A 71,364-nucleotide genomic window follows, 5' to 3' on the forward strand; every position below is an offset into this window, starting at 1 on the left:
TGGTACTTCACCGATGTGGCAGCCTTGACGAGCTCTATCCGGTGCATCCGCCGTCCACCTCCACCACTGCACCGGTTGCTCTCTCCGCCGGCGTCGATCTCTCGCACGCTTGTTTGGGTCATCCCAACCCCGTCACACTTCTTCATATTCTTAGGAGTTTCAGTTTCAGTTGTAATAAGATAGAGGATCACACCTGTCATGCCTGCCGTGTCGGCAAACATGTTCGCCTCCCGTTTAATAACTCCACCACCATAGCTTCTTTTCCTTTTCAGTTGATTCATAGCGATGTGTGGACCCCTCCGGTTCCTAGTAATTCGGTCTATTTATATTATCTGGTTATCCTTGATGATTATGCTCACTATGTGTGGACGTTTCCTTTACGATGAAAGTCGGATGCACTCTCCACTTTGACGGCTTTTTACTCCTATGTCAGCATGCAGTTTGGGCGTCCCATCCTTGCTCTTCAGACTGACAATGGAAAAGAGTTTGACAACCTTGCTTTCCGCACTTTTCTGTCGCACCATGGCACAGTTTTTCGTCTCACGTGCCCGTATACTTCACATCAGAACGGTTGAGCCGAGCGCGTCCTTCGCACTCTGAACGACTGCGTTCGAACGCTCTTGTTCCATGCTAATGTGCCACCTCGTTTCTCGCCGGACGCACTCGCTACTGCTTCACTTCTCCTTAACCTTCGCCCTTGCCGCCCATGATGGAACTATGTACCTCACCATCTTCTCTTCGGTACGCCCCCATCTTATGATGGCTTGCGTATTTTCGGGTGCCTTTGCTATCCTAGCACTGCCGACTCCGCTCCTCACAAACTCGCACCTCGTTCTGTCGCTTGCATCTTCATCGGCTACCCCTCTAACTCCAAGGGATATCGGTGCTACGATCCCGTCTCCCACCGTGTGTTCACTTCCCGGCACGTTTACTTTGATGAGCATGTGTTTCCGTTTCAGTAGGTACCCCCGGCTGTTCCTCCCGCCACCGGTGACGCGGGCTCCTCGACGCCTTTCCCAGGGCACTCGCGCGCCTCTCTTGGCCCGCCCCTGGCTTTGAGGCGCCCCCCCGCATGCGGCGGCTCCTACGGCCGCGGTACTGGCGCCCCCGACGTTGGCACCCGCGGCCCCCGCGGCCCTCTCGGCGCCCCCGGCACACCCGGCGCCCCTGGTGCCCGCGGCCCCCCCGGTGTCTATGGCCGGTCCGGTCACCCGCGCCCGAACGGGCGTTTTCCCCCCGAGCTCGCGCTACGCCTCAGATGACTACGTCCATGCAGCGTCCACCTCTGAGCCGTCGCCGTTGCTGTCCTCCGTTCGAGCCGCTCTTCATGACCTGCTCTGGATGGCTGCGATGCAAGAGGAGTTTGATGCCCTGTTGCGCAACCGGACGTGACAGCTTGTTCCCCGTCCCCGGCATGCCAACATGATTACCGGGAAGTGGGTCTTTAAACACAAGCTCCGTCCTGATGGTACCCTTGATCGCTATAAAGCGCGATGGGTCATTCGTGGCTTCCGACAGTGTGCTGGCATCGACTTCACCGACACCTTCGCTCTGGTCGTCAAGCCCGGCACGATATGCACGGTTCTCCACCTTGCGGTCTCCCGTGCTTGGCCGGTGCACCAGATGGACATCTCCAACGCCTTCCTCCATCGTCACCTCGAGGAGCAGGTCTTCTACCAGCAGCGCACCGTGTTGACCCGGCGCTTCCTGACCACGTGTGCCTGCTTTCGCGGTCCTTGTACGGACTCAAGCAGGCTTCGCGCGCTTGGTACCAGCGCATCATGGCGTTTCTTCACCAGCTTGGGTCGCTCGGACGCCTCGCTCTTCGTCTATCATCAGGGCTCTGACACGGCCTACTTGCTGCTCTATGTCGACGACATCATCCTGACGCCATGTACGGCTGGTCTCCTTAGTCAGCTCATAGCTCATCTTCGCGCTGAGTTCGCCATCAAGGACTTGGGTCCTTTGCACTACTTCCTCGGTGTCGAGGTGGTGCGCTGTCCAGATGGCTTCTTCCTTCATCAGCGGAAGTACGCTCATGAGCTCCAAGAGCGCGCCGGCATGCTTAACTGCAAGCCCGCCGCTACTCCTGTTGATACGAAGGCCAAGCTTTCTGCCACGGATGGTTCTCCTGCTTCGGATGCTGCTTTCTATCGGTCTATCGTTGGTGCTCTCCAGTACCTCACTCTGACTCGACCGGAGATCCCAGTATGTCGTGCAACAGGTGTGTCTTCATATGCATGCTCCTCAAGACGTTCACTGGGCTAGCGTCAAGCGGATTCTCCGCTATATCTGTGGCACTATGGATCTTGGCGTCACGCTTCACGCCTCCACCGACACCGCCCTCACCACCTACTCCGATGCAGACTGGGCGGGCTGTCCTGACATTCGTCGCTCCACTTCGGGATATTGTGTCTACCTTGGACCCTCACTTATCTCGTGGTTGTCCAAGCGACAGCCTACGGTCTCCCGTTCCAGTGCTGAGGCTGAGTATCGTGCGGTGGCCAACGCCGTCGCTGAGTGTTCGTGGCTTCGCCAGCTGCTTCAGGAGCTCTCTTGCCCTGTTGACCGTGCCACGGTGGTCTACTGCGACAACGTCTCGGCGGTCTACCTCTCCGCTAACCCGGTGCATCATCGACGGACCAAGCATATTGAGTTGGATATTCATTTTGTTTGGGAACAGGTGGCCCTTGCCCATATTCGTGTTTTACACGTCCCTACTTCCCAACAATTTGCCGATATCATGACCACGGGCTTGCCTACGGCATCATTTGAGGAGTTCCGATCCAGTCTTTGCGTCAGCCGCGGTGCCGCTTCGACTGCGGGGGGGGGGGGGGTGTTGAGTATATGTGTTATGTGCATATTGTCTGTTGGGCCCGTCTCCTAGTTCCTTGTATAGTTGAGGTCCGTGGCCCACCTTTGTACATCATATATACGTGCCTATGCACGAAGAGCAATACATCGTGCAATCATACAGTTGGTGCACATAGGTGAGCCTAGTTGATTTAGGTTTTGTGCTTGACAAATTAAACGCTAGTTTTATTCCGCATTTGTTCAAGCCTAAACCATAATTATTTTAAAGCGCCTATTCACCCCCCTCTAGGCGACATCCATGATCTATCAGCTACCATGGACGACTTGTTGCAGAAAAGCATATATTTGCATAATCATAGCCAGATCATCACGTGGTCCGAAGAGATGGAGAGGGACATGGACATAGGGGAACTATTAACAGAGCATGGCCGCCTCCAAAAGGTGTGGCTAGAATCATCAACAAAAGAGGTTGTAAATGAGGATGGGAAGTTTCACTTCCAGCTAGAGCGAGATGAAGAACGAGTTCACCGAGTCGAAGACATATTGCGGTAATCGATTGCGAGCGATACAATGCTTCAAAACATCTTGATTCGTTGTTCATTTTATGAGTTGAGAATTTTACATGTTTATTTGTTTCCCTACACTTCTTATACTGTATGTTTGCTTCATTAATAGTCTTAATCATTGTAAGACCATTGTAATATGATTGTTTGAATGCAATGGGATGATTGAGTGCAAATACGACTTCAGCGCCATTAAAATGCTGCCACGGCAGCAATTTATCTATATGCCGACATCAGTACCAGTGGTTGGCAGCAAAGGTGCCTGCCACTGCTAATACACACAACATTGGTGGGCAGAGATTATAGTTGTGGCGGGCCATAACTTCTGCCCGCCACTACAGCATTGTCAGTGGCGGGCGGCGGCCCGCCACTGATGCCATAATAGTAGTGGCAGGAGGTCAGTGGCGGGCGGCCCTCAGAGTCTGGCCCGCCACTACTAGGCCTTTTGCACACGCCATTGCCGGGTATTCCCGCAGTAGTGTTTTGCTTGACAACTCAACCGTGTCACCATGAAGCACCTAGGACAATCACGACGAGCATAAGCCTCCAGATCTGGATATGGGCATCGTCATTGCCAATGAGAGAGAGAGCCCAAGCCACATGTCGCTACACCGCTCGCCACCCAAATGACCAAGAGGCATAGCCACCATCGCAGCCATGGATCTCGGCAGAGAGCAAACCATGCGGAACGCCATTCGGGGCCACCGCCCCAACATTCATGTTCCGAGACACCACTATTCATCCACATCACAACGCATCCACCATAGTAGAAAGAGCGTAAGGCATCTCCTTCCACTCCTAGTCCGGGATTAGCCACGGGGTCCAGTTCAACACCTCCAGGTAGGAAGTGTCCACGCCTGCATCCCCAACCAGTCCCGGTGGACCTTAGGGACACACCCAGTGACTGCCAACGACCGCCGCCAAGCAAGCCTAGGAGAGTTCGGACGCCGCCATGCCTGTGGCGGAGGTTGACAAAAATCACTGGGTGGGGGGGGCGAAATACAAATCATCAATGCTTGGGGGGACAAATGGTAAAAAAAATCTAATTTAAGACCTCCCTAATGTTGCCTCGGGAGGGTGTGGCCACGATGGAAGGTGGTGGGGCTGTCGAAGAGGCCACCATAGATCATTGGAGGCCGGTGGGGGGATGTACTTGACGATGACAATGAGGGTATGGAATGGAGATGACATATTGTAATAGGATGTGTACAAAACAATACTGGCTGGTGGGAAAGCCAAAGGGTTAGATTTAAATGGGTTATACAGATGGGTCAAAGATAGTGTGCGATTAGTGATTACCTTCGGTGCATTTTGATAATGGGGACACACTATCACTGTCGAGTCAATTTTAGAATATAACCATCAAGTCGAGCCCAAAAATCGATATCATTGACGCATCTGAAGAGTTCGGTCAATGTTAAGGCTCATTAGTGATGCGTAGTCAAGGGCCGGTTAGTGATGAGTGGCCAATGCTATTAAAATATGTAATACTGAAGCTAGGCTTCACCCCTAGAAGTAAGTACAAGTTTCACTTATGTAGGGAAACACAAGGTCCATCTTAATTAACGCCTTGTCTACTACATCGTGATAGTACCTTTATGTTTTTGTTGTCTTTAGAATCCCACTATAAGAAAGACAATAACATAATAAAAAAACATCCAATTTCTTGGAACACTTGTTTCCCTTGGATATTATAACCCCCCCCCCCCCACACACACACACATAGAGTCACACTCTCACTCTTTTACTTTTGGAAAACAAATTAATAACAAGACCTGACTTTGATTGACTTGCCTCTTCAAGGGAACAAACTCCTTTCGACATGATATCTAGTAAGGTAAACATTAAAAGATCATAAAAGGTTGTGTAAGCTACATACAAAAGTTGAGAGAATAGAAAGCCTACCTTAGCTCCTAGGGGGTTCCACAATCAATAATTCTGTATTCATATTGGAAAGTGCTACAATTCTCCCTTGCACTTGGGGATAATCAAGCTCTTTCATGACTTTGTTAATGGGAACATAGCTCTAGGTTTAATATTTTTGTTTGCAATTCTTTGTTATTAACTTATTGTTCACCCTATGATTATATTTGATAAAAATAGGAAAAAACAAATCATCATTGTTGACGAAATCCTTTTGAGCACCATCTTCTTTCTACAATCTTCCACAACTACTTCCAGATCGTAAGTTAGGTGGAGAATTATTCGTCGATACTTTGTGCCCACCATGGGGCCCAAATGTATCTCTTGTGACAACTCCAACTTCATTTCATGGAACCCATGTCCATAATCCTGAGCAGGCGGCCTCGCCTGGTAACGACCTCAACGAAGATGGGTTTTCCATTGACGTTGTCATCGTATAAGAAGAGACTGAATTTGACACCTAAGGCGACGACCTCCTAGCCGAGGGACTAGCCAACTCACCTCGGCTATCCAGGCCGGGCATCGAGGAGGAAGGAACTTGGCGACGGAATGCACTCCACTGGACGTGCCTGAAGTGATCAATCCACAAACACCTCAGAAAATTTGGATCCTCCTACACTCGGCACCTACGGCTGGTAGGGACGATGGGCCCAAGGAAGAGCCCTCGGGCGATCTCTAAAACCGCAACACGACTTCTCTTCGATCCAACACCATCTTCCTTTAGCTCATCCAAAGCCTACTATCGCATGTCTCCAACTCCAAAATTCTCAATGTTCTGTGTCGCGAAGGCATGGCCCTGACCACCCAGAAAAATCAAGGATAACACACTGAACATATTAGATATTTTGACTTTCTCCTTGTAAAATCATAATCATAATTGAGATGGGAAATAATCCGTTTTTGTAAAATAAATGCCCACTTCTCAACCTCAAACTCTTGCGAGAGTTCACCTAATTTGGGAGTTTAACCTACTAAAATTGTTCAAATTTAACCCATCTTTTTGCTTGGGTCCCTTTAACGGGGTTTGACCATGGTATCAGAATGATGCGACTTGCTACATGCCACGTAAGATACAAAAATGGCCAGGGCTCATGCTCTAGCATTGTACTTTTTATTTTTCTCTTACTTATGGTGTCACACCGGCGAGACTGTCTCTATTTCTCCCCACCTGTGAGGCTGTTGTGGTCTCCATTCTTGTTGCCTCTTTTGTCTCATGCTTATAGGTTGAGATTTACCTTTATGTGCGGGAAAACTGGCAAAGGACGATTGGCACACAAGGACTAAACAAAAAGCAAGATGTTGAAATACAAACTCAAGTAAGAGTTTAAGGTTGTGATGTCCTGCTTCCTATCTTTCTCAATGAAACAAATGGTATGACAAATGGTACTATGTTTGATATGAGGAAAAGAACACGCCAAGCGAGAGAGAACGAGATGGAAACAAAGACAATACTAGTGAGCATGTACTGTAACACCCCGCATGTAACTTGCCATATTTGTAACTCCGACTCTTGCCATTTCCGGCTATGTGATATGTTTTTCCCTCCGTTGTCGGGTTTTGTCTTTCGTTTTGTATTTTGTCATGTCATGCATTTTCATATCATGTCATCATGCGCATTACATTTGCATACGTGTTCGTCTCATGCATCCGAGCATTTTCCCCGTTGTCCGTTTTCCAATCCGGCGCTCCTATCTCCCCCGGTGCACCCCTCTAGTTTTTTTTCGTGTGCGTGTGTCAAACTTTCTCGGAATGGACCGAGGCTTGTCAAGTGGTCTTAATATACCACCCGGAGACTACCGGTCAAGTTTCGTTCCATTCGGAGGTCGTTTGGTACTCCAACGGTTAACCGGGCCTCCGCAAAGTCCATTTGATTGTCCAGCAAAACCCCCCTCTAAAACCAGCCCCAAACCCACCAAACTCTCTTCCATGCTCTAGGTCGTTCGATCACGATCGTGTGGGCGAAAACCGCACCTCATTTGGAGCTTCCTAGCTCCCTCTACCTATTTATATGTGGGCATCCCGAAAAACGGATTCGCAGACGAACCCTAGAGATTTTCCCACCGCGCCGCCGGACGCGTCCGTCCGCGCCGGACAACGTCCAACCGCCGCCGCCGCCGGCCCGCAGGCCCGTTCCCGGCCCCTGCGGCCCGAGCTGCGCCTCCGCCCGAGCCCGCGTCCGCACCGCGCCACCGCCGCCGGCCGGCCCGCCGCCGCCGCCTTCGCCACCGGCCGCCGCCGCCACGAGCCCCGCCGGCCGCCGCCGCCGTCACCGGCCCCGCGCCGCCCGCCGGATCCCGGCCCCGCCGCCGCGCCATCGCCGGCCCCCGCCGCCCCGCCAGCGACCGCCTCCTCCCTCCGCCAGAGGCCCCGCCGGCCTCTCCTCTCCTCTCGCCGGTGAGCCACCCACCGGAGCTCCCCGATCTGGATCTCGCTCGGGCGAGTTGACTTTTCCCCGAGCCCGTTTTTCTTCTAAGTCATAATAAATCTTCAGCATCTTGCTCTGTTCCTGATGCAATAACTTTGTGCATGTAGCTCCGATTCGCGCGTATAATATGTCAAATTGTTCGTCTCGTGATGCTCTTCATTTTGTTCAATTGCACCATGTTCATTAAAGGTCATCTTGATGCCCAAATCTTCGTTTGAAGAGGGCTAGTTGCTGTTAATCTCTGGTTCTTATCAGAACTTGGAGATTTGTCATTTTTGTATCATTTATTCTGTGCATCTTTTGAGCATGAGCTCTACATGTGTCTTGAAGTATGTCATGCCATCTTTCCAGTGGTATAGTCCATGTATTTTTGTGATCTCTGTGGTGACTAGCACAAGCATGCAAAGTAGGTCCCGTAATATTTCTGATTTCAGGGACTTGGTGATTTCTCAAGTCTTTGTCTGCTGTAATTTTGTTGCCATGTAAACTTGATGCTACAGAGAGATCCATGCATATTTTGGAGATATTCAGTAAGGATGTTTTGTAGCTATAGTTGTAATTGATCCATTCCTGCAATTGTTTGCAATTTTAGAGTGTCATAGCATGACTCAATCTTGCTCTACTTTTGCTATAAAATATTTCTGGCAGATTCTTAACATGATATGCATTTTTGCCAAGCTTATTGTAGTTGATCCATACATGCTATGCAATTGTTCTTGCCATGGATATCTTGATAAACATGCCATCTTGCTGTAGGTATGCTTGGTTTGTCATGCATTGCTCTGTAGTGAGTGCATCAAGCTCACAAAGAGGCCTACATATTTATATTTCTGCCATGCTCTGTTTTCTGCTAAGTCTGAAACCTGATAACGAAACTTGCTATGTTTACATGCTTGCCATCATATCTTATGGTCCTTTTTGGCTTATGGTCAGTAAGGGACTTTTGTCATGTGCATTTAGTAGAACACTACCATGCCTTGCTTTGCTATGTTAAGTTCCTGTAGCATCTTGATTTCGTGCTCTGAACATTGCTACCTGATGCTAATTTCTGCCATGTCCAGTTTTTCACTAAGTCTGTGAACCTGTAATCTTTTGCACTTTTGCCATGCTTGTTTGAGCTTGATATGTTGTGAACTAGCCGTAGCTCAGTGTTCATCTTTTGTCAAGCATCTCCTGTAGATTACTTCCTTGTGCTTTGTTGCTATGTTGGGGTGCTGTAGCATTGTTGCTTGTTGCATTTATGTGCTATCTTGCTGTTTATCGCAGATTAGTGTCATTCTTGTTTTGCTCGCCATTTGCAAACCGTGCATCCGATTCCGGTGATCTTTATATCGATTTCGACCGAAATCATCTCATCTTTCCAGTGGCATGCTTGGTTTGACAAGCTACTGCCATGTTCATCATTTTCCTTCCGGAGCACGCATATGCAACGCATATCATATCTTGCATATCATACATGTTTTGCATCATGTTGCTTGCGCATTTCTCGTTGTTGATTGTGGTTCCGTTTGTTTGTGCTCTTGTCTTGGGTAGAGCCGGGAGACGAGTTCGTGAACGAGGAACCTGTCGAGTACGCTTACGAGGATCAAGCTTTCGACAACTCTGAGAATCTTGCAGGCAAGATGACCACCCCTCGAAATCACTTCTATCTTTGCTATGCTAGTTGTTCGCTCTATTGCCATGCTCCGCTACCTATCACTTGCTATATCATGTCTCCTATTTTAGCCATGTCAGCCTCTAACCATCCTTTCCTAGCAAACCGTTGTTTGGCTATGTTACCGCTTTTGCTCAGCCCCTCTTATAGCGTTGCTAGTTGCAGGTGAAGTCGAAGTTTGTTCCATGTTGGAACATGGATATGTTGGGATATTACAATATCTCTTATTTAATTAATGCATCTATATATTTGGTAAAGGGTGGAAGGCTCGGCATTATGCCTGGTGTTTTGTTCCACTCTTGCCGCCCTAGTTACTGTTATACCGGGATTATGTTCCTTGAGTTTGCGTTCCTTACGCGGTCGGGTGATTTATGGGACCCCCTTGATAGTTCGCCTTGAATAAAACTCCTCCAGCAAGGCCCAACCTTGGTTTTACCATTTGCGACCTATACCTTTTTCCCCCGGGTTTTCTAGAGCCCGAGGGTCATCTTTATTTTAAACCCCCGGGCCAGTGCTCCTCTGAGTATTGGTCCAAACTGTCGGTCGCCGGTGGCCACCAGGGGCAACTCTGGGCTGGCCTATCGGAAGCTTGGACAATCCGGTGTGCCCTGAGAACGAGATATGTGCAGCTCCTATCGGGATTTGTCGGCACATTCGGGCGGCTTTGCTGGTCTTGTTTTACCATTGTCGAGATGTCTTGTAAACCGGGATTCCGAGACTGATCGGGTCTTTCCGGGAGAAGGTTTATCCTTCGTTGACCGTGAGAGCTTATGATGGGCTAAGTTGGGACACCCCTGCAGGGTATTATCTTTCGAAAGCCGTGCCCGCGGTTATGAGGCAGATGGGAATTTGTTAATGTCCGGTTGTAGATAACTTGTCACTTGACCCAATTAAAATACATCCACTGCGTGTGTAGCCGTGATGGTCTCTTCTCGGCGGAGTCCGGGAAGTGAACACGGTCTGTGTTATGAATGACGTAAGTAGGTGTTCAGGACCTCTTCTTGGTCATTGCTAGATGACGTCCGTTCCATTGCTTCTCTTCTCGCTCTCATTTGCGTAAGTTAGCCACCATACATGCTTTTGCCGCTGCAGCTCCACCTCTTTGCACCTCCTTGTCCTATAAGCTTAAATAGTCTTGATCTCGCGGGTGTGAGATTGCTGAGTCCCGTGACTCACAGATACTTCCAAAACAGTTGCAGGTGCCGACGATGCCAGTGCAGATGATGGCGTCGATCTCAAGTGGGAGTTCGACGAGGAACGTGGTCGTTATTATGTGTCTTTTCCTGATGATCAGTAGTGGAGCCCAGTTGGGACGATCGGGGATCTAGCATTTGGGGTTGTCTTATTTTCATCTGGATTTTGACCGTAGTCGGTCTATTTGATTGTATTTTGGATGATGTATTGAGTTATTTTTATGTATTGTGTGAAGTGGCGATTGTAAGCCAACTCTTTATCCCATTCTTGTTCATTACATGGGATTGTGTGAAGATGACCCTTCTTGCGACAAAAACACTATGCGGTTATGCCTCTAAGTCGTGCCTCGACATGTGGGAGATATAGCCGCATCATGGGCGTTACATGTACTCCTCTGTCCGGGTTTATTAGCCCCATCCAAAGTTTCGGTTCAGTTATATCAAAAGTATGACTAACAAATTATGAATAACATGCCATAAAAAGTACAATTATTGGTGGCAACATGCCATAAAAAGTACAATCATTGGTGGCATGCTTTTAGACAAGGATTAGGACATCTCCAACGCTGACCCGCAAACCGGACACCGCATCCGTCCGCGAGCAAGGAGGACCAATCTGCAGACACGGATGCGGGAGCCGGCCATCCAAAGCTAGCCACTATTTGTCTGTAAAGGGTGCAGTTTGAATGCAAATACGTCTATTCCCAGCGCGCGCCAGGTCACACCAGTGCCAGATCACATCCTCAGTTGATCACAACCAAAAAGAGGCAAGTATGCTTAGTTTTTACATGCCCGGTCACAAAAGAACATCAGTTTGGCAATCCGTGCATCCGAGCCTCCGATGTTCAATCTGCCATCACCGCTGTGTAGGCCGCCTCTGCCTTTGCCTCCGCTTAGGCAATCGCCTCCTTCCCCGCCGCCTCGATCTCCTCATACTTCGCCCTCTCCAGATCATCCTTCTACCGCTGCAAAATCTTGAAACGGACGGCATGCACGCTCTTGCAACGTCATCCAATTCCGCCACCTTCAAGTTGATCATCTTCGCATCCTCTGAAGCGGCTGCGATCTCCACCTTTTTCTCCTCGAGCTTGGCCTTCTTCTCTTTGATCATGACCCTCTTCTGTTCGAGCTTGAACTTCTTCTCGGTTACCTACATCAACGAGTCTAGCCTCTCCGTCTTTTTTTCCTTCTTGATGTCGGAGCACTTGACATATGCCTCGACCTTCTTTGTCAAGATGTCTTTGAACCTCTCTGTCATCTTGGTCGCCGCTTCTCACTTCGCCTTCTCCTCCTCCCATTTATTTTCCGGGACCCTCTTCTAACCTTCTTGGACGGTTCATTTGTTCGGTCGGTAGGGTCACCGGTTTCTTCCTCGGTGCCTTGGGCGACGGTCTTGGCAATGTATATGTTCCACTTGGGTTGTCCTTTCAACTTCAACCAACAATACGCACAAGAAGACTACAGAATGATCTACAAAACTATGCATGTCCAGCTACGAATGATCTATAAAACTATGCATATCCGGACATGAATGATCTACACACTAATGCATACATATCCGGCTACAAAACTATGCATATCCAGCTACAAATAATCTACACAACAATGCATATCTGGCAAGTGTTGTACATATTAACAACCTACTTGCTCGATGATTTGCGCACCACTAGGCCACCGTGCGATGAGTTGCCTCAAGTGGCCACAATACTTCGACACGGCCTGTTGGATGGTGTGCCATAGATGGTTGAGGGAGTTCGATTCACAGTTGTGGATGATAGCGTCACAGTAGGCCGCGGAATGTTTGTGTTCATGGAACCAAGTATGAATGTTGGCCCAAAATGTTATGTCCTTTTGCTCCGTGTCATGGATTGAATCGAGGCTAGTAGCCAACCATGCATCGCACAACAACTCGTTCTTCCGCATGTTGAAGCTTTCTCCTATGTCGATCTTCTTTGAATCGCCACAGAAATCATCCAGATCATTGTCCTCGCCCTCCTCCTCCTCATGCCGTTGTCCGGTGGCCCAATCCTGCTGCTGTGTGTCCGCACTTAGCTGGTTGTAGTCCTGATGCGTGCCCGGCTGGGTTTAGGTGCCGAACTGGGTGTAATGTTGCGTGCTCGGTTGTTTCTAGGTGCCAGACTGGGTCGGTTCGGAGTCATCCACCAGCCCATTCTCATAGGCACCTCCTTCCGCCTCCCTCGTGCATGATCTCGTACATCCCCCTGTCTGTGCTGTCGTATGCCAGCTATCCCGCTTTAGGCATACTAGCGAACAGCGTGCGGGCACCCATATGCTCCACGCTTGTTGTCCACGTCCGGATAATCGGCGGAGATGAACACTCCGAGAAAAGCAGCATGTCGCGCTGACCTCGACTATGAATGGCACGGCGCGGGATGCCGGGGACTGCCTCCCCAGCTGCTTGGCGGCGTAGAAGTACATGGCCTTGTAATGTTTCAGCCATGGCGGCATCTGCATGATTGGTGAGGTCCCGCGGCCCGGGCCGCCCCGACCTCCACCTTGCCCGTGGCCTGCATGCCCACCGCCTCGTCTGTGACCAGCACACTCTCCACCGACCTTCTGCTTCTTGAGTTTTTCCTCCTTTGCGGCCTTGGCTTTGACGCGGCGATTTTGCTGTGTCACCGAGTTGATCTTCCGGGCGAGCGTGATGCTTGGATCCTCCACCATCTCCGTCCCCGTCAGGTTCTCCTCCGGATCCATGGGTCAGCGGCGGGAGGGAAGAAGAGAGTGGGGGAAAAGGGCGAGAATTTGGTGGAGAGTGGCGAGATGAAAGAAGTGAGTGAGGGATTTTACCGCGAAAATAGTGCAGGCAGCTACAAAATCGCGGGCTCCGCCACTCAGTTTCTGATGAGTCGGGGGTGCTGAAGTCCTACGCCGTTCGTGTCCGGACTCCGATAAAGTCCCCAATTTGTTTCGACTTTGCGAAAAAAATTATGGTTCAAACTGCTTCACGGATCGATGGGTCATCGTTGAATGGCTTACGGAGTCCGGACAGCTGCGTCATACCGAGGACGTTGGAGATGCCTGGTTGTAAACCTTGACGAGAAGCATTAATTAGCTAGCTGCTCGCGTTTTCGACGAACAGGAATGGGAGATCCGACGATCCAACGGCGAAAACGAAAGGAGGCGACCGCAAGAAACCGTGTCCAAAGAAAGAAAAAGGTGTGACCCACAAGCCTCTCGCTCGCCGCTCTTGCCCACCCACCCACGTAATATCCTTGCGGGAATATCCGCCACGTGGACGGCCACACGCGCGGAGCTCCCTCCCTTCCCTTCCCCAGCCCCGACCACCGAAACCAATCACCACTCCACAGTCAATCCCCTCCTCTCCTCTCCTCTCTCCTCCCGTCTCCTCTGCTCTCATCACCACCACACTTCGCTTCTCCTCCCAGCCCACCTCTCCTCTCCCCTCCCCTTCCGGCGTGCGCGGTTGCCTGGTTCCTACACCGGCGGGTGCGCTGGCGGCTCCGGGGATGACCAGGCGGTGCTCGCACTGCAGCCACAACGGCCACAACTCGCGGACGTGCCCCAACCGCGGGGTCAAGATCTTCGGGGTGCGCCTCACCGATGGATCCATCCGCAAGAGCGCCAGCATGGGGAACCTCTCCCTGCTCGGGGGATCCACCAGCGGCGGCGGCGGCGCATCCCCCGCTGACGTCGGCCACGACGCCGCCGCAGAGGGCTACGCCTCCGACGACTTCGTGCAGGGATCATCATCCGCCAACCGCGAGCGCAAGAAAGGTGGCCTGCTAATCTCTCTCTCCCTCCCTCCTCTAAAGACGTCTACTTTGTGGCTCAGTTCCTCAGCCGACGCAAAACCTCACTTAGTAGATTAGATCCTCTCAGCTCCAATTGTTTTTTCATGCCCGTGTATAATTCTTTTTGCGTGTGCTGCCCTGTCCAATTTTTGATTGAGATGGTACTGTTAGCTTTCAAAAATCCAGTTGGGAGAAGCTGCAATGGTATTTTCCAGCACTGTAGACTTGGATAACTTGATTCTTGAGCTAATAATCAACCCCCTGCATTAAATCGGTGCAAGGATGATGTATACACTGTGGATGTCGTTTGATTGGATCATGACTTATGACAGATGTTTTCAGAAGCTCAGGTATGGATTCGTTTAGCAGGGACTATGGATTGTCAAGAGCGGCGATCATAAGTGATTCCAGTGGAAAAAAGCGCGCGAAGGCGCTAGGCGACAATATAACGCATAGTGCTTAATCATGCTACGTGTGCGCTTAAGTGCACCTAGGTGAGATAAACGCTAGGCCGTGGCAAACCGCACAATTAACGCCTAGCGCTTTCTTTTCATTGGATGATTCATCATAAATTTGGCTTTGCTCTGTGCTTCCAGAAGCGTGTATAGAGCCACGTAAGACGCTGAGCTGACGAACTAACACGTAACGTAAAGTCTCACCTTTGGCATAAATGTGGTACTGCATTATGATGCAATCGATATTTATATAAAGCATTTTTAATTACCTGCACAGCTACATTCTGCAAGGAAAGATGTTAATTAAGATTAATTAGTTAATACCAGTGAATATTTGATGTACACATGCCAAAGCTTGACCGTCTTCATTGATTTTTATTACTGCTAGTTTCTTCTCACAATCCCTGAGTTGGTGATGACCAGTGATTAGTGTCTTTGTGTATTTAATCTTGGTTATCAAGGTTGGGGTTTTAATTTTCAAGTCAAGCTACAGCTGGAAATTCTTCAAAGCAAAACATATTTTTATTTATGGCGCTCTCCAATTTGGGATTATAACCAATAGAGGGTAACGACAGAATGTAGATTTAGTTGCCCTTTGCCTGTTTGTTGTTATCTATCCGAGCTAGAAAATTGGATTGTAATTTTGTAGTGTTGTCTTCTTGACGTTCTATATAGCTTGTCCAGGGATAGGAAAAACTTGACATTTGTTGCACCCTCTTTTTTTGTCTGGCTTCATTGTTTCATTTAAGGACATTTTACGTTTGTCAGTACTCTACTGATGCGGTGATGAATTTACCAGTTATGTTCACTAGCTGCTTCTAGTTTCATGTTCCCCCAGAGGTGTTTTTTTGTGTAATTTTAATGTGGTGATAATACACTCCTTAAAATGTTCCATTTAACACAAATACACAATAATAGTGTACTGTTTTTTCTTGTGCTTCTGTTTGTAAGTCGTCTGTTTTATCAGTTTCTGTATAGCTTGAGATGATAAGCCCTTACTGCATGGCTGTGTGCAACGTTTTATGTGCCATGCTCCTGATTAAGATGGCTTTTTGGCAGGGGTTCCTTGGACTGAAGAAGAACATCGGAGATTTTTGCTTGGACTGCAAAAGCTTGGAAAGGGTGATTGGCGAGGAATCTCTCGTAATTTTGTGGTCTCAAGAACACCTACTCAAGTAGCAAGCCATGCTCAGAAATATTTTATACGCCAAGCCAATATGAGCAGAAGGAAGAGAAGGTCTAGCCTCTTTGATTTGGTGCCTGATGAGGTAGGTTGCTACATCTTATGAATGATTATTACACCTGTGTGGCATAACTTGACCTGATTAGTAGTACCGCAAGGGGATTACTCGTTTCTGTGGTGGTAGTTACAATATCACTACCTTAGTTCCTCATGCTAGAAATCTATCTTTTTGAACAAATTGTGTAGTGTTGCATGGACAGTCATGCACTTCTCATCTCGCATTTCATTAGGAAGATATTAGTTTGCACTATGTATATAACTCAGAACTGAACGGTATCTTGTGTATTTTACAGTCAGACCTGCCACCCCTACCTGGTAATCAAGAACCTGAGGCCCAGATATTAAATCACCCACCATTACCTCCACCCATGGAGGAGGAGGAGGTAGAATCTATGGAGTCAGATACTTCTGTCATTGCAGAGAGTTCTTCCGCTTCTGCTATCATGCCTGAGAATTTGCAGTCGAGCTATCCGGTGCTAGTTCCAGCATATTTCTCACCATTCTTGCAATTCTCAGTTCCTTTCTGGCAAAATCAGAATGATGGAGATGATCTTGGACAAGGAACACATGAGATTGTTAAGCCTGTTCCGGTTCATTCAAAGAGTCCAATCAATGTTGATGAACTGGTGGGCATGTCGAAGCTAAGCATAGGGGATCCCAAGCAAGATACGGTATCTACCTCTCTTTCCTTAAAAATGGTAGGAGGTCAAAATAGACAATCGGCTTTCCAGGCAAATCTCCCAACGAGGGCTCAGGCCTGAGCCCCCTCAGCACACAAACTGCACTTAGATGAGCCCTGGCAAAAATAAGCTTTGCCTCTTTTCCTTTTCTTTTCTTTTTAAGATTAACTGTGGTCTGTAGTCTGTCCAATGTACCCTGTGTTGTAAGTTATGTTATGTATGGATGCATCTGTTGTTTGTATGGCACATGATATGCCCAGTGCATGTTGACAGAATCATTAATGTTAGTGCTGATCTCCAGGGTTGTACTGCAAACTCTTATATAAGAAAAAGAAATATCAGTCAGTTATTGGACCTTTGAAGTGAGCTCTGCTCATTCTGTTCTATACAATGGTCATTACTGAATGATGAAGCACTGTCTCCAGATTTTGTCCGGATACTGGAAATTTGGAGCTGGCTATCCAGTCACTCATTCAAGATCTTATAGTTGAAAGAAGCCATGCTAAATATTTTACCAATGACTGCTGCATGATTTTATTCTTATTTGGTTGGCATGTGTCTATATGGTTTAATGTATTTGTGGCAAGAACAAACGGATTATTGGATTCTCCTTCGGGACAGATGCTATATCTGGGATATTCCCTGGGACTGTACCTTTCAATCCTGATTCTGCATTTGCACTCACCTCCATTATGCACCAAGTGTTGCAAGTGTGGTTGGTGACAGACAGTAGTGGCTAGTGGCCAGTCCCTTTCAGATATATCGACATATTTCCAAGCTATTGGGTTGTGCACGAGTGCACCGTTTGGCCATCCAAGGACCTGTCACTTTTACATCTTTAGCAAAAGTCATGATGCATAATCAGACAATCCAGCTCCTCTGACTCTGAGAGACGGTTCACTTGTACTATCTTTTTTCTCTGAAATTCCAGTTACTTCATATCAGTAATCTCACCGTTTGAAATGGCCATATGTAGGAACTGGCAACAGCAACCACAGGTCTGTCAGGTGACACAATTAGATGCAATCATACTTACAAACTTATCTGCTAATTAAAATCCTGTACCATGTTTGTCCTTGCAGTCTGATGGAAATACATTCAAGTTCAGAAGTCGCTAGGAGCTTGGCGAGTCGATTTTCTTTTCTTGCCTCTCCTTTTCTTCCTCTTCCTTATCACCTTCCTCCCCAACAATCTTCTTCCAGAACCAATGCCTCCTCCAGACCTGCTCCATCTGCTCCATCGGAAGCTTCTTTGTTTCTGGCAGGAACAGATAGACCACTAGCGTCATCACGCATATCCACGCGGCAAAGAGGAAGAACGTCCCCGACTTGATGCGGCAGAGGACGGCCAGAAATGTCTGGCCGATCACAAACGTCATCAAGAAGACCACGGCGACCACAATGCTCTGCCCTGCTGATCTGATCTCCAGTGGGCAGATCTCAGTAGGGACGAGGAACGTGAGAGGTCCCCATGACCATGCAAAGCCCGCCACAAACACGCACATGGTGATCAACACAAGGAAAGCATAGTCCTTATCCATCAACCCATTGTCCTTGAACTCTGCAGCTAGGATGGCGCCGACAGCGAGCTGCGACAAGATCATCTGGATCCCTCCTACGAGGAAGAGCTTCCTGCGCCCGAACCTGTCGACCACCAACATCGCTATGATGTTAGCAAATGTCGCGCAGAGACGCGTGACCACCGACGACAGGAGGGAGGCACTCTCCTTGAGGCCGATTGTCCGGAACATCACCGGGGCATAGAAGTTCATCACATTGATCCCGGTGAGCTGGTTGAAGAAAGGGATCAAGAGCACCATGGCAAGCTGTGGCCTGTACTTCCTCTTGAATATCTTCCTGAATGGATATCTGGCTGCCCTCGAGAGGTTGCTGGCAGAGACCAAGTCATCCAGCTCATTCTGCACCGAGGTGGTTCCACGCAACTTCTGGAGCAGGGCTCTCGCCTTGTCGGTGTCGCCGTCCCGCTGGATTATGAAGCTTGGCGTCTCGGGGAGGAAGATTGCACCGATGGTCAGGAATGTAGCAGGGACTGCGGCCATGGACAGGGATATCCTCCAGCCCCACCCTGCTGCGAGTTTCACCACACAGTAGTTGAGGATGTTTGCAATGAGAATGCCGATGCTGATGCTGAGCTCGAATCCATTGTTGATCGCACCGCGGTACTGCGGTGGCGCCATTTCTGACAGGTACAATGGGATCGACTGGAAGAAAAATAAGTAACAGTAACCACAGTAAGGTATTTAGTGTACTTCACAATGTATTTTTAGAGAAAGAAAAATATTATCCACAAACATCACATGCACTTGCTACAAGATAACACAACTTACCGGGTAGTCAATGCAATGATTCTTTGGGATTTGGGAGACAGACATGTAAATTGTCATTGTAAACATGTAGCTATCCATTGTCATCAACTTGGAGGTTGGGACAAATTACATCTACAGGAATCTTATGTCTGTACACAGAACTTGTGTCACTGTTTCTCCAGCTCCACACATCCACACAAGATTTGTGAACTGATGCAGGGTTCGGAAGGATGATCTCTCTATATTATCCAAAAGAAATTTATACATGTCTGACGAAACTTCGCTGTGCTACAGATTTTCTTAATCTCCTGAACCACATGTACACGCTGACTTAAAGATCATTGGCTTGAATTACTGGAGAGAGAGTTACCTGGTTAGTGAACCCCAGGCCTATTCCCAGCAGGATCCGGTTGAGGAGCAGCATGGGCACGTTCACGGCTGCTCCCCCGAACGCCGAGCCGGCGATGAAGACGGTTCCCCCGATCAGCATCGATGCGCGGCGGCCAAACCTCCTCGTGACAAACGACGCAAACAGCGTCGCAATGAGGCCGGCGATGTAGAGGGAGGAGGTGAAGACGGTGAGGAGCTCGCTGTCGAATTGGCAGTAGTTGCTGACGTTGCTGTCCTGCTTGTGGCGGTACACCTCCGGGAAGAACGTCTTCAGAAATGAGTCCATGGAGGTGACACCACCTACAAAAATTCAGAACCGCATGCATTCAGTTTCAGGGAATTTGGAAGAATGCATACGCAGAACTAAGTTCATCGCGTAATGTCGACCGAATCCATTGCCCAATGATGGATTAAACGCATGCTTTTTTTTTCCTTTTCTTAGTCTTCTATAATCCCTCTAAAAGGCCTAGCCCTAGATCATTTTGACCTGAAGAAAAATGGAACAGAGGAAAGCACCCTGAACACTCATCAGCTTTTGTGTCCCAATAATGGAAGAGAAAATCTCCATCTCCACAAGTAAGCCATGAATGCGATTTTAATTCCTTCCAAGTCCAACGTCTAACTTTGAGTTCTCATATTCCTTTCCGTTGAGCCCAAGAAGGTTAACAATCTACTCTAGAAAGAAAGGAAGAAGATAGGCATACCGGAGATGCCGAGGTCGTAGCCGAAGAGGATGCCGCCGCTGCCGGCGACGATGCAGGTCAGCACCACGAACGGCGTCACCCGGCCGCTGTACCCGCCGGAGCCGGCGGCCGGCGCGTCCACGAACGCCCCTATCGCCATCACTCCCTGCCCTTGCTCTCCCACTCCTAGTCCAAGGGCAGAGTGTCGTGTCGCGGGACAGAGGGAGGGAGAGAAAGAGGATATAGAAATTTATCGGCGGATGGATTGCTGACGTTGCGCCCACTCCGGCGGAAAAACGGCCGCACGTCGCCGGCGAGGTTGACTGACACCTTTGACTACCTCTGGGGTCCCACTCGTCGGTGGCCCTGTGGATTGGATTCTGGGATTTTGTTTTTAATTGCGGGTGGAAATGATATGAGCAGGCCCACTTGAGCCCAACTAATTAGATGGGCCAGGAGGTAGCTCGGTTACTCACTTGGTATCGGATGCAACCGTAAGATCCAATCTGCCGGTGGCCGCCGGCGAGATGGACCTGCCGGCGAACCGCGGTCGGTGGCGCAGGCGGAGCGCACGGTCGCACGTGCCGCTACTCGTGGCCATCTTTTTCCTCCTCCTCCCGGCATCCCTCCTGCTCTCCTCCGCCTACTCCTCCCTGCTCCGCTCCCTCCTCCCCTTCTCCGCCTCCGCCCCCGGCAGTGGCGGCGGCACCCTGAGGTGTGGGCGCTCGGCGGAGCTGGAGGGAGAGAGGTTCCTGTGGTACGCGCCGCACAGCGGGTTCAGCAACCAGGTGGGCGAGCTGCGGAACGCTGCGGTGGCGGCCGCGCTGCTCAACCGCACCCTCGTCGTGCCCCCCGTGCTCGACCACCACGCCGTCGCCCTCGGGAGCTGCCCCAAGTTCAGGGTCGCCGAACCCTCCGACCTCCGAGCCGCCGTCTGGGACCACGCCATGCAGCTCCTCCGGGAGCAGAGGTAAGGCTCACACCACACCTTCTCTGCGTTGCGTCTGCTCGGTTTACTGATTGTTTGGAAGATCACGATGTTCTTTAGTAAAATCAATCATGTTGCGAGATATTAGAGCTTCATTACAATGTTAACAATGCAAGCACCAAAATGTGAGAATGCTAGGCAATTTTCATGATTTGGAATCACACTGATTCTTTTTCGTAATTGATGGAGACTCCAGTGCGGTGAGATTGCTGCCAAGAGGAATGTGAATATAGAGATGTAATGTGGTTGTTACACACGTACACTGGCAGAGTACTCACTTTACTGATTAGCACAATAGTGATATAATTTTTCAAGTTTGCAGTGTTCATAATAGGTTTCCATGTTCACTTTTTACGTTTCAGGTATGTTTCGATGGGTGACATAGTTGATCTGTCCCCACTGAAGCCTTTGGTTAAGACAATTGATTTCAGGGTGTTTGTTTCATTATGGTGCGGTGTAGATATGCGGAAAACTTGCTTTTCTGGGTTGTGCTGTGCTGTTTCTGGCGGTGGATCATTGCCAAGTGACTACGATAGATGCCGATCTTTGTTGTGTGGTTTAGAAGGCAGTGAAAGTAGTGGTTGTGTGTATCCTGTTCAGGATGATTGTAGAACAACAGTCTGGACATATCAGGAGAGTAATGATGGAGCACTGGATTCGTTTCAACCAGATGAAGAGTTAAAAAGGAAGAAGAAGATATCATATGTTAGGAGGCGTAAAGATATATACAAGAGTTTAGGGCCTGGTAATAAAGCTGAGGATGCTACCTTGTTGGCCTTCGGGACACTTTTTTCAGCACCATACAAGGGATCAGAGTCTTATTTTGATATCCATGAATCACCAAAGGATCATAGATTACAGAATCTACTTGAGAAAATCGAGTTCCTTCCTTTTGCCCCAGAGATTATGGCTGCAGGGACGGAGCTTGCTAAGAGCAAGATTAAGGAGCCTTTTCTTTGCGCACAACTAAGATTGTTAGATGGCCAATTTAAGAATCACTGGAAATCTACCTTTTCTGCCCTTAAGGAGAAGCTGAAATCTCTTGAGGTGGAAATGAAGACAAACAAGAACAGTGGTTCGGTTCACATTTTCCTCATGACTGATCTTCCCAGAGCAAACTGGACAAAAACCTATCTCGCAGATATTGCAAAAGATGGGAAATATCAACTGTACACCCTGAAGGAAAATGATGTTCTGCAGACTGCCGAGAAGCTTATGGCTGCTGAACATGGCATAAGGTCTGGATTCCTTCCAAAGATCAGAGACAACACGAACAAGGATTGTGATCCAGTTCAACTACCGGAAATTTTATTATACATCGAAGAATCTGTTTGCAGCTGTGCATCACTCGGATTTGTGGGGACTGCTGGATCAACCATAGCAGGAAGTATAGAAACAATGAGGAAGAACAATGTGTGCAAATTGTAGGAGAACTACATTATTTGTGCAAGCTGCCACAAAGTGACAAAACTAACCGGTGCTACTTAACGAGTTAATTCAGTGGGGGCTGTTGCACTACAGAGAGCTGAATCATTGCACACTAGAGACTGAGAAACCAGTTTCATGCTCAGGTTCTACGACTCTACAATGTTGAGCATCTACTGCGGTATATTAAAATTCAAACCACACACTCTCTCTCTTTTCCTTTGTTTCAGTTGCGTAGATAGACACGGCTCATTGTTTGCGAGCTATGCCTAAATTATGTTGCGTTTCATCCTCCAATTTTGTCATGACAGGCGAGGACAGAGATAGCTTGTGTAGACGACTGTTGGAATCAAACAGATTTCATGGGCTCTCTTCTTGTTACAGATTCATCATCCATGCATGTCCTTGTTTAGCAAGTTTTTTTAATAAGGAAATGAGTGTAAAAATCTAACTATTTGTGTATATCTAACTGTACTGTAATGCACAACTTTACAGTGATAAACAAGCTGTAGTAGTCCCAGAAGCTTGGCTTAGCTAGAAATCATCATTTGCTAGTGAGTTATTTCTATCAATAGAAACTTCTACCCCTTGATGCTGCATCTCACACATAATTATACACTTATATTTTGACTGTTGATCAAATTGCAACACTTCTTTTTTCTTTTCTTGAAAATGAATTAATCTCGATTCTCTTTTGGCTAAGATTTTCAACTCTGTAGGAACATTCTGCCGTACAGTTATTCTACAGTATGGCATGTCTAGACGCTAAGTTGTACACGATGCGCTTAGTGTGAGGGCTACATGGAGGCCGTTTTAAAAATACGGGTTTCCACAGGGCAAAAAAAAAAAAAACTGGGAAAAAAATTGTACATACAGAAATACATATATAACACGTTTGAGAAAAGTTTCATAACGATGTACTTTCATATGTGGCGTAGACAAAAAAGACAAATACATACTTTAAATGGGACAATTTGTTGGGCAGGGATTTTTTTGTGTGTAAATCATAATATTTTTAATGAAACTTTATAGATCCGACGCAAATATGTATATGTTTTCACATGATTTTTATATTTTTTGAGACTTCAAAACATCATTTTCGTTTAAAAAAATAATAATGGGCTCCATGTAGCCCGTCCTACACAACTTCACAATCCGAGATAGTGCACTATTTAAAACTATCATATTAATACATAAGCTACATCTTTATTAAATGTGAATGCTTATATAGGTGGCCACGCGTCAGGTTGGTAGGATCGGATGGCCGCCTAACTGTCTGTTCAAACAACATCCGTTCGTTGATTCACTTATCTCCTACACATACGCTAATTCCACATTGTCGATCCCATCTCACTCCCAAATGGCTAATTTGCACTTCTTAGGTTAGATGTACTCTCGCCGTCTGCTTGAACCTAATATAAGATCTTCCCCTGTCCCATATCACCAATTGCTCCCATATCACCTCCCTCGCCACAACAAGGATGCAAAATCCCCAAAGTAATACCACAACAAAGTGAACAAACAATGGCTCGTGTGCAACATGTAAGACATGCGTACTGCTATTAATTTAAATAAGCTTTGTGAATAAATGTTATACAACAACTGAGCGCAACATCAAAGATAGAAACCACCATGCAACATGCAACAAACCTGGAAAATTCAATGTTGTGCTAAAATCGAAGTGTTACAATGTGTGTTGCCTTGTCTTGCACATCACAAAATGATATTCCAGTGAACAAACTACTGCAACAAAGTCCGATAAATGCCTTAAAATGATATTCCACTACCTTTCTTATTTTAAGATTTTGAACATGCTTGTTGGTGCATTAGTCTCCACATCTACGGAAGGCGAGGGAGCATAAGCCCTCGTCAGTGCAAGCACTAATCCTGATGTCACAACCCCTCCTCGTCGACGTTGATGATGGGCTCCTTGTGCTAATCATCCGTGGTGGCTTGCTAGAGCTCACGAGGTTGTTAGTGTTCACATACATGAATGCATCAGGAGAAAGCAGATGCAGTAATGAGACCCTTACAAATATAGCTTATGAGATGATGGTGTCTTCCTCTTCAGAGCTTGAGGTCGTTCAAGGCGTAAGGGCTAAGAAGGACGTGGTGGAAGGGTAGTGATGTAGGGTGGAACCCTATTTGGCCGATCTTTCACGATTGGAGGGGAAATCCCGCGAAGAACACGAGAGGGAAAACACTCAATCAACAAGATCCAAATCACACATGTGCTAAATCCACATACACATAAGAGGTGCAAGATCCAAAGTCAACACAAGAGAGTACAAAGGGTAGCTAGTTCATCCCAATCCTTGGAGGAGAGAGGTCTTGAATCCTAGAAGGATCTTCCCATGAAGGGGTCTTGAATCCACTTGGGGGATCTTCTCACTTGGAGGTCTCACTACTGGAATTAGCTTATTTGCTGTCTGCCCACTCTTTGTCGTCCGCTTGCTGACGGCAAAGAGTCAGCCACAAGAAAACGGACGGCAAAGATGTGGCTGATGGCAAACGAAGTCTTTGCCATCAGCCAGTTCTTTGCCATCCGCTGGCTGACGGCAAAGAATCTTTGCCGTCCGCTAGCAGACGACAAAGAGGTGGGTGGGTCCAGTTATTTTTTAACCAACTCAAGCCCACCGGCCCCACCTCTTTGCCGTCCGCAAGCAGACGACAAAGAATCTTTGCCCACCGTTGGCTGGCGGCAAAGAGGCGGGTACGTTAACGGCCGTCCCGCCCCCCTCTCTTCTCTCCACTCTCTCATTCCTCCCCACCCACACCCGCGCCGTCGCCGCCGACCCCGTCTGCCGTAGCCGGCCGCCCCGCACCCCTCCCCTGCGCCCCCCGACCTCCACCGCACCCCCGCCGCCCCTTCCACGTCGCCCCACCCCCTCCCCTCCGTCGCCATCCCCCACCCACACCGGCCCGCGCCGCCGCCACCGACCCCGTCCGGCGTAGCCGGCCGCCCCGCACCCCTTCCCGACCTCCACCGCGGCCCCGCCGCCTCTTCCACGTCGGGCAGCCGCGCTGTGGCCGTCCCTGCCCCGTCGCCGTCCCCGCCCCGTCCTGCCGCGGCCGTCCGGCCTCCCCCTCCACCGGGTCGCCGCCTCCTCCAGCGGCTGCCGCAACCATCCGGCCTCCCCCTCCACCAGGTGAGCTTCTCCCCCTTTTTTGTTTAATTAGTTTTTTTTCTTTTAGTTTAGTTTCTGTTTTAGTTATAGTTTAGTTTTAGTTTTAGTTTTAGTTTAGTTTTAGTTTAGATTAGTTTTAATTTTAGTTTATTTTAGTTTAGTTTATTTTAGATTAGTTTTAGTTTTAGTTTATTTTAGTTTAGTTTATTTTAGATTAGTTTTAGTTTTAGTTTAGAAGAAGAAGTAGAAGGAGGAGGGAGGAACAAGAGGAGGGAGAAGAAGAAAGAAGAAAAGAAGAAGAAGAGGAAAAAGGAGAAGAAGAAGAAGAAGAAGAAGAAGAAGAAGAAGAGGAGGAGGAGGAGGAGGAGGAGAAGAAGAAAGAAGAAGAAGAAGAAAGAGGAGAGGAGGAGAAGAAGAAGAAGAAGAAGAAAGAGGAGAGGAGGAGGAGGAGAAGAAGAAGAAGAAGAAGAGAAGAAGAAAAGGAAAAAAGAGACCCCGACCCGACCCCCGATCGACACGCCGACACCTCGGCATGACACCCCGACCCCGACCCCTGACACCCTGACACCACACCCTAACCCCGACCCTGACACCCCGGCCCCGACACCCCGACACCCTGACACCACACCCCGACCCCATATATATTTGTGTTGATCGGGTGTATTTTTATTATGGTCATGATTATGATACACTTAAATTATATACATATTATTATGTTCATGTCAGGTATCCAAAAATTTTATGTTGTACTAATTTCGTTTACTTTTTGTCATTGCAGGTGTTGACAGGATGGTGGGCAAGGGTCCAAAGCGCCCCGATCCTTCTGCGAGCGCTACTGGGAGGGGTGGTTCCATTATTGCAGCCCAGCCCCTCCGGAGAGCGCTGCTAGACAGTATGCAGACAACTGCGGCGGGCGCTTCTTCTTCGGCTGGGAGAGGTCGGGGGAGGATGAAGAAGCCTGCTAGAGGTGGACGTGGCAGTGGGAGAGGTAGGAAGGCTGTTACGCCTTCCTCGCCGCCACCCTCAGCTGATTCACCCGACCACAGGAGTGCTACCTTTGACGTGGACCCATCTCGGACTCCGGTCCATGAGCCTCCGATCGCTGATCCTTCCCCCACCGGACTCGGGTCGCCGATCCTTCGCCCCACGTGAGTCCGGTCCCGAGTCTTTGTCTCAGAAGACTTCGGTCACGGGGTCTTCGTCCCAGAAGACTCCGGTCATGGGGCCTTCAGGCCACGAGACTCCGGAGGCTAGTGGCCCGGAGGATGGTAGCGAGGACACCTTTTCAGATGATAGCTACAGCGACGACGAGCTGGTTGAGAAGGGCAAGAAGGTCTACAAGCGTGGCTGTACAAAGCTCCCGCCCGTGCCGACGACCCCCGACCAGAGGTGGTTGATTGCGCCTAAAGGGTTGAAGTAAGTGCATTTACTATTTTTTAACCTTTTGCCTTCATGTTCCTTCAAATTAATATCTAATGCGTTGGCCTTGTCATACTGCAGGGGCTGGGTACGCCCCCGTGGTGCCCGTAGGCCCAACCAGGTCCTTGGTGTGCTTTGCCGGCAGCACTTCCCTGGGTGGGTCTCGTTGCCCGGTGAGGGTCAGGTTCCACAGCTAGCACTAACCTGGGAGCTGTACTCGGTTGCCCCGGCCCCGCCGGAGGAGAGGGTCGACGGTGTCTTGTGCGAGACGGTGGCCGACATTGTGTTCCGTCGGTTTTGGGAAATTTCTCCTTTACGGAATTAAAAATCAACACTACCTAGTGATTGTACTAATCAGTGTTGTCTTGTTTGATTGCAGACCTTCTACAGGGTTTCAGAGGGAGAGCAGGAGGCCACGTGTATGGTTGTCGAAAACGAGTGCAAGCGCCTACTTCAGAACTTAAGGCACGAGGCTCGGGTGCAGGCCGTTCGAGACTACTACGCCTCGGAGGGTATTAGGAGGGGCAAGCAGAAGTGTCGCGGCAAGTTTCTGAGTAAGGAGAAGTACATGCAGGTAATTACCTATTCTTAAGGCCTTGAACTTAGTTTTCTTGATTTGATTCGTAGGCGTAGCGCTGAAATTTCTCTTGACTCACTTAGGTGCCCCCGAGATGGTGTGTGGATAAGATGGACTATTGGGAGGCGTTGGTGGATGCGTGGTGCTCTCCCCAATGGAAAGTCGAACACCAAAGGGCCAAGGATAAGTGCGACCAAATGGAAGGTGTGCCACACCATCAAGGGAGCTCCAACCTGTTTGAGTACGGGGATAACTGGGTATGTGGTTTGCTACATGATTCATGCAATTCATTCTTCATGCTAGCATTTATCCCTTCCAAAATGACTTAATTAATATGCTTAGTTAGTTAAAAAATGGCATAACTACCTTGGATAGTTCATTTATGACATATTTAGCTCTAAAATGACATAATAACCTTAGATAGCTCTATAAAATGACTTAATATGCTATAGTTAGCTCTAAAATGACATAATAACCTTGGATAGCTCAATAATGACATAATTAGCATACTTTGGTCAAAAATGGCATAATAATCTTGGTTACCTCGAAAATGACCTAAACTTAGGTTATTTTCCTCGAAAATGACATAATAACCTTTCTTAGCTCCAAAATGACCTATTTACATAGCAATATCATTCTTCATGCTAGCTTGAGCCCTTAACTAATATTTTGTTCCTCTCTCTCAGGCGCACCACCACAAGAAGCCTGTGCCAGGTCTGTTCGACCTCTATGGCATGGCCCATATGGCCCCGTACAAGAAGGCCAAGCCATTCACGGAGTCTGACCTAGATGATCCAGAGAACTTCACCAACAAGACCTCCCACCACAAGCTTGTGAAGTACAGACACGAGGGGAAGGCGAGGAAAGGGGAGGACTTTAACCCGAGCCAGGATCCTTTTGATACAGAGCTGGTGATGATATCTGGTGGCGGGAGGTCCCATGGCTCTCTAGCCATTGGTGATGGACTGGTACGTTGTCCTAAGACTCTCCTGCAGATCAAGAAGCGCCTGAGTAGCTCTGATCCTGAGATAACGCCTCGTGCACGGCCCGCGGAGATCGCCATGGCGGTTAGTTATACTGACTCTCTCACCTTTCCTCCATTACATTGTGTGTGCGTCCGTCGATGATTACAATGCTAACGAGGAGTGGTGTGTTGCAGGCTATTGTTTAGAGAGAGAGATTGAAGACGAAGGAGCTTGTGGAGGAGGCAAAAAGGGAGGCACAAAGGGAGGCGGCGGAGAGGGAGAGGGAGATGGAGGAGAGGACGGCTAAGCTGTTGGAGGAGGAGAGGAACCGGAACGACAACGCTAACTGGGCCCTATACGAGCTCATCGTGGTACGTTTCTCATGCATATTAGCCCAATCATGCACGTAATGTTCGCATTACTATCTAATATGACTGACTCGTGAGAACCAAATGTGCAGACCATGTGCGAGAAAAACGGTCAGGCCCCTCCGCCGATGCCCCAGATTGCTCCGGCGACCACGGTGAGTTTGATTTGAATGGTCGTTGCTTACTACTATTCACATTTCAGTTTGCGAACTTACTAACGAGACATTATTGGAAATGATCTTTGGTGCAGCATGGCTCCCGACAAGCATCGACCACTCCTTCTGCCAATGCCGGAACCCTGACCGGTCCTTCACCTCCGTCTGGCACTGGCGCAGCCCCGACCATTCCTACACCTCCGTGATAACGGTATTTTTCTTCTTATTTAGCCTATTTAGTCCATTTATGAACCCTAGATGGAGGAGGGGGTAGTCTATATATAGTGCTAGTACAAGTTGAGACGAGTTGGAGGGGTAGATGGGCCTTCGACCCGTTTACTGTGCACAGAAAGGGGCCGGATGTCCGGGGTGGGGGCAGATGTCCGGGCCTTCAGGACGAGCCGGATGTCCGGGGCGTGGGCCAGATGTTTGGGTTGGGGAGGCCAGACTTCGGGTGCTGTATGTCGGGCCGGATGTCCGTGTCCTATAGCCTGGTAGTTGTTGTCCTACTGCTGTCGGTGGAGTCACCAGGGGCCGGATGTTCGGGGCAGGGGCCGGATGTCCGGGTCCTGTAGGCTTTCAACTGCCTTTCTTATTGAGCCTCTTTGCCCGTGCGCTTGGGGACTTGTCCGTGAACTCGAGCATCTCCGAGAGGGTCTTCTTGATACCTAAGCACACATGGCATTCCGGATTGAGGTAGTAGCCATGTCTCACGTGGGTCACATAGATGCTCGTTAAAGAGAGATGTCACCTTGGTCTCGAGAGCTCTTGCACGTGCTTGTGTCATCGGTCCACTTGGCACTTGGGGAGATGAAGGTGGGTCCATGGGGATGACTGTAGGATGCTCCGCATCAGGTAGAAAAAGGAAAGAGGTGGTGAGGAGAGAGGAAGGGAGGGAGTAAGATTGAATTAATGGTTGAAAGTGGGACGGGGGGGGGGTGTTAGGAATGGGGAGTATCCATGGAGAGAAATATGTGTTTGTTTGGGGAAGAGAATAATAAAAAAAAGTACTAGGAAGCAAGCCTTGCAGGAAGTGGATCACGGTGAACCAATGAGGCATCTGATATTTCCTTTACTGGGATGCTTGAACATAACATTTTTTTTGTTAATTATAGGAGCACAAAATGATTGAAGATGTATCATTTTCTAGTTAAGCGGTGACAGTCTGGTCACCTATTTACACCACCTAGTGTTAGGGCATATTTCCCCCTTAGTGGTTTTGGTGATTGATGACAATGCTTTTGCGGAATAACCGTGTGCATTGAGCATTTCAAATAATCTATTATATGGCACAAGACGACTCGTGCCCCTCATAGTTATTGCGAAGATGGTGTTTTTCTTGCGTTTCATTTTCGGTGGATTTGAGTCATAGGATCATTGTACTATTAAGAGGGGGTCCGCTTCGAAAAGGTTTGGGTGGAATCAACACGTACACAGTTTCTTTGCACCCCCTTTCGTTCCCTGCTTCGGAGCTTGTCCTCCCTTGTGCTTGGGCCTTCCAGAGGCACATAGGCGGTAGTACCTCTCAGCACCACGGTAGTACTGCTCCAGTGGTACTGTCGCTATTTCGTGCTACTGTTGGGGAACGTAGTAATTTCAAAAAAATTCCTACGCACACGCAAGATCATGGTGATGCATAGCAACGAGAGGGGAGAGTGTTGTCCACGTACCCTCGTAGACCGAAAGCGGAAGCGTTAACACAACGCGGTTGATGTAGTCGTACGTCTTCACGATCCGAGCGATCAAGTACCGAACGCACGGCACCTCCGAGTTCAGCACACGTTCAGCTCGATTACGTCCCTCGAACTCCGATCCAGCCGAGTGTTGAGGGAGAGTTTCGTCAGCACGATGGCGTGGTGACAATGATGATGTTCTACCGACGCAGGGCTTCGCCTAAGCACCGCTACGATATTATCAAGGTGTAATATGGTGGAGAGGGGCACCGCACACGGCTAAGAGATCAATGATCAATTGTAGTGTCTATGGGGTGCCCCCTGCCTCCGTATATAAAGGAGCAAGGGGGGAGGCGGCCGGCCTAGGAGGAGGGCGCGCCAAGGGGGGAGTCCTACTCCCACCGGGAGTAGGACTCCTCCTTTCCTTGTTGGAGTAGGAAAAGGGAAGGGAGAAGGAGAAAGAAGGAAGGGGGCGCCCCCCCTCCCTAGTCCAATTCGGACTAGTCCATGGGGAGGGGTGCGGCCACCCTTTGGGGCCTTTCTCTCGTTTCCCGTATGGCCCATTAAGGCCCAATACGAATTCCCGTAACTCTCCGGTACTTCGAAAAATACCCGAATCACTCGGAACCTTTCCGATGTCCGAATATAGTCGTCCAATATATCGATCTTTATGTCTCGACCATTTCGAGACTCCTCGTCATGTCCCCGATCTCATCCGGGACTCCGAACTCCTTCGGTACATCAAAACTCATAAACTCATAATAAAACTGTCATCGTAACGTTAAGCGTGCGGACCCTACGGGTTCGAGAACTATGTAGACATGACCGAGACACCTCTCCGGTCAATAACCAATAGCGGAACCTGGATGCTCATATTGGTTCCCACATATTCTACGAAGATCTTTATCGGTCAAACCGCATAACAACATACGTTGTTCTCTTTGTCATCGGTATGTTACTTGCCCGAGATTCGATCGTCGGTATCTCAATACCTAGTTCAATCTCGTTACCGGCAAGTCTCTTTACTCGTTCCGTAATACATCATCCCGCAACTAGCTCATTAGTTGCAATGCTTGCAAGGCTTATAGTGATGTGCATTACCGAGTGGGCCCAGAGATACCTCTCCGACAATCGGAGTGACAAATCCTAATCTCGAAATACGCCAACCCAACAAGTACCTTCGGAGACACCTGTAGAGCACCTTTATAATCACCCAGTTACGTTGTGACGTTTGGTAGCACACAAAGTGTTCCTCCGGTAAACGGGAGTTGCATAATCTCATAGTCATAGGAACATGTATAAGTCATGAAGAAAGCAATAGCAACATACTAAACGATGGAGTGCTAAGCTAACGGAATGGGTCAAGTCAATCACATCATTCTCCTAATGATGTGATCCCGTTAATCAAATGACAACTCATGTCTATGGCTAGGAAACATAACCATCTTTGATCAACGAGCTAGTCAAGTAGAGGCATACTAGTGACACTCTGTTTGTCTATGTATTCACACATGTATCATGTTTCCGGTTAATACAATTCTAGCATGAATAATAAACATTTATCATGATATAAGGAAATAAATAATAATTTTATTATTGCCTCTAGGGCATATTTCCTTCAGTCTTCCACTTGCACTAGAGTCAATAATCTAGTTCACATCGCCATGTGATTTAACATCAATAGTTCACATCACCATGTGATTAACACCCATAGTTCACATCGTCATGTGACCAACACCCAAAGGGTTTACTAGAGTCAGTAATCTAGTTCACATCGCTATGTGATTAACACCCAAAGAGTACTAAGGTGTGATCATGTTTTGATTGTGAGATAATTTTAGTCAACGGGTCTGTCACATTCAGATCGGTAAGTATTTTGCAAATTTCTATGTCTACAATGCTCTGCACGGAGCTACTCTAGCTAATTGCTCCCACTTTCAATATGTATCTAGACCGAGACTTAGAGTCATCTAGATTAGTGTCAAAACTTGCATCGACGTAACCCTTTACGACGAACCTTTTGTCACTTCCATAATCGAGAAACATATCCTTATTCCACTAAGGATAATTTTGACCGCTGTCCAGTGATCTACTCCTAGATCACTATTGTACTCCCTTGCCAAAATCAGTGTAGGGTATACAATAGATCTGGTACACAGCATGGCATACTTTATAGAACCTATGGCCAAGGCATAGGGAATGACTTTCATTCTCTTTCTATCTTCTGCCGTGGTCGGGCTTTGAGTCTTACTCAATTTCACACCTTGTAACACAGGCAAGAATGCTTTCTTTGACTGTTCCATTTTGAACTACTTCAAAATCTTGTCAAGGTATATACTCATTGAAAAACTTATCAAGCGTCTTGATCTATCTCTATAGATCTTGATGCTCAATATGTAAGCAGCTTCACCGAGGTCTTTCTTTAAAAACTCCTTTCAAACACTCCTTTATGCTTTGCAGAATAATGCTACATTATTTCCGATCAACAATATGTCATTCACATATACTTATCAGAAATGCTGTAGTGCTCCCATTCACTTTCTTGAAAATACAGGCTTCACCGCAAGTCTGTATAAAACTATATCCTTTGATCAACTTATCAAAGCGTATATTCCAACTCAGAGATGCTTGCACCAGTCCATAGATGGATCGCTGGAGCTTGCATATTTTGTTAGCACTTTTAGGATTGACAAAACCTCCTGTTGCATCATATACAACTCTCTTTAATAAATTCATTAAGGAATGCAATTTTGTTTATCCATTTTCCAGATTTCATAAAATGCGGCAATTGCTAACATGATTCGGACAGACTTAAGCATCGCTGCGAGTGAGAAAATCTCATCGTAGTCAACACCTTGAACTTTGTCAAAAAAAACCTTTTTTCGACAAGTCTAGCTTTGTAGATAGTAACACTACTATCAGCGTCCGTCTTCCTCATGAAGATCCATTTATTTTCTATGGCTTCCCGATCATCGGGCAAGTCAACCAAAGTCCATACTTTGTTCTCATATATGGATCTCATCTCAGATTTCATGGCCTCAAGCCATTTCGCGGAATCTGGGCTCATCATCGCTTCCTCATAGTTCGTAGGTTCGTCATGGTCAAATAACATGACCTCCAAAATAGGATTACCGTACCACTCTGGTGTGGATCTCACTCTGGTTTACCTACGAGGTTTGGTAGTAACTTGATCTGAAGTTACATGATCATCATCATTAACTTCCTCACTAATTGGTGTAGGAGTCACAGGAACAGATTTCTGTGATGAACTACTTTCCAATAAGGGAGCAGGTACAATCACCTCATCAAGTTCTACTTTCCTCCCACTCACTTCTTTCGAGAGAAACTCCTTCTCTAGAAAGGATCCATTCTTAGCAACGAATGTCTTGCCTTCGGATCTGTGATAGAAGGTGTACCCAACTGTCTCCTTTGGGTATCCTATGAAGACACATTTCTCCGATTTGGGTTTGAGCTTATCAGGATGAAACTTTTTCACATAAGCATCGCAACCCCAAACTTTAAGAAACGACAACTTTGGTTTCTAGCCAAACCACAGTTCATAAGATGTCGTCTCAACGGATTTAGATGGTACCCTATTTAACGTGAATGTAGCTGTCTCTAATGCATAACCCCAAAACGATAGTGGTAGATCGGTAAGAGACATCATATATTGCACCATACCTAATAAAGTACGGTTACGATGTTCGGACACACCATTACACTGTGGTGTTCCAGGTGGCGTGAGTAGTGAAACTATTTCACATTGTTTTTACTGAAAGCCAAACTCGTAACTCAAATACTCTTCTCCATGATCAGATCGTAGAAACTTTATTTTCTTGTTACGATGATTTTCCACTTCACTCTGAAATTATATGAACTTTTCAAATGTTTCAGACTTCTGTTTCATTAAGTAGATATACCCATATCTGCTCAAATCATCTGTGAAGGTCAGAAATTAATGATACCTGCTACGAGGCTCAATATTCATCGGACCACATACATCTGTATGTATGATTTCCAACAAATCTGTTGCTCTCTCCATAGTTCCGGAGAATGGCGTTTTAGTCATCTTGCCCATGAGGCACGGTTCGCAAGCATCAAGTTATTCATAATCAAGTGATTCCAAAATCCCATCAGTATGGAGTTTCTTCATGCGCTTTACACCAATATGACCTAAACGGCAGTGCCACAAATAAGTTGCACTATCATTATTAACTTTGCATCTTTTGGCTTCATTATTATGAATATGTGTATCACTACGATCGAGATCCAACAAACCATTTTATTGGGTGTATGACCATAGAAGGTTTTATTCATGTAAACAGAGCAACAATTATTCTCTAATTTAAATGAATAACCGTATTGCAACAAACATGATCAAATCATATTCATGCTCAACGCAAACACCAAATAACACTTATTTAGTTTCAACACTAATCCCGAAAGTATAGGGAGTGTGCGATGATGATCATATCAATCTTGGAACTACTTCCAACACACATCATCACCTCGCCTTTTACTAGTCTCTGTTTATTCTGCAACTCCCGTTTCGAGTTACTACTCTTAGCAACTGAACCAGTATCAAATGCCGAGGGGTTGCTATAAACACTAGTAAAGTACACATCAATAACATGTATATCCAATATACCTTTGTTCACTTTGCCATCCTTCTTATCCACCAAATACTTGGGGTAGTTCCGCTTCCAGTGACCAGTCCCTTTGCAGTAGAAGCACTTAGTCTCAGGCTTAGGACCAGACTTAGGCTTCTTCATTTGAGCAGCTACTTGCTTGCCGTTCTTCTTGAAGTTCCCCTTCTTCCATTTGCCCTTTTCTTGAAACTAGTGGTCTCGTCAACCATCAACACTTGATGTTTTTCTTGATTTCTACCTTCGTCGATTTCAGCATCACGAAGAGCTCGGGAATTACTTTCGTCATCCCTTGCATACTATAGTTCATCACGAAGTTCTACTAACTTGGTGATGGTGACTAGAGAATTCTGTCAATCACTATTTTATCTGGAAGATTAACTCCCACTTGATTCAAGCGATTGTAGTACCCAGACAATCTGAGCACATGCTCACTGCTTGAGCTATTCTCCTCCATCTTTTAGCTATAGAACTTGTTGGAGACTTTATATCTCTCAACTCGGGTATTTGCTTGAAATATTAACTTCAACTCCTGGAACATCTCATATGGTCCATGACGTTCAAAACGTCTTTGAAGTCCCGATTCTAAGCCGTTAAGCATGATGCACTAAACTATCAAGTAGTCATCATATTGAGCTAGCCAAACGTTCATAACGTCTGCATCTGCTCCTGCAATAGGTCTGTCACCTAGCGGTGCATCAAGGACATAATTCTTCTGTGCAGCAATGAGGATAATCCTCAGATCACGGATCCAATCCGCATCTTTGCTACTAACATCTTTCAACATAATTTTTCTCTAGGAACATATCAAAAATAAACATAGGGAAGCAACAACGCGAGCTATTGATCTACAACATAATTTGCAAAATACTATCAGGACTAAGTTCATGATAATTTTAAGTTCAATTAATCATATTACTAAAGAACTCCCACTTAGATAGACATCCCTCTAATCATCTAAGTGATTACGTGATCCAAATCAACTAAACCATGTCCGATCATCACGTGAGATGGAGTAGTTTCAATGGTGAACATCACTATGTTGATCATATCTACTATATGATTCACGCTCGACCTTTCGGTCTCCGTGTTCCGAGGCCATATCTGCATATGCTAGGCTCGTCAAGTTTAACCTGAGTATTCCACGGGTGCAACTGTTTTGCACCCGTTGTATTTGAACGTAGAGCCTATCACACCCGATCATCACGTGGTGTCTCAGCACGAAGAACTTTCGCAACGGTGCATACTCAGGGAGAACACTTTTATCTTGAAATTTTAGTGAGAGATCATCTTATAATGCTACCGTCAATCAAAGCAAGATAAGATGCATAAAAGATTAACATCACATGCAATCAATATAAGTAATATGATATGGCCATCATCATCTTGTGCTTGTGATCTCCATCTCCGAAGCACCGTCATGATCACCATCGTCACCGGCGCGACACCTTGATCTCCATCGTAGTATCGTTGTCGTCTCGCCAACTTATTGCTTTTACGACTATCGCTACCGCTTAGTGATAAAGTAGAACAAATACATGGCGATTGCATTGCATACAATAAAGCGACAACCATATGGCTCCTGCCAGTTGCCGATAACTTGGTTACAAAACATGATCATCTCATACAATAAAATATAGCATCATGTCTTGACCATATCACATCACAACATGCCCTGCAAAAACAAGTTAGACGTCCTCTACTTTGTTGTTGCAAGTTTTATGTGGCTGCTATGGGCTTAGCAAGAACCGTTCTTACCTACGCATCAAAACCACAACGATAGTTTGTCAAGTTGGTGCTGTTTTAACCTTCGCAAGGACCGGGCGTAGCCACACTCGGTTCAACTAAAGTGAGAGAGACAGACACCCGCCAGTCACCTTTAAGCATCGAGTGCTCGCAACGGTGAAACCAGTCTCGCGTAAGCGTACGCGTAATGTCGGTCCGGGCCGCTTCATCTCACAATACCGCCGAACCAAAGTATGACATGCTGGTAAGCAGTATGACTTATATCGCCCACAACTCACTTGTGTTCTACTCGTGCATATAACATCAACGCATAAAACCAGGCTCTGATACCACTGTTGGGGCACGTAGTAATTTCAAAAAATTTCCTACGCACACGCAAGATCATGGTGATGCATAGCAACGAGAAGGGAGAGTGTTGTCCACGTACCCTCGTAGACCGAAAGTGGAAGCGTTAACACAACGCGGTTGATGTAGTCGTACGTCTTCACGATCCGACCGATCAAGTACCGAACGCACGGCACCTCCGAGTTCAGCACACGTTCAGCTCGATGACGTCCCTCGAACTCCGATCCAGCCGAGTGTTGAGGGAGAGTTTCGTCAGCACGACGGGGTGGTGACAATGATAATGTTCTACCGACGCAGGGCTTCGCCTAATCACCGCTACGATATTATCGAGGTGTAATATGGTGGAGGGGGCACCGCACACGGCTAAGAGATCAATGATCAATTGTAGTGTCTATGGGGTGCCCCTGCCTCCGTATATAAAGGAGCAAGGGGGGAGGCGGCCGGCCTAGGAGGAGGGCGCGCCAAGGGGGGAGTCCTATTCCCACCGGGAGTAGGACTCCTCCTTTCCTTGTTGGAGTAGGAAAAGGGAAGGGAGAAGGAGAAAAAAGGAAGGGGGCGCCCCCCTCCCTAGTCCAATTCGGACTAGTCCATGGGGAGGGGTGCGGCCACCCTTTGGGGCCTTTCTCTCCTTTCCCGTATGGCCCATTAAGGCCCAATACGAATTCCCGTAACTCTCCGGTACTCCGAAAAATACCCGAATCACTCGGAACCTTTCCGATGTCCGAATATAGTCGTCCAATATATCGATCTTTACGTCTCGACCATTTCGAGACTCCTCGTCATGTCCCCGATCTCATCCGGGACTCCGAACTCCTTCAGTACATCAAAACTCATAATAAAACTGTCATCGTAACGTTAAGCGTGCGGACCCTACTGGTTCGAGAACTATGTAGACATGACCGAGACACCTCTTCGGTCAATAACCAATAGCGGAACCTGGATGCTCATATTGGTTCCTACATATTCTACGAAGATCTTTATCGGTCAAACCGCATAACAACATACGTTGTTCCCTTTGTCATCGGTATGTTACTTGCCCGAGATTCGATCGTCGGTATCTCAATACCTAGTTCAATCTCGTTACCGGCAAGTCTCTTTACTCGTTCCGTAATACATCATCCCACAACTAGCTCATTAGTTGCAATGCTTGCAAGGCTTATAGTGATGTGCATTACCGAGTAGGCCCAGAGATACGTCTCCGACAATCGGAGTGACAAATCCTAATCTCGAAATACGCCAACCCAACAAGTACCTTCGGAGACACCTGTAGAGCACCTTTATAATCACCCAGTTACGTTGTGACGTTTGGTAGCACACAAAGTGTTCCTCCGGTAAACGGGAGTTGCATAATCTCATAGTCATAGGAACATGTATAAGTCATGAAGAAAGCAATAGCAACATACTAAACGATGGAGTGCTAAGCTAACGGAATGGGTCAAGTCAATCACATCATTCTCCTAATGATGCGATCCCGTTAATCAAATGACAACTCATGTCTATGGCTAGGAAACATAACCATCTTTGATCAACGAGCTAGTCAAATAGAGGCATACTAGTGACACTCTGTTTGTCTATGTATTCACCCATGTATCATGTTTTCGGTTAATACAATTCTAGCATGAATAATAAACATTTATCATGATATAAGGAAATAAATAATAATTTTATTATTGCCTCTAGGGCATATTTCCTTCAGCTACTACGAATCCTGCTTGTTTTTGGGGTTCTGTAAATGGGCGGTAGTAGGGCGGTAGTTCATCGGGTAGTACCGCTCCAGCGGTACTACAACCCTGACTACCACCCCACTACCTCGGATTCACTGAGCTCCTAACAGCTAAGCGGAAGTACCCGCCCACGCAGAGTGGTAGTACCGCCCCGGTGGAACTATCGCTATTCCTCTACCGCGAGGAGTACCTCTTATTCTTTGCCTTCTGGACTGCTCTGTCCTTCGAGCGGAAGTAGAGCGGCAGTAGCCAGCGGTAGTACCGCTCTGGGCAGCACTACCGCACTGCCATCCTCTTCTATAGAGGGTAAATGTGGCTACTCAATGTTGATCCACAAGTACAGGGGATCAATCGTAGTCCTTTCGATAAGTAAGAGTGTCAAACCCAACGAGGAGCAGAAGGAAATGATAAGCGGTTTTCAGCAAGGTATTTTCTGCAAGCACTTAAATTGTCGGTAACAGGTAGTTTGATAGCAAGATAATTTGTAACAAGCAAGTAATAGTAACGGTAACAAAAGTGCAGCAAGGTAGCCCAATCCTTTTGTGGCAAAGGACAGGCCGGAACGGTCTCTTATAATAAGCAAAACATTCTCGAGGACACACGAGAATTTCATCTAGTCACTTTCATCATGTTAGTTTGATTCACGTTTGCTACTTTGATAATATGGTATGTGGGTGGACCGGTGCTTGGGTGTTGTTCTTACTTGAACAAGCCTCCCACTTATGATTAACCCCCTCGCAAGCATCCGCAACTATGAAAGAAGAATTAAGATAAAATCTAACCATAACATTAAACATATGGATCCAAATCAGCCCCTTATGAAATAGCGCATAAACTAGGGTTTAAGCTTCTGTCACTCTAGCAACCCATCATCTAATAACTACTCCACAATGCATTCCCTTAGGCCTAAAGATGGTGAAGTGTCAAGTAGTCGATGTTCACATAACACCACTATGGGAATCACAACATACATACATCAAAATATCGAACAAATTTCAAATTCACATGATTACTTGCAACATGACTTCTTCCGTGTCCTCAAGAACAAAAGTAACTACTCACACAACATGTTCATGCTCAAGATCAGAGGAGTAATAAATATCATAATGGATCTGAACATATAATCTTCCAGCAAATAAACCGGCTAGCATCAACTACAAGATGTAATCAACACTACTAGTCACCCACAGGTACCAATCTGAGGTTTTGATAAGAAGGTTGAACACAAGAGATGAACTAGGGTTTGAGATGAGATGGTGCTGTTGATGAAGATTGGCCTCGAAAAGATGAGAGGGTTGTTGGTGATGATGATGGCCTCGATTTCCCCCTCCCGGAGGGAAGTTCCCTCGGCAGAATCGCTTCGCCGAAGGGCAAAAGTGCTCCTACCCAAGTTCCTCTTCGAGACGGCGGCGCTCCATCCCGAAAGTCCTCTCCTGATTTTTTTCTAGGTCAAAAGACCTTATGTACTAGAAGATGGGCACCGGAGGTGGGCCTGGGCCCGCACTACCCACCAGGGCGCCTGGAGGGGGTGGCACGCCCTGGTGCCTTGTGGGTGCCTAGGTGACCCTCTCCGGTGGTTCTTTATTCCAATATTTTTAATATATCCAGAAATAATTCTCCGTGAAATTTAAGCTCATTTGGAGATGTGCAAAATAGGTATCTCTGACATAGCTTTTTCAGGTCCAGAATTTCAGCTGCCGGCATTCTCCCTCTTTGTGTAAACCTTGCATATTATGAGAGAAAAGGCATTAGAATTACTCCATAAACTATTATAATGCATGAAAACACTATAAATAATAGTAGGAAAACATGATGCAAAATGGACGTATCAACTCCCCCAAGCTTAGACCTCGCTTGTCCTCAAGCGAAAGCCGACATAAAAAATCATGCCCAAATGTTTAGACTTTAGAGAGAGAGAGAGAGAGAGGTGTCGATAAAAACAAAATACGGACATAGTAGCATCATGATCATTATCATAACAACAACAAACTTCATCATATAACTTTATCATATAACATCTCATGAGCAAGTAACGATTCATCACAACATCGAAGTATAAAGCATAAACTTTCTTGAAAGCAAACAAACTATGTTCTCAGTCAAGTTTGCAATTACAATTCATCATATTTTCAGGAAGGGTCTCGTGTTGGAGCCTTTTGGCAAGTCCACATACTCAACCATCATTTAGTCTTCTATGATTGCTAACACTCACAACATATATATGAGCAAAAGGTTTCAGCGGGACACACAGAAAGATAGCGGCTTATAGTTTAGCCTCCCAACTTATTCACCTCAAGGGTGATGTCAACAATAATAACTCATGATTACTCACATTAAACTGGATATATGTGCCTAGATCTTTCCCCACCACATGGTGCTTGCAAAAGAGAAAATAAAAAGGAATAAAGGATGACACCTTGACTCTTGCATAAAAAGTAAATACATAAAAGTAAAAGATAGACCCTTCGCAGAGGGAAGTAGAGGTTGTCGTGCGCTTTCGGTTTTGTATGCACAATCTCTTAATGCAAAAGAACGTCATGTTATATTGCCCCTTATGATGGCAACCATTATTATGCAGTCCGTCGCTCTTTATTACTTTGCCATCACAAGTTCGTACAACGCTTATTTTCCCTTACACTAAAAGATCAAACACATTTAGGGGCAATTTTTATTGCCCTTTTTTCACTGATGAAAACTTACTTGAAGGATCTTACTCAATCCATATGTAGGTATGGTGGACTCTCAAAACATGAATTTAGGTTTAAGGTTTTTGGATGCACAAGTAGTATCTCTACATAGTGCGAACTTTTGGCTAGCAAAGATATTGGACAAGCACCACATGTTAGAGGATCTAGGACAATATAACTTCTATGCACTACAAAAAAAAGACACATCCGTGACATTTTGGGCCAAACGAAAATCTTTTCTGTCATACTTATGACACTTCTATGACGATAATTGTGACAAAACCCGGTATCATCATAGATGTGGTGGGGTCCTACTTCTATGACAAAAAATCATGACAGAAAATGGGCTTTTCGTCCTGGGCGGGCCGGAGACGCAGCTGCATGACATTCTTTGGGCCGTCCATGACAGAAAAAACCATGGTAGAAGCGAGGGCGAGGAAAATATCGGGGTGTTCCCGGTTACGGTGGGTGGTCGGGGCCGAGCGATGCGCGTTTCTCTCATACACGCACGTGCGTGGGTGCGAGGCGTTGGGCTCTAACTGAACCCGAGCGATTGCACTGCAGGCTACGCGTTACTGAACCCGAGCGATCGATCGATGGCTGTTAACTAAACCCGATCGAGCGATTCCTTCGCTACTGCTGCTAACTGAAGCCGATCGATGCTGCCTCTGGATGAACAGTGAGCGTTGCTGGGGGGGGTTGGATGAACAGTTCCCGGTGGGGGTGGATGAACAGGACCCCGTGGCGTTGCCTCTGGATGAACAGTGAGCGTTGCTGGGGGGGTTTGGATGAACAATTCCCGGTGGGGGTGGATGGACAGGACCCCGATCGTTCGAGCCGGTTGGGGCTGGATGAACAGGACCCCGTGGAGGGCAGGATGAACAGGACCACCCCATGGAGGGCAGGATGAACAGTAGATGGTGGAGGGCAGGATGAACAGTAGCCCGTGGAGGGGTGGTTGAACTGGAGCCCGTGGAGTGGGCTGGTTGAACAGTTGCCGGTGGAGTAGCACGCGGTGGAGGCTGGATGAACAGGAGCCCGTGGATGAACAGTCGCAGGTGGAGGCTGGAGGAGGTCGATGGTGGATGAACAGTAGCCCGTGGAGGCTGGAGGGGGTCGACGGTGGAGATGAACAGTATCCTGTGGAGTCCCGTTTTGCGGTACGCCACACCCCTCCCGATGAACAGGACCCCCGTTTCGACCGTAGCACTCCAACACAAGTCCGTTTCCTCCGTTTTGCGGTACGCCACACCCCTCCCGATCAACAGGACCCCCGTTTCGACCGTAGGAGGTCCGTTTCCTCCGTTTTGCGGTACGCTAGACCCCTCCCGATGAACAGGATCCCGTTTTGAATGTGGCCGGTCGAACACAAGGCCGTTTCCTTCGTTCTGCGGTACGCCAGGCCCCGTTTCCATCGGCTGTTCCGTCCAAGCCGGTTGGCTCCCACGCGTTCCGTTGCCTCCCGATGAACACGACGCATTCCGTTGCCTCCCCATGAACACGACGACGACGCTGTTTCTCTGTTCCGACCCAGCCATGTACACAAGCCCTGGCCGTACGTATGCGCGAGTAGGCGTTCGAGACCCTGCCCGTATGTACGTACGTGGCCGTATTTTCTTTCTTGCACACTGGCCGCTGTACGTACATGTACATGCTACGTGCGCGCCTCTACTACGACACGTGCGCGCCTCTACATCGACCAGTATGTATGTACACGTTCGCGACCAGAATGACAACGCTACATACGCTTCGACCAGGTGGGTCCCGACTGTCAGGCACTTCCTTGCCTGCGAAGATGTAGCTGGTGGGTCCCAGCAGTCAGGGGGGCGAATCGTTTTTTTTGCCCGGACGCACTTCCTTGCGTGCGAAGATGTAGCTGGTGGGTCCCAGCAGTCAGGGGAAACGTTTTTTTCACGAAATACGGTGGCCCGTCCGGTGGGTCCCCGCTGTTAGGTGGAGGAATAATTATTTTGCACGTAATAAGGCGGCACTTCCTTGCTGCGGCCGTGGACCCAGCTGTCAGCCTCTCCACGTACAGTCCACGTCCGATGGAAGCCGTTCCTTGACCACGTTGACCACGCCGCGCCGAGAGCACCAGGGCGGTGGACGACGGCAAGGCCTAGGAAGGGGACGACGCAGAGCCGGGGAAGACGCGGCAGTGGATGCCCACGCGTAGAGGAGTACGAGGGTTCACTGGTTCGCTGTAGTTTGAGGCTGTCGTCGCCGCAGAATAACAGGGGGTGTGGGTGGGTAGAGGGATGGCCTGGCCAGCGGTGGGAATAGTAGGGGGCGGTGAGGCCTCTGCGGCAACACAGCCGCCCACGGGAGGCAGGAGCATGCGGCACGACCGGCGCTGCTTTGGGCGGCTGGAGCAACAAGACCAGAGGTTGAAGAAGCATTACGGCCGTTGGATGGACATCGTACGGTCACTGGAGCTAGAATCGTTCATATTGACTAAGTTGACAAAGCACTCCGTCCCCGTCAACTTAGTAGGCCCACAAGTCAGCCTCCCACCAAGGTGGGTCCCAACCAGCAGGGGGAGTATTCATTTTTTGTGCGTAATAAGGAGGCACTTCCGGTGGGTCCGAGCTGACAGCGGGGGGAATGTTTTTTCGCGCAATACGGTGGCCCGTCCGGTGGGTCCCAACAGTCAGGGGGCAAACATTTTTTTCGTGAAATACGGTGGCCCGTCCGGTGGGTCCCTGCTGTCGGGTGGAGGAATCATTATTTTCCGCGTAATAAGGAGGCACTTCCTTGCTGCCGTTGTGGACCCAGCTGCCAGCCTCTCCACATCAGTCACGTCCGATGGAAGCCGTTCCTTGACCACGCTGACCACACCGTGCCGAGAGCACCAGGGCGGTTGACGACGGTGAGGCCTAGGAAGGGGACGACGCGGAGCCGGGGAAGACGCGGTAGTGGAAGCCCGTGCGGAGAGGAGTACGAGGGTTCACTGGTTCGGCTGCGGTGTGAGGCTGTTGTCGCTGCGGAATAACAAGGGGTGTGGGTGAGTAGAGGGATGGCCTGGCCAGCGGTGGGAGTAGTAGGGGGCGGCGAGGCCTCCGTGGCATCACAGCCGGCCACGGGAGGTAGGAGCACGCGACATGACCGACGCTCCTCTGGGCGGCTGGAGCAAGAAGACCAGAGGTTGAAGAAGCACTACGGCCGTTGGATGGACATCGTATGGTCACTGCAGCTAGAATCGTTCATATTGACTAAGTTGACAAAGCCCTTGGTACGTGTCAACTTAGTAGGCCCACAGGTCAGCTTCCGAAACGGTGCGCCCCAGATGTCAGGGGGAGGAATCATTTTTTGGGCGGGTGAAGCTAGAATATCCGAGATTGAAGAAAAAGCACGGCATCCGTTGGATGGACATCCAACGGCCACTGCTGCTAGAACCGTGTGTTGACTATAATAAGTTGACAAAGCCTTGCATACGCGTCAACTTCTTTTTTTAGGGGACGCGTCAACTTAGTAGGCCCACAAGTGTGTGGGAGAGAACTTATAGCCCATTTGCGATTTGTAAGAATGTACAACCCATTTTTGAATTCTAATGAAATTTACTACAACCCATTTACAGTTTGTTAAAAGTACAGCCCATTTCAACCAACCGTTCAAAACAGAATTCAATAAAATTTCCCACATTTTGACGGGATCCGAAATATTTTATTAAATATAATTTCAATATAAATTTATATTACGTAAAAATCCAACGAAACATTGCGCACGCAACAATTAATGAAATTAAAAATTTCAATATCCAAAAATAATATTTTATAAAGTTTTACGTGTTTGGTGCATTTTTTATAGTTACTGCCCAATTTTTATAATTACATCCCATTTATTATTTCTTAAAGCCCATTTTCTTGTTAAGCCTAATGCATCCCTCCTAGGAAAGATTTGCAGCCCAGCGGGGCGGAGAATAACAACTTGACCTTGCCTGGGTATTCCTAAAAAAGTATAGCTGGGCTAGCCATTTTCAGCTTGAAAAAAATTAATATCTGGATTGGATATCTGGCCTGGGCTAGACAGGCCACAGCCCGCCCAGTTAATAGCTGCAGCGATGTTTTCGTTGTTGTTCAGAGGGGAAAAATTAATATCTGGGCTAAACATTGCTCAAGAAAAACTCTGAAGTGCTCACACCTCAAAAACACAAATACTGCTCGAGCTGCTTGTTCCCAGCTGTCGGCCGCTTCTTGTGCAATTCTCTCGTTTATTGACTACATAGGTTCACAATGGTGTGGGACCGTGATGTCAGGAAACCAGGAGGAAGCAAAAAAATTATAGTTTTATATACTAATAAGGAGGCACTTGCTGTCATCCTCTCCAAGTAAAGTCATCTCCTCATCCTCATGTCCATTGACCATGTTGACAACGCGAGACGGCGGCGCCATGGCGAGCGCAACAACTCGAAGGACGACGGAGAGGGCCTCGCGGGCCCTACGGATGGTCTGGTACAGTGCCCGCTGCTCATTCGGGAAGCCAAGATCATAGGGCCACATGTCCGCGACGGCATTGTCGTTCGCTTGTTCACCGGTGCTCGTTGAGGAGACGGAGGTTGCAGCACAGGTCCTCCTGCGCTGGTAGCTCTTCTGCCATTAGGGCGTCGAAGTGCGTCCGCACCTGCTCTATGGTGAACACGGCATGAACCGGCTTGGACAGTGGCGCCGGCTCCTGGTCGGAAGCTACGTCCATCGTCTGATTGTCGCCGCTCAGCTCGGCGAGGTAGCTGGCGAGCCAGCATGTCCAGTTGCTGGACCGACCTGCTGCCAAGCACGAGTCTGACTGCCCTGGCCCACCTAGACCACCTCCCTCGCCCGCGCGCGCTTTCCACCCGAAACTGTCAGCGCCGCCTGCCCCGCTTCCCGGTGCATGTGATTGCTCCGCCTTCAAACAACACAAGTGTCGTCCGTCCATCCTTCTGCCGCCCACATTAATGATACGCGGTTGCCGAGGCGGCTACTCCGGCGCCACACGTCCGTCCCTCCACCGCCCACCATTGCTATATAAACTGCTGCGCCGGCCATAGCCGCAGTCATCCGCATCCGTTCCTATTCTCCTGTCCACACCACTACTGCCCATCATGGCTTCCTCACGCTCCCGCGCTCTTCGGGACGGGCGGACGACGGACCACAAGGAGATGGCAACCATTGCTGCCGACTGGCTGGCCGACAGGCAGACGGAGGACGACGACGTCCCAATGGAGAACATGGTAGTCGACGATCCGGCGCCAACCCCCTCCTCCGCGCCATCCTCGCCGGTGCATTGCACCATGACCATCGGCGAGGCCCATGCCCAATATATGGACACGGTGAGGCAGAAGCATGAGGAGCAGTTCCGGGAGGCGCAGGCCGATGCCGCCTACAACCACCATCTCCTCCAGGAGCACCTGCAGGCGGAGGAGCAGATCGCCGCGGAGCGGGCGGAGCAGGAGGCGCTGCTCGACTCGTACCTCTCCGACCGCGAGGGCCGCCTCGAGCGCTGGCGGTACTGCATGCGGGTGGCGGAGGCTGCGGCCGCTTACAAAGAGGGCAATGAAGCGGCCGAGGCGCTGTTTGGCGAGACCGAGGACGAGGCAGAGGACAATGCCGGCTCCGACGAGGCCCTGCTCCGCCGAGGCCCCGCGACGCCAACAACGAGGCAGAGGACACCGCCGGCTCCGCCGAGGCCCCACCCTGCCGGCAACGAGGGGGAGGATTTTCCCCCGCTCCGCCGAGGCGCCGCTCGCCGGCAACGAGGCAGAGGACATCGCCGTCTCCGCCGAGGCCCCGCCCTGCTGCCAACGAGGCCGCGCCACATAGAAAATGAAGAAGAGTAGAACACGGTAGGTCGCCGCCGCTCGGGTCCAAGTAAGGCCACCGCTGCTACCCTCCGGTTGCTGGCACTGAGCTGTACATCATGGAGCAATTCTATGATTACAGGCTGATTGAAGAGCGCTCCGTGGTTGAGCAAGCTCATGAGATAGTCATTTGCTAGAGAACTTGAGCACTTCAGTTGTATGCTACCGGACAATGTGCGAAGTAAAAAGGAACAGAAGGAGTACAACGAGTTTGAGCAGCTTTTTAGCGTTCCTGTACATTGCAATCACAGCGATTCACATGTCATAGAGAACATTCAAAACAATCGATGATTATGCATCTCAACGATTCACATGTCAGAGCCAATATTTACTTCACAACTAAAGAATAAAGAAAAAATGGATCGACGCTGCTGACAGCAAAGGGCGTCCCATTCGAAAATATCAAACGCATGTCTTCTTGCTAAAATCAATGAGCAAAATTTGACAAGGTTTTCCCATTCCAAAATATCAAATGCCTACGATTGTGGAATGGGAAGGGTTTGCCATCAGTTCGGACATTGACATGGCACCTCGTGCTAAATAAACCAGCTGTTCTTTTTGTGCAGTTCCACCAAAATCAACCAAATTCGCGCGTAGCTTGTATGATTTCGCCCTTATATGTTGCAACGCCTTGAACTTATCGGCACCTCCTTTCTTGTGGTGGAAATGAATGATTCGATGTATTCATGAACATTTTGTGCAGTTCCCATTGAAATCAAGCTGAGCACCCCTGTTTGCACAAATACAAAGAAAGTGATTAGTATAAAGCAAACTGTTATATGAATTGACAGTTTAAACAGGCACCTACATGGTCCATGTAGAGCACACTTTTACAAAAATGGAACTCACCGGAAAGAATCCTAGAACAACATTGTACTCGCGCATCACAACAAGAAAATGGAGATTTGTCGGTCCTTCTGAGCTGAAGTTAGTTTGGTCTTGTGGGGGGTAATGTAACCATCCTTCAACTGCTCCTTCTGATGAGAAGATAGACATGGCTTCTTCATCCTGGCATAATCGGAACTAGTCACTTCATGTACTCCATATTCTTCTTCAGAGGAGGATGATCCTGTTGTGCAAAGACAAGAGGATAACTAAATGCTAGCATCCCTGTTTGCTCGAAAAAAAAGTAAAGGAAATATTTAAAACAACACAGATGAAGCACTTCTCAAGGACAATACCACTTTTTGATGACAGCATCTAAACAGTAGGACAACACCAATAGAGATGACAAAGCTCAATCATATGGATGAAATCAGTGGGCGAGTACCAACCTTTGTCAGGAGGATTATTGTGTAGAGCATACAGATGAAGCACTTCTCCGGAACCATCTGTTGCTATCTACTGTGGTGGCCATGCTTAGTATATACTCCTCGATTAGATTAATGTTTCCAACATCTTCTTGTGCAGTTCCACTAAAATATATGGTATCTTCAAAGAAGATCCCTGTTTGCACAAGTAGAGATAATTACGTATTACATTAAGAGTTGCATCAAATCAGTGGCAAAACAATTGCTCGTTCTAGCCATAGCAATAAATTAAGATGCAAAACTATATCATTACTTGTGTCATCACAGTTCCAGTGCTTCATTACAGCACCAGGAGTTGATTTTTGTTTTTCTTCCGCTTGTTCTTCCCCTTCATCACTTGGTTCAATAACAGACAAGCTTGGCCTTCAATGTAAGATTTGGCATGTCAATTAGGTTGCACAAGTATAGCACTAAACAATGACATTAATTTTCTGATGAAAGTGGCAAAATACAGGCCAACAGTTGTGAAATACCCTTATCTTACCTCAATGGGATATTACGGTGCACATACAGATTGGAAGTCTTGTCTCCATTTGTGCAGTTCACTAAAATCAAGCAACATTACCGTACAAGTAGCACAACATATGAAAGCACACTGCAGAATCATGTGAAAGAAGGCTAGTACTGACCTCTCATGACGTGGAATTCAAACAACTCACAAGAAGAAGTTCTGAACCAAATTTGCCAACACGGATAGGAAGTAAGATCTCCTCATGTGCAGTTCCACTAAGATCAAGCAATCAAGCAACGTTGTCGGTGTGACATTTTGGTTGAACTGCACAAAACACTCTTAAAACAAAAGTGTTTTGTGCAGTGCAACAAAAGGTCACAATGGCAACGAGGTGAAGTAGATAACCCTGTTTACACAGAGGTGCAAAGGAAACAACTAGTGGTCAATAACGGTGGATGACACAGAAGCCAACAAAAAGAAGATCTACCTTATCTAAATGGGAAAGAAAGCAAGACAGTAGCATTTCTCAAACGCTGGCATTGATTAATATTAACAGAGAGATTATATTAACAATAAAATTCGTTAAACATGTAATTTGCTTTTAACTGTGGCATTGCATCAATTTTCCAGCGGCATTATTAGAGGGTGTTTGTTTACAGGGACATTTTGGTGGAGGGACTAAAAAAACTCCGTGTCAGTCCCATCTAAACCAAATAGGAGGGACTTTTAGGGACTAAAAGTGGGCATTTGGGACTAAAGAAAGAAGACCCCGAGGGAGTCTTTTTGGGACTTTTTCCAACAGTTGCCCCTGCACGCATCGCACCTTGTCTCTATTAGTTCACTACTAGGGGTAACATGGTCTTTTAGCATGTCATTTAATAACCTCTAGTCCATGTTTCGTCCCTGGAACCAAGCAGGTAGGGACTAGGGAGTTTTTAACCAAACTGGGCCTTAGATTAACAACAGCTAAAGAGTTGCACGGGACAGTGGACGCACCAGCACCATGTGCATCTACCGATGTACTGGGGTGATGCACAGTCTGTTGTAGCAAAGAACAAACAACCAAGGAGCATATTTGTGTTGGTCCCAGTTTTGTTATCTTTAGACACCTTTCCCTATGTGAGCGCAGCAAATCTAGTCCTGCTCAAACTCTACAGCCTTGTCCCCCAAAACAAAAGATCAGTTTGTTACAGATGTGCATACTGTGTTTGTCATTGTTTTCCCTTTTCGACCAACGTAGGTGCTGGATAGCCAGTCTATACTAGTACTTTCCCCACTTCCTTTCCTCTGTGAACCACGTCCTAGATTTATGCTATACAACTTTCCCAACTACTTTCCCCCATTCATGTCCTCTTTGAACCATGTCTTAGATTCATGCGATACAACTTTCCCCACAACTTTCCCCCTTCCTTTCCTTTTTGAACCACGTCCTAGATTCGTGCTATACAACTTTTCCCACTACTTTCCCCCATTCCTTTCCTCTTTGAATCACGTCGTAGATTCATGGTATACAACTTTCCCCACTACTTTCCTGTTTGATCCAACACCTAGATTCGAGTGCAGAAGCGGAAAAAGCCCACATGCAGCTAGAGCAATGCATGTGGAATAAGTAAATTATACCTTAAGGTTCTTGGGGTGTGGTTCGGTGGGCGACCGGAGACCGTTCGACCCACACTATGTACGGCAGCGAAGAAGAAGGGGTCAGAGGCCCTCCCGCGCCGCCGTTGGGTGAAGGTGAACAGCTGCGCCGGTAGTGGATTCCCTTCCTCGCCGACGGCGACAGCGTTAAGCCTCCTTCCCTTCCCGGCGGACGGTTCTTTGACCAGCAGTGAGGGGAGAGAGAGAGGCCAGCGAAGTCTTGTTTAGATCTGGAGAGGGTGAGAGAGTGTGAAGAGAGCAACTACAAGCAGACCAACAGTGAGGGGAGAGAGAGGCCAAAGAAGTCTTGTTTAGATCTAGAGAGGGTGAGAGAGTGTGAAGAGAGCAACTACAAGCGCTGAGGCTCCAACGTGTATATATATACTGGAGAGAGTGTGAAGAGTGCAAACCCTAGAAAACAAGCGCCGAGGCTGCAGCTTATACGTGATGAGGTGATTATACGTGATGAGGTGATTATACGGCCACTATGAGGTGATCCCGTGCAGAAAATTGATTTGCTTATTGAAGGTGAAGACGATGTCCTTCATAGACCGGCCATCCACCATGTGATCACGGGTGAATTCTGTGATCATGGAGTGATTGGCACTGAGTCCACGCTCCACCATCCCTTGGAACTTGAAGATGTCCTGTTCCACCGCCTCGAGCCTGGCCTCCACGCTTCCCGTCCTGTTGGGCCCTTGAGCATCCTGGATGTGGAGCGCCCCCTCACACATCTCAATGGCTTGAGGGTGCTTCAACACCTCTGGTAGGTACGTGTTGATGACCTTCTTGAAGAACTTGTCCTTGGAGGAGCTTGGTGGAGCCATGGCGATCTAGATCTGACAGGAAAACAACACGAAACAAGAACAGATGATATTTCTGCGGTGCGGTGGTCAATACGTCTGGGGGAGTATATAAAGAATCTTTTATCTTGGGAAACAAGCATACCACAGGAAAATGGAATTGGGAAGGTACCCGAGGGGCCCACTACCCAATAGGGCGTGCCAGGTGGGGCAGGCGCGCCTTGGTGCCTCGTGGGCACCTGGGTTGCCTTCCCGGGTGTTTCTTAATTTTTTTATTTTTTCTAATATTCCAAAACCGACAGAAAATATTTTTGCAGAATTTTCGAAGTCCATTTACTTAGCATATCATGTACCTCTTCCTTTTCAGGGTTCTAGAGTGTTCTGGAAGGTCTCTCTTATTTGTTGCTCCGTTGTCATGGTTTGAATAATATTAGTTTCAACATTAATAGGTGTACCTGAAATATAGTGTTGTATTCTTTGTCCATTGACCACCTTCAGACTAGTGCCTTCGGCATTATTGATCTTAATGGCTCCAGAACGATAAACTTCTTCGATGATATGTGTCCCTTCCCATTTGGAGAGAAGTTTTCCTGCAAAAAAATATAAAACAAGAATTGTACAATAGTACATATTCATCAACTTTAAATTCCCGCATTTGGATTCTTTTGTCATGCCATCTCTTAACCTTTTCTTTGAATAGTTTGGCATTTTCATAGGCTTGGGTTCTCCATTCATCTAGAGAGCTAATATCAAATAACCTCTTTTCACCGGCAAGTTTGAGGTCATAGTTGAGTTCTTTAATTGTCCAATATGCTTTATGTTCTAATTCAAGAGGCAAATGACAAGCTTTCCCATAAACCATTTTATATGGAGACATACCCATAGGATTTTTATAAGCTGTTCTGTAGGCCCAAAGTGCATCATCTAATTTCATAGACCAATTCTTTCGAGACCTATTGACAGTTTTTTGTAATATTAACTTTATTTCTCTATTGCTAAGTTCAATTTGTCCACTGGATTGAGGGTGATAAGGTGATGCTATTCTATGGTTGACATCATATTTAGCAAGTAGTTTACGGAAAGCACCACGAATAAAATGTGAACCACCATCAGTCATTAAATATCTAGTGACTCCAAACCTAGGGAAAATAACTTCTTTAAGCATTTTAATGGAGGTGTTATGATCAACACTGCTAGTTGGAATAGCTTCTACCCACTTAGTGACATAATCAACATCAACCAAAATGTGTGTATACCCATTAGAGGAAGGAAAAGGTATCATATAATCAAAACCCCAAACATCAAATGGTTCAATAACAAGTGAATAATTCATAGGCATTTCCCGACGTTTACAAATATTACCAATTCTTTGACATTCGTCACAAGATAAAACAAACTTACGGGCATCCTTGAAGAGAGTAGGCCAATAAAAACCAGATTGTAATACCTTGTGTGCAGTTCTATCTCCCGCATGATGCCCTCTGTAAGCTTCAGAGTGACATTTCCGTAGGATTTGCTCCTGTTCATGCTCAGGTATACAATGTCTAATAATACCATCTACTTCTTTATATAGATGTGGGTCATCCCAAAAGTAATGTCATAAATCATAGAAGAATTTTCTCTTTTGTTGGTATGTGAAACTAGGTGGTATAAATTTAGCAACAATATAATTAGCATAGTCAACATACCAAGGAGTATTATGAGAAGCATTTATGACACGTAGTTGTTCATCAGGAAAGCTATCATCAATAGGTAGTGGGTCATCAAGAATATTTTCTAACCTAGACAAGTTATCAACCATGTGATTCTCAGCTCCTTTTCTATCAGTGATGTGTAAGTCAAATTCTTGTAGCAAGAGAACCCACCTAATGAGTCTAGGTTTAGCATCTTTCTTTTCCATAAGGTATTTAATAGCAGCATGACGACGTGAACAATTACTTTGGAATCAACTATAGAAGATCTGAATTTATCACAAGCAAACACAACTGCTAAAAATTTGTCAGGACCCCGATCCTAAGTCACACCGATCTAGCATGTAACACATGATATCACTTTGCGGCATCACGCACGGTATCCCCACGGGTGCCACCTTACCTGGCCCGGGACCATTTGCACCTTTTGGCTCACGTATATGATAGTGTCGCTAGCATCCATATGACAGAGAACCCAGGCCGACATGACTAGTCGTAAACCCAAGGTGGCACTAACTTACAGGGACAGACATACATGACCTAGCAATGCACGTGTCGGTCATCAACGTATGAACCCAAGTCGTAGCAAGCTACAAGGACTTAAAGGAACAATGCATGACATTTCCCCGAAGGGACAGACACATGAGCAAAGAAGGACACATGCCGATCATCCCATGTGTTCCAGAGCAGTAGCAAGCTACCATGGCTCAGTGGAAGCACTAGGAGACATTCCCCCATAAGAGAGGCTACCAAGAATAAACAACTAGATTGTCGGATCCCACACATACCAAGCATTTCAAAATCATACACACAATATGCTCGATATGTGCAAATACACCATGGCATCACAACAAAACTCTACGACTCAAAGTATTTATTCAGAGGGCTCCGAAGAGTCATACATAGTAAGAATTACAATCATGGGTCACATGACCCAACATACAGAGCATACAGGCAACAGAAGCATAACATGTCTGAGTACAGACAACTACAAATGAAAAAGGCTGAGAAGCCTGACTATCTACAAGACCCTCCCAAGGGCACAAGATCGTAGCTGAGGTAACGAGCTAAACGTCGAAGTCCACGCAGAACTACTAGTGAGATTGAAGTCTCCCTGCAAAAACATAGATTAAGCAAACATGAGTACAAATGTACCCAACAAGACTTACATCAGAACTAGCTACATATGCATCAATATCAACAAAGGGGCGGTGGAGTTTAACTGCAGCAAGCCAGCTTTGACTCAGTGGCTATCCTGTACTACGACTGCTGGTAACTCTTTTGAGGTGGTGCACACGATTCCACATATTCACCATAACAATACACCACTATGGACCCGTTCCTGTCGCCCTACGAGAAGGCCATCCATAGCACTCACGCTTATCTTGCGCATTTTAGAGTATCCACTTTCACTTGTCTATGAACTGTATAAGCAACCCAGTAGTCCTTTACCGCGGACACGGCTATTCGAATAGATCATGTTAACCCTGCAGGGGTCTACTTCTTCACACACGCTCTCGCCACTTACCGCCATGTACTCGTCATGTATCTGGGCAACCTTCAAGCGGAAGCCTGGCGAGGGTGTCGGCCACGACCTGACTAACCACGCAAGACTCTAGTCCAGGTTTATCGCCTATTCGGGTTCCATCCGCAAGGGAGTCCGGCCGAGGTTTCCATCACGGCCCCAAATGATGTGTAGATGGTTCCCAAGCCCACCAAACGGGCGACGCTTGGTATACCCGGCCACGGTGCCTAGTCTGTCCCAAGCCCACCTGTACCAGGTGCCACTTGGTAGACTACTAACACAACCTACAAAACTCCATAAACTAGTTGCAACTCCTGGACAGAGATCAAGGCGATTAATAAGTCGAGAGGGGCACTTAAGCATTCCAATGTGTGGTAGTAACTGTCTTGGATCACAGACACAGAAGTCAATTCCTGAGGACGGTTTCAATGAGACAACCCACCATGTAATCCTACATGGCCTCTCACCGCTACCTTTACCAAATCGTGTTCACACACTTAGCTCTCAACAGTAGGACATGATGTCCACATTCCAATTCATCCCCGATGAATCAGACCTGACACAACTCTAAGCAATAGCAGGCATAACAAGCAAGCATAAATGAGTAGGCACATCAGGGCTCAAACAACTCCTACTCATGCTAGTGGGTTTCAACTATTTACTGTGGCAAAGACGGGTCATGCAGAGGAAAGGGGTTCAACTACCGCAGCATGTAACAATTGAATCGTTGTTGTCCTAATGCAGTAAAAGAGAGCAAGAGTGAGAGAGTGGGATTGTATCGGAATGCTCAATGGGGGTTTGCTTGCCTGGCACTTCTGAAGATAGTATAGCCCTTCATCGGTGTCATCGAACTCATCGTCGGAACATACATCTACTGAGGGGGAACAACCACCGGCAACAGAGAAACAACACAATCAATGCAATGCAACAATGTGATGCATGATCATGACATGGCAATATGTTGTTGATTGAGATAATGCAACTAGCAACAAGTTAAATGAAGTTGGTTTGAACTCAAGGTTCAAATTCAAACTCCATATGTTATTATTCACATGCCATTTAATTGATTTGACCTGATCAGCAGGTTTAACTTGCTTTAACATGCATGAAAACAGTACCATTGGATATATTGGATTTTTTTGATAATTTTTCATATATAAATTATTTCAATCTGAGTTACGGTTGAATTTCTATGAATTTTAGAAGTTTTAAACATTTTCTGGAATTAATAAATCATTTCTAATTTATTTAAAATCACAGAAAAGCTTTACTGCATCAGCATTATCTAAGGCTGAGGTCAGCAGGTCAACCGACCCGGTCCAGGTCAAACCTGACGGTGGGACCCGACTGTCAGTGTCTTAACTAACTAACAGAGACTTTTAGTGCTAATTATCAAATCAGCTTAATTAAACCAGAGGCTGGGCCTAGAAGTCAGTGACTCCGAGGGGAGTGAAACCCATCCAACCGGGGTCAAACTCGCCGGAGTTGACCCGCGGCTCGTCGCCGGCGAGGCCAGAGACGGCGGAGGCATTCGGGTTTCGTCCCACGGCGACCAAATCGAAGGCCAAGGCCATCTACGAAACAAGGAGACTCGTCCGCATTGAATGGTGCAAGCGGGAGGAGCTAGGGTGGAGCGAGCTCGCCGGATTCGAGCTCGTGGAGGTGGCCGGCATTCGGCGTCAGCGGGTTAGGCGCTACGGCGCATCTTAGGACGAGCTGGTGAGGTCCACGGCTTCCTGGGAGTGCCCTGAGTGCGGTGACGCGCTCGGTTTGGACAGAGGCAAGCCAAAACAACGACGACGACATGTCCGACGCCGGCGAGGTCTCGACCTTGATGGAAACGAGGGCTACGCTGAGCTATTGAGCATGGGGGCAGGGGGGTCGGTAGAGGAGCTCACGACCAGTCGGACGAGGGTTTCAGCGAGCTCGGGGAAGGTCTGCAGTCGTCGGGCCGGCGGACGTGATCTCCGGCGTCCGAGCTTGAAGGCAATGATGATGAGGACATTGCGGCGCGTCCGGCGGCGTGCGGTTCGTCGAGGAGGTCGAGGGAGTCGAGGTGGAGCTCGTGGATGCATCGTCGAGGCGATAGGTGGACGGTGGCTGTGGCTACGGCGAGCGGCGGCGACGGCTGCGCTCAGTGGAGAGAGCAGGGGAGGAGGGAGGAGCACAGGGGGAGTGCGAGGCGGTCGGGGAGGTTGCGTGGCATGCGCGGAGGCATCCAGGGTGTCGGGGACGCAGGCAGCCAGGCAGGAGGTGGCGGGGCTCATGCGTGCGCGCCGCGGGCACACGCCCGTGTCCTTCTGGCGCAAGGAGGAGGACGACTCGCAGTGGGCTAGCATAGTGCTGGGCCGGCCAGTGAGCTGCGAGGTAAGTCTGGTGAGTCTCTCTCTCTTTTAGTTCTTTCCGTTTTCTATTTTTCTTTCTTTGTTTAGATTTAGTAGAAATACTAAACCTTTTCTAAAAATCCTGAAATAAATTGTGGGCACTGTTGAAATATTTTTCAACAGCCCTCAACCATTTTCAGAATTATTTGGGCAATTAAAATATTTATAGGAATTAAATGCCCAAATGCAAATACTTTATGGATTAATTCAAAAATCCAGAGTGACCTAGAAAAATGTGCACCATTTTTTGGAAGAGGTTCAGGACCAATTAAAAAATGATGAACTTTTCCAAAGCCATTTTGGGTTCATTGAAAATATTTTGAGGATGAACCTATTTGAGTTATTCTGGTGCTAGGGTTTATCATCCCCATTTCACATTTCAAAATTAATTAGACATGATGCATGGGTGCTGATGCAACTAATTACAAACAAATTCTAGGGCTGTGACAAAATTCTTTTTCAGTAGTTGTATAATTTCTTTGTGCTCTGTCTAGAGTTTTACTAGCATAATGAATAACATTTAATTTTTCTTATCAACTCTTTGTCCTAGAACAGCACCAACAACATAATCACTAGCATCACACATAATTTGAAAAGGCAAGTTCCAATCAGGTGGTTGAACAATAGGTGCAGAAGTTAAGGCTTTCTTAAGCGTTTCAACGGCTTCTACGCAATCATCATCAAAAACAAATGGAACATCCTTTTGTAAAAGAGTAGTATGAGGCCTAGAAATTTTAGAGAAGTCTTTAATAAACCTCCTATAGAAACCAGCATGACCCAGGAAACTACGAATACCTTTAATATCTTTAGGACATGTCATTTTCTCAATTACATCAACTTTAGCTTTATCCACCTCAATTCCTCGCTCAGAAATTTTCTGACCTAAGACAATACCTTCATTCACCATAAAGTGGCACTTCTCCAAATTCAAGACAAGATTAGTTATCTCACATCTCTGCAAAAATCGGTCAAGGTTGCTTAAGCAATCATCAAAAGAAGTTCAGTAAACAGAAAAATCATCCATGAAAACCTCAACAATCTTTTCACAAAAATCTTAGAATATAGCAGTCATATATCTTTGAAAGGTAGTAGGTGCATTACATAAACCAAAAGGCGCACGACTATAAGCATAAGTTCCGAAAGGACAAGTAAGGTGGTTTTCTCTTAATCGGGTTGTGATACAGGTATTTGAGAGAAACTAGAATATCCATCAAGAAAACAAAAGTGTGTGTGCTTAGACAGTATTTCTAACATTTGATCAATGAAAGGCTTTATTTAATTTTCTAAAATCAATTACCATTCTATAGCCAGTCACTATTCTTTGTGGAATGAGTTCATTTTTATCGTTAGGAACAACAGTAATACCTCCTTTCTTGGGAATACAATGAACATGGCTTACCAATCTACTATCAACTATGGGATAAATTATACATGCTTCCAGAAGTTTTAATATTTTAGCTCTTACCACTTCTTTCATCTTGGGATTTAATCGTCGTTGATGATCAACAACTGTTTTAGCATCGGGTTCCACATTAATCTTGTGCTGACTGAGAGTGGGACTAATGCCCTTAAGATCATCAAGAGTATATCTAATAGCAGCACGGTGCTTCCTCAGAATTTTCAATAATCTTTGTTCTTCATGCCCTGTAAGGTTAGCACTAATAATAACATGATATATCTTATTTTCATCAAGATAAGCATATTTGAAAGTGTCAGGCAATTGTTTTAATTCAAACACAGGATCACCTTTAGGTGGAGGAGGACCTCCTAGAGTTTCAGCAGGCAAATTGTGTTTAAGGATAGGTTGTTGCTCAAAGAATATTTTGTCTATTTCATTTCTTTCATGCAAGTGCATATCATTTTCATGGTCAAGCAAATATTGTTCTAGTGGATCAGTAGGTGGTATGACAATAGAAGCAAGACCAATTATTTCATCCTTACTAGTAAATTCTTTATCATGAGGTTTCCTACAGAACTTGGATAAATTAAACTCATGAGACACATCAGCAAAACTAACACTGATGGTTTCTTTCTCGTAATCTATCTTAGCATTAACAGTGCTCAAGAAAGGTCTGCCAAAGATAATGGGACAAAAGTCATTTTGTGGGGAACCAAGAAATAGAAAAATAGTAGGGTATTTTGTTTTCCCACACAAGACTTCAACATCTCTAACAATCCCAAGTGGTGTCATAGTATCTTTATTAGCAAGCTTAATAGTAACATCAATATCTTCTATTTCAGTACGTGTTATACCATTCATAATTTCTTGGTAAAGAGTAAAAGGAATAACACTGACACTAGCAACCATATCACACAGGCCATGATAACAGTGATCTCCTATTTTAACCGAGACAACAGGCATGCCAACAACTGGTCTATTTTTATCTTTAGTATCTGGTTTAGCAATTCTAGCACCTTCATCACAAAAATAAATAACATGCCCATCAATATCATCAACTAAGAGATCTTTAACCATAGCAACACTAGGTTCTACTTTAATTTGTTCAGAGGGTCTAGGTGTTCTAATATTACTTTTGCGAACCACAACTGAAACCTTAGCATGTTCCTTTATCCTAACAAGGAAAGGTGGTTTTTCAATATAAGAAGTAGGCACAACTGGGTCAACATTGTAAATGATAGTTTCATCTTTAACTGTAGTTGTCTCTTTACTCTCTTCTTTAATTGGGGATGATATCTATACCACTTCTCCTTAGGGAGCTCAACATGAGTAGCAAATGATTCACAAAAAAGAGGCTACTATCTCAGAGTCAAGTCCATACTTAGTGCTAAACTTACGAAAAGTATCAGTATCCATAAAAGATTTAACACAATCAACTCAAGCTTTATACCTGACTCTTTAACTTCGTCGAGTTCCCAACCTTCACAGTTGTGTTTAATTCTTTCTGAAATATCCCACCTGAATTCAATAGTCTTCTTCATAAAAGAACCAGCACAAGAAGTATCAAGCATAGATTGGTCATTACGAGAAAGCTGAGCATAAAAATTCTGAATAATAATTTCTCTTGAAAGCTCATGATTTGGGCATGAATATAATATTGATTTAAGCCTCCCCAAGCTAGAGCGATACTTTCTCCTTAACGAGGCCAAAAATTATATATATAATTCCGATCACAATGAACTAGATGCATATGATATTTTTTTGGGTGAAATTCCAATTTCAATTGATTCCAATCCCAAGCTCCAATATCATCACATAGCCTATACCATGTCAATGCTCCCCCCAGAGATAAAGGGAAAACCTTCTTCTTAACTTCATCTCCGGGCAAGCCTGCAAGCTTAAACAATCCACAAATTTCATCCACATATATAAGGTGTAAGTCAGGATGTTTCGTTCCATGTCCTACATAAGGATTAGCTAGCAGTTTCTCTATCATACCTGAAGGAATTTCATAACCAATATTTTCAGTAGGTGCAGCAGGTTGAGGAGCAACTCTTTGTGCTTCCGGTCGAGGTGAAGATACCTCGAACAAACCCCTCAAAGGATTGTTTTCCATAGTGACAAGTAACAGTAAATTTCAGCATGTTATATAAATTTTTCCTTACCAATTTCCACTTACCAAGAGTGGTTCACTCCCCGGCGATGGCACTAGAAAAGAGTGATGGCCCACAAGTATAGGGGATCAATTGTAGTCCTTTCTATAAGTAAGAGTGTCTGTCGGTGTTCTGGGAACGGGGTCCCCAGACTTGCCTGCCCGCGGCCCACGGCGTGGCTCTGCAAACGGGCCCGTACGGCCCATCTTCACCAACAAGCACTCGAGACCCTTGTGAGGGGCCAAGCCTCGCGAGGCGGACGACACAAGACCTCCTTGGGAGCGGCCTCACCAGGTTGGCTCGCGAGGGGCGGAGAGTTCAAGGCAAGGCAAACCTCGCGAGGTTCCAATGACGTGAGCCACGACGATCGAGACTAGGCGGGTGCCAGGCGGGCGCCAGCGCGCGCAGTGTCCTTGTTTCCTCTTTGGTGCTAAGGAGGCAAGCGCAGGCACGGAGTACCGAGGAGTCAAGCAAAGGTTTCCATATCGGTGCAACGAGACCAAGACCGGCAGGACGGCAAGACGGAGGTCACCATGGAGCCCAAGGCGGTGTCACCACCAGAGCCTTTGGCAGGTGAAGACTGCTTTTGTCAGGATAAGCTATACTAGCTGTCCCCTTTCAAATCGGCCGTTGTTGGCTACCTTCCCGCTCAATATTTGGGGAGAGGACTAGGGCCTATATAAATAGGACTAGCCACTACCATAGGGGAGGACCCATTAGGAGGCAACTCGTCTCGAACTCATTCAGTTCATCCTCACACCCACCAAGCACAAGAACACCTCGCCTCAGGAGGCTATTCTTCCCCTTGTACTGTTCATCTTCAGCCCAAGAGGCAATCCACCACCACCACACTGGAGTAGGGTATTACACCACAACAGTGGCCCGAACCGGTATAAATCTTGTGTCCTTTGTGTTGCGAGTTCGTCGGGTTAGTCCTTGAGATCTTAGCGAAGCTAGGACGTGGATCGGTAGGGGGAGATCTTCGCGCGCACTCCAGTGTTCGAACCTTGAGGGTTTTGCCAGAACCCATGATCCGACATTTGGCGCGCCAGGTAGGGGTGCGCTGAAGCTTCCCTTCCGTTGCTCCGCGCCCCGTTCCTTCATCGTCTTCATGGCGGACACTCGCCGAGCACGCGCTGAGCGCCGGGCTGCCCTCGCCGCCCGCGTTGCTCAGACGGCTCCCGTCGGCGGGCCACCCCGTCGTTCTCCATCGCCTGCCGCCAACGCCGCCACCGGCCCGGCGGGGAACGAGCAGCAAGCATCCTCGCTGCACCCCTTGGTGCGGCGGGATGGTCGCAACACCACTCCATCACTGACTCCGGCCGGTTCGTCATCCCACGCTCGTCGCGCCCCCGTGGACGCGCAGGCCGCTCTTTGCATGGCGCGTGAGCTCCTGCGCTACCGCCCCGTCGACGACCTCTATGAGGACTAGATCGACCGCATCGCCGAGCTTGTCAGCGCCGCAGAGGGCTCCCTTGCGCCGTCCCTCTCGCTGCCTCGCCCTCCGCCAGCCGCAGGCGGCATGGCCCATGGAGCGCCTCCACCACCTCTGCCCCAAGACGGAGTCTTGGCGCCCAGGCGCGCGGCACCATGATGTCTACTACGCAACCTTCTTCTTGTAGACGTTGTTGGGCCTCCAAGTGCAGAGGTTTGTAGGACAGTAGCAAATTTCCCTCAAGTGGATGACCTAAGGATTATCAATCCGTGGGAGGCGTAGGATGAAGATGGTCTCTCTCAAACAACCCTGCAACCAAATAACAAAGAGTCTCTTGTGTCCCCAACACACCCAATACAATGGCAAATTGTATAGGTGCACTAGTTCGGCGAAGGGATGGTGATACAAGTGCAATATGGATGGTAGATATAGTTTTTTGTAATCTGAAAATATAAAAACAGCAAGGTAGCAAGTGGTAAAAGTGAGCACAAACGGTATTGCAATGCGTTGAAACAAGGCCTAGGGTTCATACTTTCACTAGTGCAAGTTCTCTCAACAATAATAACATAATTGGATCATATAACTATCCCTCAACATGCAACAAAGAGTCACCCCAAAGTCACTAATAGCGGAGAACAAACGAAGAGATTATGGCAGGGTACGAAACCACCTCAAAGTTATCCTTTCGGATCGATCTATTCAAGAGTCCGTAGTAAAATAACACGAAGCTATTCTTTCCGTTCGATCTATCATAGAGTTCGTACTAGAATAACACCTTAAGACACAAATAAACCAAAACCCTAATGTCACCTAGATACTCCAATGTCACCTCAAGTATCCGTGGGTATGATTATACGGTATGCATCACACAATCTCAGATTCATCTATTCAACCAACACAAAGTTTTTTAAAGAGTGCCCCAAAGTTTCTACCGGAGAGTCAAGACGAAAACGTGTGCCAACCCCTATGCATAAGTTCATTGAACCCGCAAGTTGATCACCAAAACATACATCAAGTAGATCACATGAATATCCCATTGTCACCACAGATAAGCACGGCAAGACATACATCAAGTGTTCTCAAATCCTTAAAGACTCAATCCGATAAGATAACTTCAAAGGGAAAACTCAATCCATTACAAGAGAGTAGAGGGGGAGAAACATCATAAGATCCAAATATAGTAGCAAAGCTCACGATACATCAAGATCATATCACCTCAAGAACACGAGAGAGAGAGAGAGATCAAACACATAGCTAATGGTACATACCCTCAGCCCCGAGGGTGAACTACTCCCTCCTCGTCATAGAGAGCACCGGGACGATGAAGATGGCCACCGGTGAGGGATCCCCCGTCCTGCAGGGTGCCGGATCAGGGTCCTGATTGGTTTTTGGTGGCTATAGAGGCTTGCGGCGGCAGAACTCCCGATCTATTCTGTTCCCCGATGTTTTTAGGGTATATGGATATATATAGGCGAAAGAAGTCGGTCAGGGGAGCCACGAGGGGCCCACGAGGGTGGGGGGCGCGCCCAGGGGGGCAGGCGCGCCTCCCTGCCTCGTGGCCACCTCGAAGCTTCCTTGACTTCAACTCCAAGTCTCCTGGATCACGTTCGTTCCAAAAATCACGCTCCCGAAGGTTTCATTCCGTTTGGAATCCGTTTGATATTCCTTTTCTGCGAAACATTGAAACAAGGAAAAAAAACAGAAACTGGCACTGGGCTTTGGGTTAATAGGTTAGTCCCAAATATAATATAAAAGTGTTTAATAAAGCCCATAAACATCAAAAACAGATAATATAATAGCATGGACAATCAAAAATTATAGATACGTTGGAGACGTATCACACTGCGGCGCGACCTGCCGCGTCCGGTGCCTGCGCAAGAAGAAAGAAGCTGCCAAGAAGTCCCTCGGCCACGAGAAAATGCCCCCGCGCTCCCTGTGCCACCACGGCAAGACCGTGTGCCGCCTTGGGAGGCGGTGCGCGGACCCCATCAAGCACAAGTTCTCCACCAGCGTAGAGTCCCGGTGACCACGGCAGGCTGCCGCGCCTTCACCCCTGAGCTGCGTAGCGTCGCCTGGCCGGGCAAGTTCAAGCCGGATTTGCCTCCTCGCTATGACGGCACCCCCGACCCCGCGAAGTTCTTGAAGCTCTACAAGCTGAGCATCGAGGCGGCCAACGGCGATGAGAAAGTCATGGCGAACTGGTTCCCCATGGCTCTCAAGAATGGTGCCCACTCCTGGCTCCTGAACCTGCCTCCAGGCTCGATCTCCTCCTGGAACGAGATGCGCGACCGCTTCATTGCCATCTTCCAGGGCACTCGCGACTGCCCACCGGCCGCGGGTGACCTACGCCGTGTCAAGCAACAACCAGGAGAGACCCTCTAGAAGTACATCCAGTGCTTCAACAACGTTCGCCTCAAGATCCCCAAGGTGACGGACGAGGACATCATCTCCGCGTTCTCTGATGGCGTCCGCAACGTCAAGATGAAGGAGGAGCTCGCCATCCATGAGGAGCTGTGCACGTCTCTGGAGCTGTTTAACATGGCGACCAAGTGCGCAAGAGCTGAGGAGGGGCGCCTCTCCCTCCTCGAGCTCCCGGCTGCGGACCCGGAGGAGAAGAAAGCCAAGGCCAAGGACGTGAAGCGCAAGGGAGCAGCCGTGCTCGCGGCGGAACCGTACACCAAGCATGGCAGAGACCAGCCCGAGTCATACAAGAGCGGCCGACCGTTCTGCGCCTTCCATAACCTGCATAGCCACAACACCAGCGACTGTCAAGAGCTCAGAGCCATTCGGGAAGGACACTTCGGTCGACGCCCCGAGTGTAACGACCGGGGCTACGGCCGAGGAGGAGGACGTGGTGGCGGACTCTGGGATGATCGTGGCCCGCTAGGAGTGGCGTGACCGGCCTCGAGAGGACCGCTGGCAGGATCAGCCTCGCGAGGGCGCCTGGAGGGACCAGCCTCGTGAGGATCGTCCTCAGGGCAACGCCGGTCTTCCTCCACTACCGCCACCACCAAGAAGGAATGATGACCACCATCAAGACGAGGGGGATGGGGGCTTCCAGGAGCCGCGTGCTGTCGCCTGCATCTTGGGCGGAGCTCAAGCCCCAGCCTCACAGCGTATCTTCAAACAGTTTGCTCGTGAAGTGAATGCAGTCCTCCCCAAGCTCGAGGCCACGCGCCCGCTCAGATGGTCCAAGTGCGCCATCACGTTCAGCTCGGCAGATCAACTCAAGTGCGCGGCTACCGCTGGCGCCCTCCCGATGCTTTGTTCCCCAGTCATCAACAACGTGCAAGTTACCAAGACTCTCATCGATGGCGGCGCAGGGCTCAACGTCCCGTCCGTCGACACATTCGACAACCTCCAAGTGCCGTATGATCATCATCAGCCCACCAAGCCTTTCTCAGGAGTGACCGACGGCTCCACTACCCCGATCGGGCAGGTCCGCCTCCCCCTCACCTTCGGACAGCGCGACAACTACCGCACCGAGCTCCTCGACTTCGACGTCGCCCACATCCGTCTGCCATACAATGCGATCCTCGGGTACCCGGCCCTGGCCAAGTTCATGGCGGTGACCCATCACGGCTACAATGTCCTCAAGATGCCAGGAAGTGGCGGAATCATCACGGTCCCATGCGAAGAAAGAGATGCGGTGTGCTCCCTCGATCGTTCCTTCCAAGCTGCAGCAATCGACGACCCCGACAGCAAGGGCGAACGCCCTCCTGAGGCCGCCCCTAAGAAGAAGAAGCAGCTCCTCCGTGTAGGGCCTCAGGCAAGTGGCGCCTCAAGCGGCGCCATGACTGGGTCGGCGCCCGCACCTGGGGCGCCTCCCTCCATCGCATAGGAAAGCGTGCCCGGCGCCCTTCTCGAGCAGGGCTCGGGGGCTCTCTTCTGGAGGACCTCAGACCTTGCCAACATCACGAGGGAGGCGCTCGGGCACCATCTGGAGGCGTGCTTTGTGGCACGTCACCCTCAGGAGGACACAAGACGAGGAGCGCCCAGCGCTCAGGAGTTCATTACCAGGACCACCCAGGAGCTGCAAGATGCGAGGGCCATGCGCGGCGATCACCGTTCACCTGGCGCAGCCTCCCATCCAGGCGAGGATGCCGGGCTGCGCGTCTGCATCGACGTCCCAGGGCTCAACAGAGCCGCGTCTTAGGAGCCCTTCTGGCCTTCGCGCGTGGGACGCTGCAAGGGCCCACCACACAGCTACGTTCGCATGCCCTTTGGCCTGCTGAGCGTGCCTATCAGCGCAACCTGCGGCGCGCCCTGGCAACTCAGGATGCCCGACACCACACCGTCCTGACGGAGATGGAGACGGTCCTCAAGGAACCGCCTGGACCCCCAGAGCCTCCCGAGGCTCAGGGCCCCGGTGGCTCATGAGGAGCGACCCCTTCACCGCGTACCTTCATCTACCCCAACATCCCTTCATCAACAGAACCAGGTGACATTTTCCAAGTTTATTTAGCTGGGAGCGCCCCCCGGGCTGCATCATTCCTAGGCCACATGGGTCTGTCCCTGTGGCATGTATCCCTTTTTATGTCTTTAGCTTACCTTGCTGGGGGCGCCCCTCGGGCTGCACCATCCCCAAGCCGCTCGGGCCTGACCTAGTGGCATGTATCTTCCCTGCATTTACTTAAGCCAGTTTGCTTTCCATGCTTAATCTACCTATGACTATCACCTGCTTGATTCTCACCCGCCACGGGGGCTACTCACGCTGGCACGACGCTTGTGCTCGGGTCCGTCCCTGCAACGTCGACAAACCTGAGCATTCGAGCTCTGGCTCGCGGCATGCCCCGCGCACGTCACCTCACCAGGCCCTCAGTGCCTTCATCTCCTCGCGGAGCAACCAGCGGCAGACCGGCAACCATAATGGCGAACTGTGTCTCTCCTTGTACTGGCTTGCAGGAATCTCCTGAAGATGACTGCAGGCGGGACCACGAGCTTCCTACTCTCCCATGCAATCCGCTTGCGTGTTAAAAGGGGGGCTCCTAAGCATCGTGACTCAGGAGCTCTTACTGGCTCACCAGCCCTCACCCCCTGGCCTTGACCACGGCACGCAACCTGGCATACCAGTGGCGGCTGAGCTCGCTCGGGGGTCGGGACCTGCGGACGTAGAGCACGAAGGAGAGCGTGGGGAAGGGGGAGGCTCGCATGGGCCTGGCTAGCTATGCTTCGGACGCCTATGCACGAGTCTGGTGCATCACGAGGAATCGACTCCGGACCGTCAAGATAAGTCCCGAGCCCGGGTTGGCTAAACCGCTAAGGACTAAGAACCATACTAACTGCAGCCCTGCTGCAGCAACGTTACCCCCCCTTTCTTACCTCTCGATGGCTGCTTGAGCGCTAAAGGGGACCTCCTGAGCATCGCGCCTTAGGAACTCTTGCTGGACCTCGGGCCGCTCACCTCCTGGCCTTGACCACGGCAAGTGACCTGGCATACCAGCGACGGCTGGAGCCTGCCTGGGGACCGGGACCTGTCAGCGCAGAGCACCAAGTCGTCGCGAGGTCAAAAAGGGAGACCGAGCTGAAGCAGGACTCGCGCTCGCGCCAGTTCATAATAAGGACGATGTTGACAAGAGACATTACAAAACCTTTACACACCCCCACGGGGCACTTCTTGATTCCTCGCAGGGACTTGTCAAGTCGGGCAGTTGCCGAGGCAGCGTGGGGAAGCGGAGACACCCACGTCCAATCAACCGCCACGCGTCAACCAAGGCCGCAAGCTATTGGGGCCCGCGGCGCTCCGCACTTGCCCTTTGGCTTCACCTCGAAGCCAAGTCTGAGCGCACCTTGGGCCCGAGGGCTACTCTCGGCGTTCTGGGAACGGAGGTCCCCAGACTTGCCTCCCTGCGGCCCACGGCGTGGCTCTGCGAACGGGCCCGTAAGACCCATCTTCACCAACAAGCACTCGAGACCCTCGCGAGGGGCCAAGCCTCGCGAGGCGGACGACACAAGACCTCCTCGGGAGCGGCCTCACCAGGTTGGCTTGCGAGGGGCGGAGAGTTCAAGGCAAGGCAAACCTCGCGAGGTTCCAATGACGTGAGCCATGACGATCGAGACCAGGCGGGCGCCAGCGTGCGTAGTGTCCTTGTTTCCTCTTTGTTGCTAAGGAGGCAAGCGCAGGCGCGGAGTACCGAGGCGTCAAGCAAAGGTTTCCATATCGGTGCAACGAGACCAAGACCAGCAGGACGGCAAGACGGAGGTCACCATGGAGCACAAGGCGGCGTCACCACCAGAGCCTTTGGCAGGCGAAGACTGCTTTTGTCAGGATAAGCTGTACTAGCTGTCCCCTTTCAAATCGGCCGTTGTTGGCTCCCTTCCCGCTCAATATTTGGGGAGAGGATCAGGGCCTATATAAATAGGACTAGCCACTACCATAGGGGAGGATCCATTAGGAGGCAACTCGTCTCGAACTCATTCAGTTCATCCTCACACCCACCAAGCACAAGAACACCTCGCCTCAGGTGGCTGTTCTTCCCCTTGTACTGTTCATCCTCAGCCCAAGAGGCAATCCACCACCACCACACTGGAGTAGGGTATTACACCACAACGGTGGCCCGAACCAGTATAAATGTTGTGTCCTTTGTGTTGCGAGTTCGTCGGGTTAGTCCTTGAGATCTTAGCGAAGCTAGGACGTGGATCGGTAGGGGGAGATCTTCACGCGCACCCCAGTGTTCGAACCTTGAGGGTTTTGCCGAAACCCGTGATCCGGCAGTGTCGAACTCAACGAGAAGCAAAAGGAAATGATAAGCGGTTTTCAGCAAGGTATTTTCTGCAAGCACTGAAATTGTCGGTGATAGGTAGTTTGATAGCAAGATAATTTGTAACAAGCAAGTAATAGTAACAGTAACAAAAGTGTAGCAAGGTAGCCCAATCCTTTTTTGGCAAAGGACAGGCCGAACGGTCTCTTATAATAAGCAAAACGTTCTCGAGGACACACGGGAATTTCATCTAGTCACTTTCATCATGTTGGTTTGATTCGCGTTCACTACTTTGATAATATGGTATGTGGGTGGGTCGGTGCTTGGGTGCTGTTCTTACTTGGACAAGCCTGCCACTTATTATTAACCCCCTCGCAAGCATCCACAACTACAAAACAAGAATTAAGATAAAATCTAACCATAACATTAAACATATGGATCCAAATCAGCCCCTTATGAAATAGTGCATAAACTTGGGTTTAAGCTTCTATCACTCTAGCAAACCCATCATCTAATAACTACTCCACAATGCATTCCCTTAGGCCCAAAGATGGTGAAGTGTCATATCGTCGACGTTCACATAACACCACTAAGGGAATCACAACATACATGCATCAAAATATCAAACGAATTTCAAATTCACATGATTACTTGCAACATGACTTCTCCCGTGTCCTCAAGAACAAAAGTAAATATGCACACAACATGTCATACTCAAGATCAGAGGAGTAATAAATATCATAATGGATCTGAACATATAATCTTCCACCAAATATACCGGCTAGCATCAACTACAAGATGTAATCAACACTACTAGTCATCCATAGGTACCAATCTGAGGTTTTGATACAAGGATTGAACACAAGAGATGAACTAGGGTTTGAGATGACATGGTGCTTTTGAAGATGTTGATGAAGATTGGCCTCCCAAACATGAAAGTGTTGTTGGTGATGACGATGGCCTCTATTTCCCCCTCCCTGAGGGAAGTTCCCCCGGCAGAATTGCTCCGCCAGAGGGCAAAAGTGCTCCTGCCCAAGTTTCACCTCGAGACGGCGGTGCTCCGTCTCAAAAAGTCCTCTCCTGATTTTTTATAGGCCAAAAGACCTTATGTACGAGAAGATGGACGCCGGAGATGGGCCTGGGCCCCCACTACCCACCAGGGCGCGTCTAGAGGGGGTGGCGCACCCTCGTGCCTTGTGGGCGCCTGGGTGACCCCCTCCAGTGGTTCTTTATTCCAGTGTTTTTAATATATTTAGAAATAGTTCTCTGTGAAATTTCAGCTCATTTGGAGATGTGCAGAATAGGTATCTTTGACATAGCTTTTTCAGGTCGAGAATTCCAGCTGCCGACATTCTACCTCTTTTTGTAAACCTTGCATATTATGAGAGAATAGGCATTAGAATTACTCCATAAAGTGTTATAATGCATGAAAACACTATAAATAACAGTAGGAAAACATGATGCGAAATGGACGTATCACTCAACACTAAGCAAAAGTACCACTGGTGGGAGCGGTAGTACCGCTCCGACGGCACTACCGCCTCCCTGACATGCTCAGTTGAACGCAGCTGCTGGAACTTCCGTGCCAGCGGAAGTACCTCTCACCCGAGCGGTACTACCGCTTGTGCACATGTTGAAGGGGCATAACTGTTGGATTCTATGCCCCACTATAAAAAGGACTCATCTTCTCCAAGTTGACTTACCTCTTTCTCCCCAAGCTCCATTGTTGCTCACAAGCTCATTTTCGCCCGATCTCTCTCCCTAGCCAATGAAACTTGTTGATTCTTTAGGGATTGGTTGAGAAGGCCTAGATCTACACTTCCACTAAGAGAAATTTGATTCACCCACTAATCCCTTGCGGATCTTGTTACTCTTGAGTGTTTGAGCACCCTAGATGGTTGAGGTCACCTCGGAGCCACATTCCATTGTGGTGAAGCTTCAAGGTGGTGTTGGGAGCCTCCAATTCGATTTTGGAGATAGCCCCAACCTTATTTGTAAAGGTACGATTGCCGCCTTCAAGGGCACCACTAGTGGAATCATGGCATCTCGCATTGTGTGAGGGCATGA

At 48.0% G+C, this 71,364-nt stretch overlaps 4 protein-coding genes across 6 annotated transcripts; 2 read left to right on the plus strand and 2 right to left on the minus strand.

The window, feature by feature from the left end:
* The first annotated feature begins 13,835 nt into the window (after nt 1-13,835).
* On the plus strand, nt 13,836-17,082 carry LOC109755147 (transcription factor MYBS3). The gene is made up of 3 exons (XM_020314032.4): nt 13,836-14,331; nt 15,863-16,071; nt 16,340-17,082. Exons 1-3 carry the CDS (start codon nt 14,064-14,066, stop codon nt 16,805-16,807), a joined length of 945 nt encoding a protein of 314 aa, XP_020169621.1. The 5' UTR covers nt 13,836-14,063; the 3' UTR covers nt 16,808-17,082.
* Nucleotides 16,284-20,409, minus strand: LOC109755145 (hexose carrier protein HEX6). Of its 2 annotated transcripts, XM_020314029.4 has the most exons (4): nt 20,147-20,409; nt 19,423-19,742; nt 17,792-18,947; nt 17,478-17,705 (listed from the first exon to the last, which is right to left on the minus strand). In XM_020314029.4, exons 1-3 carry the CDS (start codon nt 20,283-20,285, stop codon nt 17,841-17,843), a joined length of 1,566 nt encoding a protein of 521 aa, XP_020169618.1. In that variant the 5' UTR covers nt 20,286-20,409; the 3' UTR covers nt 17,478-17,705; nt 17,792-17,840. The 2 variants fall into 2 exon arrangements, with proteins under 2 accessions (XP_020169617.1, XP_020169618.1); XM_020314028.4 differs by having other exon boundaries at nt 16,284-18,947.
* Nucleotides 20,410-20,500: 91 nt separating this feature from the next.
* On the plus strand, nt 20,501-23,126 carry LOC109755146 (O-fucosyltransferase 30). 2 transcript variants are annotated; one of them, XR_002230858.4, is made up of 3 exons: nt 20,501-21,095; nt 21,476-22,719; nt 22,850-23,126. XR_002230858.4 is itself a non-coding variant. In XM_020314031.4 (2 exons), exons 1-2 carry the CDS (start codon nt 20,653-20,655, stop codon nt 22,539-22,541), a joined length of 1,509 nt encoding a protein of 502 aa, XP_020169620.1. In that variant the 5' UTR covers nt 20,501-20,652; the 3' UTR covers nt 22,542-23,126. The 2 variants fall into 2 exon arrangements, 1 of the variants encoding a protein (XP_020169620.1); XM_020314031.4 differs by having other exon boundaries at nt 21,476-23,126.
* A 28,565-nt stretch (nt 23,127-51,691) lies between these two features.
* On the minus strand, nt 51,692-52,033 carry LOC109755149 (uncharacterized). The gene has a single exon (XM_020314034.1). The coding sequence runs from the start codon at nt 52,031-52,033 to the stop codon at nt 51,692-51,694; it is 342 nt and encodes a 113-aa protein (XP_020169623.1).
* Nucleotides 52,034-71,364: the final 19,331 nt, after the last annotated feature.

The sequence above is a fragment of the Aegilops tauschii genome, chromosome 1, assembly GCF_002575655.3.
Source record: "Aegilops tauschii subsp. strangulata cultivar AL8/78 chromosome 1, Aet v6.0, whole genome shotgun sequence".
Taxonomy (NCBI): domain Eukaryota; kingdom Viridiplantae; phylum Streptophyta; class Magnoliopsida; order Poales; family Poaceae; genus Aegilops; species Aegilops tauschii.

Coding starts and splice junctions, on each gene's coding strand:
- LOC109755147 (XM_020314032.4), top strand. CDS start 14,064: ATGACCAGGCGGTGCTCGCACTGCAGCCACAACGGCCACAACTCGCGG. Junction 14,332..15,862: donor CAACCGCGAGCGCAAGAAAG/GTGGCCTGCTAA, acceptor GCTTTTTGGCAG/GGGTTCCTTGGACTGAAGAA. Junction 16,072..16,339: donor TTGATTTGGTGCCTGATGAG/GTAGGTTGCTAC, acceptor TGTATTTTACAG/TCAGACCTGCCACCCCTACC.
- LOC109755145 (XM_020314028.4), bottom strand. CDS start 20,285: ATGGCGATAGGGGCGTTCGTGGACGCGCCGGCCGCCGGCTCCGGCGGG. Junction 19,743..20,146: donor CTACGACCTCGGCATCTCCG/GTATGCCTATCT, acceptor GAATTTTTGTAG/GTGGTGTCACCTCCATGGAC. Junction 18,948..19,422: donor GCCTGGGGTTCACTAACCAG/GTAACTCTCTCT, acceptor TTTTTCTTCCAG/TCGATCCCATTGTACCTGTC.
- LOC109755146 (XM_020314031.4), top strand. CDS start 20,653: ATGGACCTGCCGGCGAACCGCGGTCGGTGGCGCAGGCGGAGCGCACGG. Junction 21,096..21,475: donor CAGCTCCTCCGGGAGCAGAG/GTAAGGCTCACA, acceptor TTTACGTTTCAG/GTATGTTTCGATGGGTGACA.
- LOC109755149 (XM_020314034.1), bottom strand. CDS start 52,033: ATGGCTCCACCAAGCTCCTCCAAGGACAAGTTCTTCAAGAAGGTCATC.